Source organism: Martes martes, assembly GCF_963455335.1.
Source record: "Martes martes genome assembly, chromosome: 9".
Taxonomy (NCBI): domain Eukaryota; kingdom Metazoa; phylum Chordata; class Mammalia; order Carnivora; family Mustelidae; genus Martes; species Martes martes.
The window spans coordinates 36,791,783-36,863,871 of NC_137896.1; positions in this window are offsets into that span (position 1 = coordinate 36,791,783).

Consider the following 72,089-nt stretch of genomic DNA (forward strand, 5'->3'; position numbering starts at 1 on the left):
AGACAAAGGACTTGTATCCGGAATGCATAAAAACCCCTTGCAACTCACAAGAAGGCACACAACCTAATAAAATATGGGCAAAATTTAAATAGAGATTTCTAAAGAAGATATGCAAATGACCAACAAGCACATGAAAAGATACTCAATATCATTAGTCATTAGGGAAATGCAAACTAAAACCACAAAGAGATACCAGTACATACTGCTGGGCAAGGGGGAACCGGAGTGTCCTGATTTAACTTTTGGAGGTTTTTTTCTTGTATTTTAACAACAAGTCTTTTCAATTTTCAAGGGCAAATGTAAGCAGGAATCATTAACAAGCCAACCCGAAGGGGGGAGAGGGTACATGATTTCATTAGGCCAATTAAAAAAATGATTTCTAAAGATGCTGTTTTTCATCTTTTCCATAATGAACTTGGGAGGCGTGGGATGCTAAGTTTTGTTTGTCGTTTCAGGCTGGGAGAATGGGCTCCCCTGGGTCCTACCTCAGTTCTGCTGCCTTGCTCTGTCAGGCAGGGAAACAAAGACACCAACTTGCATCCCCGGCTTTGTCATATCCATGCCTGAAGATGATTTTATGTAGGTGGTTCTGGAAATATGGGGATTTAAGTTCCCCTACTCCAATAATTGTCTCAGAGAAGTGGGATTTTGTGAGGTTGAGAGGAGAGAGAAGATGAAGGCTATTACTGAATAAACGTCCTGCTTCTGCTGTTGGGATAGATACATCATCGTCCCAGCTGTCACCAGTCACCACTAAATGAGCGTGCGTTTGTCACGCTTCATTTAGCAGGCTTTCAGTACTGGCTGAGCTTGAGCCTGGCCAAGATTATAGACTATTTAAAGTCTCTAAACCAGAGTTCATAATAAATCCCCCCACAAAGCCAGAGCCAGTGGTGAAGGGAGCCACGTTATTGCAAGGCTTTGTGAAAAGGATAAAGGTAGAATTGATACTGCAGAAAAGAACTAGGGAAACGAAAGAAGTAAGGCAGACCTCTTGGAGGTCTTTAATATGCATGGGTTTTTCTGTGCCCCACTAGCTACAGGCAAATCACTATCATCAATCCCATAATCATTGAAAACAACAACCAATAAAGGTAATGGAAACTCTAAGGGTTCAAGGAACTGGGGGGTGTTTTTGCAAGGGGAGTTGGAGCAGGAAGCAAAAAAAGTCACTGCTCAGCCTTGGTATTGTTACAACTCCACTAGTGTAAAAGCATATGTCTGCGGTTGATGGAAGGAAGCTGTGGCATGGGGCAAATGTGGTCCTTTCCTTGCAATCACTTAGAATGGGTAGTGACCTATTGTAAAAGCCAGAAAAATATATGTATGAAGCAGTTGATCTCATCCTGAATGGCCTTCTGAGCAGTGTGAGTTAGGAGAAACACTCACCTCAAACCTGTTCTCTCTCATCTGCCCTGTGATGTGGATGTCAACACCAAAAAAGATGTAGAGAATCCAAAAGTGGAAGGAAATCCTAGCGTGCCTGCTAGAGAATGTGGATAGATACAAGATTCTGGTCTGTGAAGAAGGAGGGGAGGCAGGTAAAAATTATATGGCAGGAACTGGGACAAAGGTATTGGGGGCTGTTCAAGTCAGCAGGGAGGATGAGCCAAAGTAGAGAGAGAGCTGTGTGAAGAATGGGTGAGGCAGAACATGCCAGGAGGAGAGAATATGAGGTGTCCCTGGAGAGGTCAGATTCTGAAAGGGCTTCAGATCCATCCTATGAAGTTTCAACTTTATGCCGAAGATAATAAGAGACATGGGAGAGTCCTAAGGTATCGAAGGATCTGAAGAGTGTTATAAGGAGATTATTATACCTCCAGTATGGAAAATAGGTTGGGAGGGAGCAAAACTAAAGGCAGAGAGGTTGGTGGAGATGGCTATACTGGTCTAGATCTATTATGATGAACTGACCTCCTGAAGAAACAAAGGTGGAGAAATGGGGAAAAAAGGTGGATGGAGTCCTCCAGTCAGTGTTGGCACGGATTTGTGATTAGTTGACTGGTTACTGTGTTCCCTGCTTTGCTGTTTGAAGTATGACTGACAATGCAAATGTGTCAGCCCCAACTCACTTTCAGTCATGGAAAGCCTAATACTTGTTGCTAAAGTCTCCATTCACTGATATGCCCAAGCATCTTTAGGGAGCATCCTCAGGCTTGAATTTGAATTTGAAAGACTATGGTACCATTATGAGAAGTTGGATCTTCTAGTCTAAGAGGATCAGTAATGCTACTGCTGTTACCTCCAGTCCCAGAGGCCTGGGGATGGCAGGTGAAACCTAGTCAAGAAAGATTATCCTGCCTCCGTGGTGCAGCTGCTGTCACATTTGTGTGATTCCCCTGTTGTGTACAAAGCAATGTTAAGTACTTGCTCTATTACAACCATTGTGCAACCCCTGCTGAAGCTACAATGATTTTTTTTTTCTTAGTCTTTCACAAACCCCAGTGGTAATTTGCTCAGCGAAGAACATACCCAAAAGAATTGTCATGAACTTCCAACATTAAATTTATATAGACCCCATCACATTGTTTCTTCCTTAGGGTGTCAGTTTGCCCCCATAAAGTAGGACAGAAGAGTCTCCATTCTCTACCGTCTTAGGGGTCCAGAGCCACCATTTTTGTATAGCACCAATGTCCTAGGTCAAGTTCCCAGAAGCTGACTCTGAGTTGATGATTCCTGTGAAATTAATTTATTTTAAAAGTGCATCTAGGAAAAAAGTATAAGGGAGCAGAGCAGGGAAGAAGGAAGAAGACAAGCAAGGATGCAGCTTCAGGCAAAGCCTCAGTTTTATTCTAATCCTACAGGGGGCTATGGAGTATAAGTTTTGTCTCAGAATTTTCCTTCACTCAAGGCAAAGGAGTTGGGCTTTCCTACTTGTTGTCCAAGGTCTATTCCAGGGGTTGTCAACTACCAGACACTTCCTGATCTGTGCTGGTGATGTGGGCAGAGAAGCTTCAGGAGCCAAAGGACAGTCCTGCAGGTGTCTGCAGGTGTGAGGCTTAGGCAACAGCCCATAGAGCTGAGGGATGGGAATACAGAAAGGGTGAGAGGGACCTGAGGGGAACTGGGAGGAATACCAGCTGTCCTCAAATTATACCTGGATTTGTAATCTCCTAATACTTTTATCATGGGTGAATCATTGCATTCAATGAATCTGGGGTTTCTGGTGTGCCCATTTTTTCCCCTATCCAATCACATTCTAAAGATTTTGAACTTAAAGGGAGAAGGTGAGGGACTATTGATTCCTCCCCTTCTGAAAAGCCCTGAATTCTTTATGCAAATATGCTTATCACTTTCAATCTCTACATTTCGATTTTGTCTCTCTCTTATATGTCCAACATTTGTGTTTCCACCTCATCAGAGATTCTCTTACCATTAAATCTGGGAATGAGGAAAGATCCAGAATGATACCCAGGATTTTTACTTCATCTACTGTGTTTCAGAGCATTGGCTTCTCGAGGCATGAGTCTGAGCTCCTTGTGGGCACTTTCTCTGGTTCATGCAGCTTGCCGGGCAAGGGATTGACATTTGGGAAATACTGCTGGGTTTCCTGAAGATCATGAAAAAGCTATAAGAGAACCTCAGAGAGGACCTTCAGGCCAGATTCTTTTCTGAAACTAAAGATATAAAAGAAACTCAGGTGTATTTGTTGTTCTAAGGTTCACAGTTCCTACAACCATAGAGTGATAGAGCTCTCTCAGAACAATGGAATTGTTTAGTTATCTCCTTTATGGTACAAAGCAAGAAACCAAAGCCCAGAGGCTGAGTGACCCATGCACTGGTCGCTCAGTTAATTGGTTGTAAGACCAATGCTGTGGAATCAGAGTCTAATGGTTTCTATCAAGGTAAATACATTCCTGAATATAAAAATGAAAATGGCTATTAAAATTGTCTAGATTTTATTTCCCCAAATTCACCATTTTATTCCATTCCTCCAATCTTCCATGAAAATCTTCAAAACGTTTTAAACTAATTTCTGTTTGCCTCAAAAACCGTGGTCTAAATATACTGAGTTATTTTATGCTGTTTGTAGTTGTCAATCACTCTATAAATATTTACTATCCTCATGAGCCCAAAAGAGTTCAAAGAAATACTCTTTCCAGGAAAGTTGAGGCAAAATCTAAGCACATATTCCAATAAATATGATGACTCCGGCTATAGTATTCCAGCAGATGCAATAACCCGAGCTTAGGACCCAGATGTGCTATTTAGGTTCAATTCCCAGGATTCCCAGTACCACCATTGTTTAGCTCTGTGGCCTTGGACAAATTATTTAATCTTTCTAACTTGTAATTTCTACAAAATATGTGCAGTAATAGTCTTCCTTACAGAGTTGTGTAACAGTAATAACTAATGTTGTCCGTAATGCCTTTAGCATGATACCTAGAATACAAGCATCCTACTCATAGTTCTTCTTATTATTGACTTTACATTTTTCACTATTGAGATGTAATTGATACCTCATAATTCATTATTTTTGAAGTGTACAATTCAGTATTGCTTAGAATATTTCACAAAGTTTTGCAATCATCATCACTCTCTAATTCCAGAACATTTTTATCATCTATAAAAAAGCTACCATACCTTTTCATAGTGGTTCCCCTTCTTCCATTCCCGCTAGCCTCTGGCACTTTCTAATTTATCTTCTGTATTTATGGATTTACCTATTCTAGACATTTTGTATGAATGGAATTATACAATATGTGACGTTTTTGTGTCTGGCTGCTTTTATGTGCTCAAGTGTCAGCCATGTTGTACTATGTATCAGTCCTTCTTTCCTTTCTATGGCCAAATAATATTCCATCCTATGGATATATCACATTTTGTTTATCCACTCATCAACTGATGGACATTTCAGTTGTTTGACTTTTTGGCATTATGAATAATGCTGCTGTGAACATTCATGTACAAGTTTTTGTGTGGATACATATTTTCAGTTCTCTCGAGTATATGCCTAAGAGTGGAAATACTATGTCATCTGCTAATTCTATGATTAATGTTTTAAAGAACTGAAAAACTGTTTTTCAAAATGGCTGCACTCTCTTACATTTCTACCAACAATGTAGAGGATTATAACTTATTCATATCCTGTTCAACACTTGTTATTATCTTCTCTTTTGATTATAGCCATTCTAGCATATGCAAAGTATCATATGATGGTTTTGATTTGCATTTCTTTAATGATTAGTGATCTTGAGCATTTTTTTCATGTCCTTATTGGCCATTTGTATGTCTTTTGGAGAACTGTCTATTCAAATCTTTTGCCCATTTTAAATTGCATTTATTTTTCTTTTTATGGTTGAGTTGTAAGAATTCTACACATTTTATTGGGTGTTAGTTTGCTAACACAATGTTACAAACACAAAGAAGAAAATATAGATACATTCTTGCTTTTGTGATATTATATTCTAATGCAGATATAGATAGCAAAGAAAAGGCAAACAAGTAAATGAGCGAGAAAAATAATAATAAAAGTCATAAAGAATAATAATAATAAATGAGAAATATAAATAAAATAATATAAATAATATAAATATATAAATATATTTATAAATATAAATATATAAGTATAAATATAAATAATATAAAGAAATAAAGAAATACTAATAATAAATGAGAATAATAAATGTTTTAAAGGAAAGAAAATGGGGAATATAACAGTGACAGGCAGAGTGGGGACAATATAGGATGTGGTGAAAGAGAAAGATACACTTTCAGCTTTCATTTGAAACCTGTAGCAATAGAACTAACCTATTACAGAAAGATAAGCTATTACTGAAAAGGTGCGGCAAGATTTCAGTAACATAAATAAAAAAAAAAGAAAACTGTACTCTAAAATAAAGTGTCACCCGTAACTGAAAATGGCCCTTTTAGCTTAGTCACATTATTGGTAGAAATTTTGATCAACTTGGCCCAAATCTGCAATTATTTGACAATGTGTAATTTTTGTCCAAGATTCCTTTCACATGTCAGCATGTAGGCAAGATTTGTCTTGACATATTTTGAAAAAAGAAATATTGTACCTCTTGAATTCAGGGACCATACAGTGCTTTTTCCAGTTTATCAGTAAGTACATATTTATTAAGTATACAAAATTCAAGGTTAGTCCCTACCAGTTTATAGTAATGAGGCCAAAGGGTAAGGTATAACTTTAACTTATCCTCTCTATTAAGAAAATAGATGGAATGGGGGGGGCGGAAATCAGGCATTCAAAAATGCTAGAGCTAAGTTCTATGCTCCTAACGTTGAACTTTCTTTGAAATCATTTTCCAAAGCAAATCCATAAAATATGAGGGGACCGTATTTCCTATTTGCAAACAATGCATAAAACATTAAGTAACAAGAACAATATTCACATTTTAAAAATGCAATTTGGAATGTAGTGCTCCCTTGCTTGTTTTGGAGCCAGCTGCCAGAGAATATGAATAACAAGATCAGAAAAATCCAATAAAGGGTAAGTGTGCTTGTGGGTAATTTCCCCCATCATTTGGGTGTAATTCCACCAAGATGAAGGACAGATACCTGAAACCAGTGCACACGTCTCACTAGAATCTAAGCAAGACAACAAACAAACAAAACAACAAAAACCACAAGAAAAACCCCTCTGTTCAAAACATCAATGTAATGCAGCTTGAACTATTCAACCAAACATCCAGCAATACCTTATTATGAAGGCTGATGCTTTCACTAAATTGAAGAAGAGCAGAAATTCAAAACTAGAAGTTAGCAAAAATGCCTTCAGAGTAATATATGGAAAGTAGTATCTATTATTGGTAGCTATTAGATACCAACTTTTTAAAAAGCCATTTATTGTCTACCTACCATGTACCAGATGCCATTTTTTAGATGCTGGAACACAAAGATAAGAAAAACAGACAAGACTTCATTCTTAGTAAGGCTACATTCTAGTGAAAGACACAGATAATAAACAAACAAACAAATAAGAGAACTTTGGGATATTAAGAGTGCTAACAAATTATATATAGGGTTATATATAATGATAGGAAGGGTTAAATGGGGACAGGACTAAAAAGGGTGATTAGCAAAGATCTCTGTATTATAAAATCAGATCTATGATTATAAAATGGGACTTGAGATTTGAAAAACTAGGCTTGAATAAAATATTTCATGTATTTTTTGTGTATGCTATGTGTATTACTTAACCTTTTTTACAATTAAAGAAGGAATTCTAGTTTGTGTTGTTTTTCACTACTTTTCTAACCTCATTTTTATTACTTTGTACATGTACAAAGGTTTGAATCAATTATTATTTTGGGGGAGAATATTAGCATATTAAAATAACTTCTGGGGACGCCTGGGTGGCTCAGTTGGTTAAGCGGCTGCCTTCGGCTCAGGTCATGTCATGATCCCAGCGTCCTGGGATCGAGTCCCACATCGGGCTCCTTGCTCAGCAGGGAGCCTGCTTCTCCCTCTGCCTCTGCCTGCCACTCTGTCTGCCTGTGCTCGCTCTCTCTCTCTCCCTCTCTCTCTCTCTGACAAACAAATAAAATATTAAAAAAAATAAAATAACTTCTGTATTTGAAGGTCTTATATTCTGCCAAAAGTAACTCTATTATAACCAATATTGTCCTGCTCCAATACTTAAAGGATTTGCTTGCTTCCTCTGTATCAGTTACCTATCACCACAACAATGCTGTGTAACAAAATCCCAAAAGTCAGTGTTTAAAACAATTACTTATTCTAGTTATGCATCTGTGAGGTAGGCTGATCAAGAATTGACTTTGGACTTGGCTGAAAGCTGCAGAGTGGAGTTTCTCATTTTCCTTAAACCAGTAATTACCTGAGGGAGGGTTCTTTTCATGTAGAAATGTAGAATTGCAAGAGACGAACCTGAACCATGAAGCACATGTTAAGCACATGTACTAACATCCCATTGAGCAAAGGAAGTCACATAGAAAAGCCCAAATCAAGTGGTGGGAGCTATACCCTTCCCATGATGTGGCCTGAGGAAGTCTCACTGCCAAGCCCAACATCAACAGGGCACAGAAGTAACACCTCCCTTGCAGTTAAAAGAGAGGAAGTCAATATTTTGCATACCTTTCATTGAGCAACTAAATATTGAGCATCTGGTATATTCAAAGTATTGTGTTATGTGCTGTGAGATATACAAAATTTAAAAATTAAACAGAAGTACAGGCTATGTACAAAGAAACTCATTTAAGTATGCTTATTTGAATCATAACACAAGGTAGCAATTCTCAAGTAGATTTTCAAAGAATCCGGTAAAAGGTCTTGGACATTCAGAGAAGGATGATATTACATGTATTCCTCATCTTACATTGTCTTTTCAATACTGAAGATCTTAGGCTGAAAAAAACGCACACCTACTCACTATTTCTACACATAAACATATAGACAGACACGTGCATGTATGATACATTGTGTTGAACATTGAATATATACATAATCTTCCATCTTTATAGAAGATACTGTCAGTATCCTTTCCATTTCTCCTTGCCACTTACTTTCCTATAGTAACCGTGGCTTTCATTGCAAGAACCTGTAGCCCTCTGTGTAAAGGCTTTGTCTTCTCTGAGGTGCATGTGTGTCCTATGCATAGGATTGGCTAGATGAGCCATAGAGCTCAAGTTCTGGTAGCTGCCCTCAGCTAGGGATGGACCAGACTTGATGGGAAAACCTCTGCTCTTTGCCTCCTGGCTCATTAAGGGTTCTCCAGCAGGATGGAGCCCTCAGGACCCACAGTGGTACCTGGTTTAAAACACCTTCTGTTGGCTTCCTTCCCTTCCCTGTCTTACTTCCTCGGTCCTTATCAGTGTGCTTCCTGGGATCACCTCCCAAATAAATTAATTACCACCATACCTGGATCCTTGTTTCAGACTCTGCTTCTGAGTAATCCAAATGAAGATCATGAAATAAACTGGAAATAACTCCATTTGAGGCAGAAATGTTAGACGAAAATCAAAAGCCTTGAGGCTGTCAATGTTCGACTTGGTATCTGGCTTAGAGCTTTTAATCTGTGCTGAGTTTCTATATAAAAAGCAGCATTTTCCATCTGTACGGAACACATTATGTGCTTTATCAAGCAGCACAATTCAAGTTAAATTTGCATCACCAAGAAAGATCATATACAACCAGCTGAAGGAATTGGGGATCAGTTCTTATGTCAATAGTTCATTCTTCATGAGGACCTGATAAAAACCAGAGCCGTGCACCCAGAATCTTCTCATTCCTTTCTAACCACTATTAATTCTACCAGCACTTAGTGATAGTTTACTACATGAATGTTTCTATTCTACTTTTTAAGATTAAATATTAGATTTAGTCCTGGTGCCTCCTGCCCTCTAAGTATTTATAATTGAGTTAAGAGTCAGGCAAGGAAGGAGGTAATGAAAATTAAACTATAATATAAACTATGGCAAATGCCATAATCAAGGAATAAGCAAACTACTATCTGCATGTACCCAAACCCGCTCTGAAGTGGGCCTTGCTAACAAGGTAATCTCAGATAAGCATTAAAATATAGGTTGGAATAGATTTTTGAAAAGAAAGACAAGCCATTCCTGAAAATAAAACGTATAGTTTAAAATAAAGGATAAAGTTTCGAATAGTTAAAATAGTTAAAGTTTAAAATAAAGGAATTAGTTTAATATGTATTTTGGGGGGTATTTTTTTGTTAGTTTTTTTTTTTTAGCAAAAAACTCTTATATTTATATTTATTTTTTTAACAAATGGTGTGGGATTAGACTCAACTTTATGAAATCTGAATCAGGCACCATTTTGTCAGGAAAACAGAATTGTTTTTATCATATTTTATTCAGGGTCAGGGAATTGGTTGCACAGGTGCTGGAGGACAAAGGGGCCAATGAGGAAAGTGGTGTCCCACCTGGGAGCAGGAGACCTGCAGCATGCCTTAGCTGCAGAGACTTAGGGGATGTGGCCTTTAGGCTTGTTGCCAGCAGGAGACAGAGAAAAGAGACGCCCTCCTTTCCTCCCTCCCATGTTCCAGATTCTCACCAAGTCTCCCATTGGCTGAGCCCCATGGAAAAGTGCTTCAGTAGGAGTCTGGGAAATAGCAGGTGAGGAGCCCAACTGTCATGGAGGTTGAGTCAGGGCACAGGTAAGGAGGGGACTGGAGGGCAGCTCAGCCTAAGACTGGCACGGGAGCTCAATTTTACATTTAGGTTCTCGGGGTCTTTCTCTGCAAATAGAAATTAATGCCCACTCCCCTTTTGAGAAAGAAATAATATATGTGTGTGTGTGTGTGTGTGTGCATGTGCGCGTGTGCATGCATATATATATATATAGATATATATATATATGTGCACACACACTTGTGTGTATGTGTGTATGCATACATTTACATGTGTCTATATAGATACATATGTGTCCATGTGCATGCATATATGTCTGTGTGTATGCATATGCATGTGTCTTGTCATGTGTGTGCATGTGTGTCTGTATGCCTATGTGTGTTATCATGTGTCTGCATATATGTGTGTGCGTGTGTGTATATGTATACATACACACACGCACATATATGCATACACATACAAACACACGCACAGCCTGAAATCCTGAGATCGGCATTATAACATCTGTGATCTAAAGTTGAGAAATAACTATAACTTGAAATTCACACTGTAGCTTATCAGCAAGCGAAAATGACCCTTCATCTTTCTCAAAAACATTTTAAAAATACGTGTAAGCTCTTCCACATCCTTATGTCTTGGTGTTTAGATCCACTTTATATTTTGAATAGAAGTGGAGCTACTCTTTCTGGAAGCTACCTTGTTCCTATCTCAATCCTTGCTCTTCTGCTTTTTCTCTTACTAGTTAATTACCTGTCAAACTGATGTGGGATTTAGCCCCTCCTCCCATTCCCCTGCACACATTGAAATAATTGTTTTTCTTAACTTAGAGTAGAAGTGCAAGGAGGTTAGGAGTAGTAGAGATGTTCAAAAGAAACTGTTGTTTAAAGGAGGATCCAGAAAGAGTCAGTCACCAGAAATTGCTGAGTACGTTTACATACTCAGCACTAGCTTTATGTTTATTTTATTTTATTTATTTTTTTAAAGATTTTATTTATTTATTTATTTGACAGACAGAGATCACATGTAGGCAGAGAGGCAGGCGGGGAGAGAGGAGGAAGCAGCCTCCCTCTTGAGCAGAGAGCCTGATGCGGGGCTCAATCCCAGGACCCTGGGATCATGACCTGAGCCGAAGGCAGAGGCTGTAACCCACTGAGCCACCCAGGCTCCCCTAGCTTTATGTTTATGTGGGCTCTAAGAGATTTTGTATCATCAAAGTTGTTATAGTCTAGTTGTCTTCTCCCTCCCTTCTTCTCTTCTTCCTTCCTTTCTCTCCCTTATTTTGGGCACCCTCCTCCCCTCTCTTCCTTTCTTCCTCTTTGTTTCTTCTTTAATACCCTACAACTCTACGTAAAGTATTTGAGATTATGATTTTACAATCTGGTTAGAGAAACATGTGAAATGACTAGAGAAGGGCAGCACACACGCTAAAGAGGTGATTATGCAACCAGTATAAGTGAGGAGAAGAGGACAGGGAAGGGCTGTGTGGGCAGCAGCAGTAAGACTTCACACACATTCTGGGATGGGAATTGAGCCTTGAAGATTAGTGAATTTGCACAGACAGGAAGGAGAAGGAAGAGTAAGGTAGAGCGAGGGAATATCAGGTAGAGTCACAGAAGTAGGAAAGAAGAGGTGAGGGTAGAAAAAGGGAAACAGGTGTCACAGGGCCCTTCTTTGTGGATGCACCTTCTGGTCAACTAGTTGTCCCCTTGCCGGTCCTTTATTCACATTATCAAGGCAGTGAGAACATTTGCTACCTGGTGACCCTTCTATGAAGGTTCATCATCCCCAGGCCATCTATAGAGTGAAAGATTATTCTTCCTTATTTTTTCTGCATTCTTTGTAATTTTATCCTCAGTTCTCTTGCAGACACCTACATGAGAAGCACACCTTCATGGTTGACACAAGCGTAGCCACTAAATTCACACAAAATCAGGTTTTTACCTCCCTCACCCCAGGAAAAGCAGAGAAGTTCATGAACAAAGCACCAGCTCAATCAGAGTCAAGAAGAAAAAAAAAAGTACATTTTTCATAATAATAGCCGCAAAAAAAGAGAAGGGAGAGAAATGTATTTTTAATGTGATATAGCTATCTCTGAACTTTATTAAAATCAAGGTCCAATTTGACCTTGAAATGAGGCTTGTCAACACTTCTTTTTCATCTTCTCAGCTTTTCTAGCTATTGCTGTTTGAGAATAGTTCTGGAACAAAGCTCTTATGTTTCATTCTGGGGCTGGAGCACCTGACTCTTTGTCATCAGTTTACAAAGAAGTGTACTATATATTCAGATTCTAATTGCTGAACATTTTACTTATGCAATGTGATTGAGAACCTTCAATGACATCTCAAATTAAACTGAATTTTTCATCTCAGTTTCTCTTGATAAGTTAACAAACACCAAGCAAACATTTTAGGCTCTGGGACTGCATATATAACCTTATTTTAATTTTATCAAGATCAGCATGCATTTTATTTTACAGATCGGTTTTCAAAAAGAAATCATCTGTTTTGCATCAATATATAAGTATTTACTCACCTGTAGCATGAGTGACAATGGGTGAGAATGGAATGCCAATTCAGAGCCATGGAGGAGGATATTTGGTTAGGCTCACTGACTTGCTATGTAATTCCTTCCTATCTGCCAGCCTGATGGTGACCATTGTTTATATCTTCATCTTAGCAAAATGTCAAATTACTGCTTGGACTAAACCTTCAGGAAAGTTCTTGAATGGACAACATTAAATATTTAAATCTGTAAGTATGAACCTACTAGTGTACTTGATTTACTTTCGCCTCCTTCCTTTGCTCAGTGTGCTTATTAAGAGCACGGGTTCTGGAACCCAGGTTGTCCCTCCACTATACCGGTTACCAATATGGCAGCTTAAGTAAATTCTATAACTTCTCTTTGCCTCCATTTTCATCACATAAAGCAATAGTAATAATAATATTTATGCTGTGGTGTTGTTTGGAATAAACATGATAATACAGGTAAAGGACACACAAGAGTACGTGGCTTTTAATAAGCACTCGATAAATGCTAGTTTATTTTTTTTCTAGCCATTAATTACCCTGTTCTACCTCACCCTTGGGTTGAACATCATTTACATGATTTTCTAATGACTATTTCCAAAGCATGTTATCATGCAAAATAGATCAAATGAGCTCTATTTAATGATTTAATTAATTAATCATTTAGGCTGTATTTAAATTAAGTCCTAGACATTTTTATCTAAGATATATTAATTTGCTTGGCCTATTTCCTAGGCTCTTGTGAATAAAGGATGCCTGAAAGGAATACACCCTTTATTCTTGTCCCAAATTATCCCAGTGAGAGGCTCTTTGAAATGACAACCCTGTCAGGAAATTCAAATAATTTTGAAAACAAACAACAAGCAAAACCCAGACCGTTTGGCTGTATTCTACATGATAATTAAATGGAACTTGAGTAACCTTATATTGAGTTAGGGTGATTTAGCACCTTTTGACTTCTTTAATGTCCATCTGAAATTTCAGCAGCTCTTTTTCAGACTGAAATGTGGTTTTCAGATTCTGGGGAATCTAATCAAAATGAGTGAAAATAGAAGAGAAACAATGGATTATTATGCCTTGTGGATTGTGGGTGTGGATTTTCTTTTCCATTTTTTTTTTTTTCCTTTTTGGTAATGAATTCAAAACATTTATGATGTGCCAAGATTATGTTTTCTTGGCACTGGAGAAGTAACACAATGTAACAGAAATACTATTCCAGTCCACTGACTATCCCTCATGATGGCATTTTGGAAAGCAAAAAGGGATTTCTTTCAGATTTACTCCAATTTTTTTAAGAAACAAAGGGAAATTTGAATACCTTTAATTTTCTGGGCTTTTTCTTTTGACTCTCATCTTATTATATACAATAGCTGAAACTTTAATAAGTCTTATTGAAAATCACTTTTTTCATTAAAGATTTACCTTAAGGGAGATATTGAGAAGCTATATCTATTTCTTCGTTTTGGAAATGAAAGATGTTTTCATTCATACACCTGACAAACTTCCCATTGAACAGACTCTTTGGAGGACATGAGACATTCACAGTGGTTGCAAATAGTCCTATAGGAAAGAGAGGAATGTGAAATTATGTGTGGGAAGAGTGTTGGGAAAAAAAGAAAAAGGTACACAGACACAAAAGAGAAATGTTCTTCATTCCCCATTAAAAAGGACAGAAGGTGGGTGGTAGATGAGAGGTTTCCATTCTAAAAGGTTAAAACAGTATATTTTCTACTCTTGTAAACCACTGAGTTCTTAACGTTGGTACTATTTCCAGGCCAATCATAACTCATGAATCACAGATAGTTACTGCATTTTGAATTGTCTACTTGTTGTCCTTCCATTGTTGAGTCAAAAGAAAGTAAAATTCCTGGGTCACATTTCTCCAGCCCATTTGGAGATGATGTCTCTGATGTAATTTTTTAAAAAATATGTATTTATTTATTTGAGAGAGAGCGAGAGCAGGAGAAGGGTAAATCAGAGAGAAAGAGAGATGGAGAGAATCTCAAGTAGACTCTGCACTGAGATCATGATCTAAGCTGCAATCAAGAGTGGGACACCTGATGAACTGAGCCACCCAGACACCCCTCTGATGTAAAATTTAATTCCATATCCTCAGACTTTCTGGGTGATTGCTATAACCATCCTCTCTTTGAACAGAATTTAGTGTAAAACAGCTCAAACCAGAGAATGTCTAAAATGCCTACGTTAACCAAATAAATTATGAAGGATTTAGAGGAATAGTTTGTTTTAGGAAGATATATGACCATTCAGATTTCATACGCAAAATGATTGAGATGCATAGGACTTACGGGGTTTATATGAGATCCCTCCTCTTATTAGAGATGATATCATGGGCTATCAGTAAAAAGATGTATGGAAAGCTGGATATCTACAATGCTTCTCCCTCAACACATAATTATTGAAGTGAGACATTTTCTTTGTCTTTTCTATACAGTATTAGAAAAGTTATCCAAAACATCTTCCAGCATTGTTTATATTATTTCCTTGGCAACAGATACTAACTACTTAGCCATATGGAGCTTATTATTGAGATAGTATTTTTTCTTATATACATACATCTTCACAGATATGTGTTTATTTCTTTACCCTTCCCTACCATTTTGAAGATACTAATAGCAGAGAAATACTCTAATATGTTTTTGTATTCATCTGGGTACTTAACACTATGCTTTACCTATTACCTATACTTTGTTCTGGTATGGGCAAATATTTATTGATTGCTCAATTTATAAAGTTGAGATGAGCAGGAAAGAAGGAGCACTAGGTTGTTTAAGATTCAGGTTGTAGATCTTTATTTGTGACAAATAGACTCTCTCTTATGGCAGGTCACAAAGTAGGTGAGCCTCAGGTTCTTTGTAGCCCATAGGGTAACTGTCAGATCAAATTCGATAATCTATATGGAAATGCTTCAGTAACTACATCCATTCATTTTCTTCACCCTATGTGCATTTTGTCTGCCTTTGGCCCTCCTAATTTTGCAAAGATTGAATTAAATCAATTGAATTTGTTATGCACTGTGTAGAAGAGGAAATTTAAAAATGTACAGTATACCCTGGACTCTGGGGATGTGAAACCAACATGGTACAGTGAATGTAAGCTACCACAAGTGGAAATCGGAATTGATTTTGACTATACAACCTACAACTTTAATATAACAGCCTTGGTGTTGAAAAAACAACAATAAATCATACCCATTGTTCTCTTTCACCTCCTATGGAATTATCCTCTAGGAGGTAAATGCTGTTTGTTTGTAATGAGGAATATATGGGAAAATTGGATGAGAAGGGCACATAGAGGCTCTTGAGGAATTCCCAGAGGAGCTGATCACCATGGTTCCTCTTGATTATTATCTAAGCTCCCCACAAAAAAACGCTATTATGGTCACCTGATTTTTGGAATCTGTTGGGAGGATAGATTCATAACTATTTTTAGCAAGCGTTGAGTGACTATATTTTAGGATTACTCTTCTTGATTTGGGATGTCACCTCACATTTTAAAATGATGTTTTATGTTTCACTGAGTTATTCCTTTGTGCAAGTCCAGGCCCCATTCACACTGTGTGTAATATGCCAGAACAAACAGATAAATCATCCCTAGCCAGAGCAATGTAATGCTAGGTTACTGTAATTTTGCCCTGAGTGCTGAAATCCTGGCACTTTCAGGGTTGTTACCTTATAATGTTATTTCAGTGAAGAAATAATAGCACTTTCCTCTATCTCTTAAAGATATCTTCTGGCATTTTCCAGGGCATTAATCATAAAATCTGTGTTTAATAAAAGGAGAAATGGGAAATAATAGGAAATGAATTAGATTTCGAAAAGCACTGAAGGGAACTATGTGAATGCACAGTGTGTTGAGAGGTAAAGGTTTGGGGTTTTTGACATGTTAAAATGAATACTCCTAATAATAATATATTTTTCTACTCTTTTGGGATAAGAAATGTTGAATAAAGGTGAATGAGATATATTCCATTTCTTTTTATATTTTTGTGTTTTTTTACGTAGTTATTTTCCCTAAATTATGTACCTAAAAATACAAACACAAATGTGTCTCTGACAGTTAAAATGAAACTCTGATGGTCTAAAAATAGCATGAAAGGTCATAAGTAGGATTTAATTTACATTTACAGAAGGAAAATTATTCAAGTATGACAGTTTTCACAGCCTGAATTACTATATATTTGATGTAAAGGCACATTACTAACAATAAGGGTAAAATGAGATAATTAGGGCATCTGGGTGACTCAGTCAGCTAAGCGTCTGACTCTTGCTTTTGCCTCAGGTCATGATCTATGGGCTGTGGGATCAAGCCCCATGTCAGGCTGTGGGATAAGCATGAAGCCTGCTTAAGATTCTCTCTTTCCCTCTGCCCCTCCCACCTTCTCTCTCTCTCTTTCTCCATAAAACAAAAACAAAAAATGAGATAATTAATGTCCTAATTTTAAATACATACCATTGAGAAACTCTAGTTTGTAGGAACAGGGGACATTAATTTTAAAAGAGAAAAGCTGGTAATAATCTAAATCTAAATAAATACATTGAAATTATCTAAATAGAAACATGATGAATTGAATTATATTTCCATAGTGATCCTATACAGGAGTTGAAATGAGTAAGTTAGATCAACATATAGGTATGCAGATTAGTCTTAAAAACACGACTTCAAGTGCCAAATAAAACTGCATTGTGATAGCAGGTACATGAATTTTAAAAATACCATGCCATGTTATTTATGGACATTCACATATATGTAATAAAATATGGAAAGATGGCTGAGAGAGATGCACCAACTTCATCCTCATGACAGTCTCCAAAGAGGGAGGGAAGAGAATAAGAAGCAGTTATGGGACTTCGATTATTTTGGTAGCATTTTATTTCTTTACAAAAATAGGGAAAGATCATTGAATGTGGCAAAACCTACTTTAGATGGAGCTAGAGGGAACATGGCTATTGCTGGTGTCATTCCCTTATTTTCATTGAATGTTTGAATTATACTATTTGAGGGGAAATTCTTCTCTCTGACCTGAAGATCTTACAGCCTACTATGATGACGGTAGGAGGTTTTGTGGACATGAATGGCGTGTTCAGTATTAGATGTTCAGTAATATGTGTAAAGACCCTCAAAGGGACAGTCATAACTTGAGGGAGCCAGGGTAGTCCTTGCATTGCATGGATTCTGTATCTAGTTGCTGGAACTGGAATGTCCCCTATGAAATGCAATGGCTCTTAATCTGGGGCCACGTGGGTGAGACATCATTCTGCTCATAAATGATCACAGTGCTTACGTTCAGGTGAGATGTCTGATGTCATTGTACAGAAGAGCAAGGGATGCCAAGAAGAGCCACCGACCAATACCATGGGGATGTTAGTCTTGAGCCAACCCAGAGAAAGTGGCAGAAGCAAGACAAAACACAATTGCCCTGCTAACCACGGTTTCCATTTCCTTTTTTTTAATGTGGACTGGCTTCACTGAACTAATGTGATCTGTAACCTGGACATCAGCCAGTCATCTGAAGGGACTCCGTGTCTGAGGAACACTGATCAAGAATGGTTGTTTAAAGTTGAAAGCCAGACACACCTGGAGGGCTACTTAGAAACGAGAAATTGCATAAAACGCCAGAATGTCAGTGTTAGGATTCAGAGTTCAATTAAGTCACTCTCCTGCCAGGTAAGGAAATATATAGAGGCCCAAGAGTGATTTCGTGACTTACCAGACATCCACAGAAGAAGACCAAAGTGTGGGACCCAGATGATTGACTGACGAGCTGAGCGACCTACACAGTACTGCAAGAAGTCATTCCATTACAAAACTTCAAGGATGATTGTTTGGGATTCTCGGTCTTTTATTCTAAGCTAAAAAAAAAAAAAAAAATCTGTTGAAAATCCCACAGGATCTGAAATTGCTGAAGACAACTAGCTCTTTAATTATGATGCGCTTTTACTTTTTGCTTATCTCTGAAGTTGGATTGCCCAGTACATCTGAATGTTCCCTGACAGGTCCCTGTGATTTATATCAGCTCACAAAATTAAAAAAAAATGCAGACTTGCAGCTCTAATTTGCCAGAATCCTTAAGATCTCTTTTATCATGCCTTGCTGCCTGGATAGAAAGCAGCATTCTCTTTAGTGGCAATCTGCTCTAATCATTTTTTATTCAGGTGGCAGGCAGGGTTCAGGCAAAACATGAAAGAGAGTGATTGGAGCACAGTGTCTTCAGATGGCTTAAACCGCATCACTCAGGCAATTCTGATCCTTTTTTATTTAGCCACATTTAAACAGGTTTCTTTTACAGCTCAGGAGACCAAACCACTGCACAGGATATAAATAAGGTACATCACAAAAGAGCATGGCATTTGGAGTCTGAAGTTCCTCTGTTCTAGATGTGTGTGACCTTGGGTTTCTAAATCTCTCTGAGTCCTCATTTCCTCATGTATGAAAAAGGGAATAAAAAAATGCACTCATCATTGGATTATTCTGAAGGGGAAATGAGTTTTGAGAATTGTAAAAATGCTTCATGTATTTTGAAGTGTTACACAAATGTGTTCTATACCTATCTTCTGGGTGGGTTTTTAAAACGTGCCATCTTGTCTTAATCAATTAAAATCAAGACACATTATAATTTTCCCAGTAAATGTCTAACTGCTCATGTACTCTTTACATTATTACAAAACAAACCAACCAACCAACCAACCCAGGAGGCACCTGGGTGGCTCAGTCAGTTAAGCATCTGACGCTTCACCTCAGCTAAGGTCTTGATCTCAGGGTTGTGAGTTTGAGCTCCACACTGGGCTCTGTGCTGGGCATGGAGCCTACTTAAAAAAATAAAAAATTGAAAAAAAAATCAGGTTCCGGTTAGTTTTCTTAGCAGTATTCTGTGTTGTGCTGTTCTGAAAGGTAAACGTAGGACAAATTGTATAAAAAGCAATGGTCTTATTTACTACCAGTTTCTGGAAAGGAGAGAGAAATTGTTCCTTTGCTGCAAAGCTATAGCAATTTATTTTACTTTATGAGAAAAAAATATCAATGAAAGAAGAAGACAGCTACTGGGGCCACCAGAAAGAAATTCAAAATGGTAGTTGGTTTGGGAGTCTTTGCTGGTTTACAGAAAGCCTCCATCTTTTAATGATGTAACTTTCTCCTGTGGATCTGGGACCCCAGGACAAACTCCTTGTGACAGCATAAGTTCTTTCACTCAGCCAGTTGCCTTTTCTTCATGTTTGGTTTCACTTGCAAATAGTAAGGTGAACTTTAATGAGTAAGTTACCTGTGCTGGAATTGTCACCTACAATTGCCCACCTCTGGTGAACTCCAAGCTGCCTGGTTTGGCCTCTAGGAAAGTTCAATGTATTTTCATCCCACTGGAATACTTTTGTGTGCCCCTGACCAAGGGTAAGATCCTCATGATGGAAACCACAACTGCATATCGTTTCATTGTCTTTAGGGAAGTAGTGTCTGGATCAGAGATAATTGTATAAATTACTGTTGGATTAATATGCTTTGTCAGTTGGGACTTATGGGGCAACCAATCATAAGTTCAACTCAATCCCCAAGCATCTTACTATTGCCATTTTTTTCCTAATGACTAAAATTCCCATGGGTTCATTGAGAAAATGTTTATAAAAACTACAAACTTAGTACTAGGCAGAGTGCTAAAGCTAGGTATAGAAAGGTAATAGTCATTCCTGTGTGAGATAGGATTTCTCTCTTACAAGCCTTCTTAATGGTACATGTACATTTTAATGGCTGAGGGCATTAGACCCCGCAGAAATGATGCATCATTTGGGTCACAAGGATCAGTTTGTTGGACATGGCCATACTCCTGCCCTCCCTTTCTTCATCAGTGTAAAGGAGAGGGAATGGAAGAGAGGATATTAATCGCTGAACTACTATCTAATGTGGACACTAAAGAGAAGGCATTTTGTAGCTGGAGAACATTGTGAAGGCTCTGAGGCCACCAAAATAGACTGGAGGGCAGGTTACAGAAGAGGTAAAGCTCATGATTGCTTGTTTCAGGATCCTATCCTGAGCTGACCACACAGCAGACTACAAATTGGAAGTGAATTCAAACAGCATCAAAATCCCAGCCATGTAGGCCCATGACCTAAGACATGCTGAGGTGGCGATAGCATTTTTTTCTGAAAGTGTAGGCCCTGGACCAGTAGCATTATCATCATCTGGGAGCTTGTTAGAAATGCAGTCTCAAACCCACCAGACTTCCTGAATCACAGCTCGTATTTCAATAAGATTCTCATATCATTCTTATGCTCTTTAAGTTTTTAAAAAGGATGGGCTAGTGAATTTAATAACAGGGTAATAGCATAGAGAGTGTATTGTAATTCTTTTCAAGCTATCTTAAGGATAGATCAAACTGGGCATTTTTTTTTTTAAGATTTTATTTATTTATTTGACAGACAGAGATCACAAGTAGGCAGAAAGGCAGGCAGAGAGAGAGGAGGAAGCAGGCTCCCCACTGAGCAGAGAGCCTGATGTGGACTCGATCCCAGGACCCCGAGATCATGACCTGAGCCGAAGGCAGAGGCTTTAACCCACTGAGCCACCCAGGCATCCTGGGCATTCTTTAATATCTCTCTTTAACAAGCCCTTAACAAAGGAGGAGCCATTTTATCAAGGGCAGTGGAGAAGAAAGAAACAAGGATGGAGTCCATATGATTTTTACTCCACCACATGGTCTCCCACATGGTCCTAAAACGGCATATTCTCATGGTCTGGACATTGTCTACTCAGGATAAAGAGGGCCTGCATTAGAGGTGACAGTGACAATGCCTGCTGGATTATGACTTCGGTCTTTGGGGCTTTCTAAGGAGCTTCCTGATTGGGGATGTTGAAGGAGCAGGTTTTGATTTTAAGGTGTCTTCTAAAGGGATGGCAATGTGTAGTGATCACAGCAGTTCCTCTCATTCCCAAGCACCTTGCTCTGCCAGCCGCTGGTCTGCCTCCTCATGTTTTCTTATCAGGTGTGAGATTTTGTCATTGAGCTAAAGAAACCCCATCCAGAATTCGTTAGTATTTAACTATTATTAAATGACAATGAGAAAAACCACATATTTAATTATAATAATAAAAGTGCTTTCTCTTACTTAATGAGATACCATGAAGAAAACAAAAGAAATTTGAATATTCAATAGGTCTTGCTTACCAGGAGTAGCATCCACACTTCGGTTACTCAAAAAAATCTATATTAAATCAAAACATAATGAAAGGAACATGTATTCTTCTTTTTCAAAAGTAAGACATTCCAAACAATATCCTACAGGAAATTTTCCCTAAACATGGTCATATTCGCTAACACAAAGCCCACTCTTGTCAGGCTGATGAGAAACCATAAAGCACTGGCCTTCAGAATTCAAAAGCAAACAGCAAGAAAAACCTATAATGCTGTTAGATTTATACAAATAAATATGATGCATAATTAGGTTGAACAATAGGTCAATTTCATATGACTCAACCCAATGAAGATGGAATCAGTATTGTTAAGTCAGGATCCCCCTGAGGATTAAGAATTTTGAACACATTTATTAAACATTTATAAAGCACCTAATAGTGACAGGGATTGCACTAAATGTTTATACTCAGACTTGAGTAAGATCTATTCTCTGTGAATACATGCTTATCAATCATTATATATCAAAATCAGTTGTCCCTTACTGTTGTTATGAACTCCTGTTAATATCACTAGTCACTATCCAAAGCTTAAAAATGGAATATATTAGGGTAGTCAGGAATATCTTACCCAGTAAAGGAAAACAGTGCTACCACTCACATCTGGATTCTACTGACACTTAACTATTCTAATTCCTTTATCCTAGATCTAGCTAAGATAGCTTTTAGGTTAAATAAAATATGAATTAACTTCTTGTGTTTCCATGGAACATATAGAATCCCCAACTTGTAGATAAAAAACAAAGTTCTAGAAATTTGACTTGCAAAGAGATATAGGTTAAATTAATGCATGAGCTCGGATAATCCTAGGACTCAAAATTCCCACTTTGGTGCCTTTCCAAAGCTCATGATTGGCAGAGCAGTAGCTGGAAAAATTCAAGACCACCATGTGTATTTCAGGTCAGCAATGACCTGAATATACCAGTCCTAATGAAACTCAACCAGTGATCTGAAAGACAGCTGGCTTGAAGCCCTAGAGAGAATGAATATACAAATGGACAATGGCCATACTACATATGACAACAGAACCCTGCAGCAACTGGTTATGGAAGCCAAACCAGTCTCTGTAGCAGTCACCCTGAAACAGTCCTGGTCAATGACTGCCAGCTTCCTTGGTTTTGGTCACTGCTTTCAACCCAGAACCAACAAGAATAAGCCAGATACGTCCCTAAACCAATCACAAAAGATGCCCTCCTTCTAGTTAACCTGATTCCAACTTCCCCACACCAGTAACCTCCAAACAGGGCACACCTGAAGTCTTTCCTTTGTACCTCCCTTGCCTGCCTTTGAGTCTCTTCCAAATACAAGGATGAGGTCTGACCCTCTTGCTAAAGGAAATTCTGAATAAACAGGCTGTATTCATTCTCTTTGGATGGTCTTTTAGTTCCACATTCCCCAACACCCTCCCCATCATCAAACCTGTGGGCCTCTAAATCCTGATGGGAAAATGATTCTCTCTCCTCAATGAAGAGTGTAATGAAAGACCAGACATTTCCTCTCTCAGTACACAAGCTGATCCAGGCTTTTCATTGACTTGAACTTTAAAGAGTTGCCCCTTCAGGGTAATATCCATCACTTCTTTCCTGATCAGAACCTTCCATGTCTACTGTGTGGTTGCTGTAGTTGGTGGAGCTCCCAGGAACGAGCAGTGTCAATTTTTCTTTCACCTTGGAAATTTGTAGAACCTGTGTGTACTCATAAAGCATTTTGTATATTGCCTGGTCATATAGTAGTTACTATTATTAGTGTTATCCTCATTATTATCCTCATTATGAAAGCATATATAAAATAAGTGAAGCAGTCAAAAAGTAATTTTAAGGCTTTTGCTGGGCTTACTTTGTTTTTATTTTTTAAAGTTTCTTTATTTATTGCCTCTCTACATGCACCATAAGGCTTGAACTCACAACCCCAAGATAAAGAGTTACATGCTCTTCTGACCAAGCCAGCCAGGTACTCCACTTTATCTTTATTTTGAAGCAATATTTTATTTCTATATTTCCATGGATTTTTCCCAGCCTTGCAAATATCTATTTCCCTACTGATTTGGGCCAAAAGAAAGTGAATGCTTAGCAACAGGTAATGTTGGTTACCCTCTGGATTACAATAAAATGTAAGAAGTATTCCAAAGTACTTGCAATGGAAATATTATGATTACAAATAAACTTTTTAGCAGAAAACATTAAAATCTCAGCCCTGGAGTCATTTTATCTCCACTATATTAAGTACCTCACTACTGGGGCACCTGGGTGGCTCAGTGGGTTAAAGCCTCTGCCTTCAGCTCGGGTCATGGTCCCGGGGTCCTGGGATCGAGCCCCGCATTGGGCTCTCTGCTCAGCAGGGAGTGTGCTTCCTCCTCTCTCTCTGCCTGCCTCTCTGCCTACTTGTGATCTGTCTGTCAAATAAATAAATAAAATCTTAAAAAAAAAAAATCTTTATAAGTACCTCACTACTAAGTAAAATGGAACTGAGGGCTGTTTAGGGTTACTTACCTCACACTTGATAAATCTCATAAGAATGAACTTGGACCTTGAACTACTCTATGTCAACCCTAACCACACCACATGATTTAACTCTTTGTTGAACATAAGAAGAGAGTCACCTCAGGAGTACCCTCAGCTCAGAGGAAAGCACAGAGGATGTTATTCATAGGCTTTAAAATCAGAATAATTTTCCTAATTGGTGACATTTATAGGAAGTCTATTTTCCCTGACTTGTGTTTATTCATTTGTTCATGTATCTAAATTTTACTCTTAAGTAGGCACCATGCTAAAAGCTCAGAATATAGTATTTAACAAGACAAGTATCCTTGTCCTCAGTGTGTTCAGGGCCTATTTAAGTACAAGAAGAGGAACCAAAAATGTAATGTGTCTTCCCTCCTCTATATCCCATTCCCCAACTGAAGACTCTTGCTTACCAGTCACCTTTACATCTCTTAGTAAAGCAAAAAGCAAAAGAAATTCAAAAATGTAAAAATGTTGTGCTGATCATCATAATAAAGATCCATGTTGAGGATGAAGAGAGAGGGAAGAAAAAACAGCTGGGCTAGGTTTGGGAGAGAGTTTTGGGGAAGGGAGAGAGAGAGAGAGAGAGAGACAGCAAAGACACTAACTTGGTTTTGCTTTTGTTCCTGGTTTTTTTTTTTTTTTTTTTTCAGCATCTCTCAGGCATGAAAAATATATTGAAAATAAGAGACACAGCTAAAGAAAATGATTTTTACTTTAAATGCACCCACTGGTACCCCTAATATTTCTGAAAGAGTGTTATGTTTTAAGTGGCTCTCAACAGTTTTGTTTAGTAATATTGTTCAGAAACTGGGCCATATGGAACCCCAGTTATATTCCAGTTAAGGAAGTGGGTGAGCAGTTACAATCCAGGGATATAAGTGCTCTGATAAGGGAGATATAAGGTGCTGTAGCATAAGATAGGGAAGGCATACAGTACATCAAGGGAGGATTCTTAGAGGAATCACACCTGAGCTGAGATGGGAAGTATGAGATATCCAGACAACCCCAGACATGGTAGGGGATCAGGCAATAGGATCAGAGAAACAGTAGGATTGCAAAGAACTCACTACTATTCATAATGACTGGAATAGAGTGGGTATGGGAATAAAGCGGGGGAAAACTTTGGGAATGGCCTTTTCTTTAGATACTCTCTGATGAGATCTGGAATTTAACCCAGGGTTTCCTTTAATAAGCTCTTTTTCTGCCCTTGTAATACACATCTCCTCAGTGAGATTGCAATTGAACTGTTTTAAGTGATTAGTCATCTACTTTGCCTGGTTTTTAATCTATAGGACCCAGGGCTATATTGTCTATAGAATAGGCTCAGCAGACAACCAAACAAATTAGTTAATTAGTTATCACTCATTATTATCTACTATGTACCAGACCCTGCACATATATCATCTTTAATCTTTATCATAACCCTGAAAAGTAAGGTTTTATTTGTCCTACTCAAGGAATGAAAATACCAAGGCACAGAGTCCATTAATTTGCACAAAATCACACATCAGTGTGGAGAAAGAAGCTACACTGTTCTTCACTTCAGTAGACTGCTTTAACTGCTATAAACACTTGTGGTCTTCATTTAGCTATTGGATCCACCACAAATGCTACCCCTTCTCCCCACACCCCACATAGCAAGACTTCCTCAGGCTCACCCAGCCCTTTGCTACTGGGCTTGTTCAATAACTTCTAGCATCATTTAGTAAGAATAAGGATCTTAGGAATTAGACTCCCACTCACAAATTTCATGACTTTGGAAATATTACCTTAATCTCCCTATAGGTCTCTGTTCCTCATCTGTAAAATAGGGATTGACCGGTTACCTATTTAATGGGTTGTAATTAGAATTATATGAGCTTACGTAGGAAAAGACTTAACACTTGACATAGAGCCAGCCAGCTATGTGTTTTCAATTCCTTTTGTGGACTTTCTCGACCATAACCTTACTCTAAACTTTCTCAAACTCAGCCTAATTTTGCCTTCTTTTATGGGACCTTTGCCCCCCATTATCATGTCCACACAGTTTACCATTGGAGTTGGAGATGGAGATTAATTTAATTAAAATTAAATTAAATTTATTTAAATTAACAAAATGCCAGCTGACTAACCCTATTAGCACATTTATCATACGTATGTAACTATACACCATCATAATATGACTTTTAAACAGAACAGTCAAGATTTCCTTCTCTCTCCCTTTCCTCATGGAAACAAATTCCTTTGTTCTCTCAAGACCCTTGTGGTGGAAATAATCAAAAGATTTACACCCTACAGAAAGGTGACATTTAGAATTCATGTTACTTTGTACAGGAAGTGAGTACAACCATATTAGAGACTCAATCAGCCTTGAGTCTGCATTATCTCCTCTTTCACTCAGTAAATTATCAAAGGGCCCATAAAAGAAGGAAATGCACATAAAGGGAACATTGTGCCTTTAAGAATTCTTCCCTGCCAGTGCCTTTCAGGCTGATGCTTCTGATCTTAAGAATGCACTGTCTCAGAGGGATGTAGGATGCAGAGGTAAATGTCACATAAATAATATGTGAATTGTCTCTTGGTATCCTGAGCTCCAAGCTCAGACTCCAGGCATTTCTCTCTCATGATGCTCCAGAGAAACTTCCAAGTGTAACAAAGCCATATTGCAAGATGAATTGAGGACTCTCTCTTTTCCTGCTGACTGAGCTCTTTCAGTCCGTGACAAGACCAAATGGAAGGTAGCTTTTGGGATTGAGGATTGATGCAGAATGGTGGTATAACCAGCCAACACGACTCAGGAACAGGGCGTCAGGTATTTTTGTCCTGGGCAAAACCACCCATGAGAAACACGGGCACACCTGTGCACACCCAACTGGGGACACCACTATTCAAGAAGTAGAATTAAAAGTTAAGTTTATGAAAAAAAAATAAAGAAAAATAAAAAAATAAAGACAAAAATAAAGAAAAAATATAAATAAAGAAAGAAAGAAAGAAAAGAAAAGAAAGAAAATTTGTGGAAAGCTTCTGGTCATTTTCTCTGGAAGCAGAGCCTGAGATGGGAATTCCACTGCATGTGATTTATTGAGGGCAGGCTCTCAGGAGGAGAGTCGGAGAAGCAGACGAGGCAGAGGGAAAAGCTAAGCAAGCATATTGTCTTCTTTGGAAATTAACCTTGGCCTGATCACACAGAGAGCCTCAGATCATGAGCCCCATCCTGAGGCAAGGGGCTGGAAGCTTTGGATACTTGCAGACCAGTTCAAGGGTGGTGATCAGAAGCTCCCTAGTGAGACAGCTCCTTTAAGGCAGAGAGCAGTCTCCGAAGAACTGCACAGCCTGAAACTCCTTCACAGAAACACTTTGCAGCTGGGGGATGGGTACACTGGCTGAGTAAAGGGCATCTGGGTAGCATCTACTACACTTGGAGTAACTTTACTCTTTGAATATATGTGTACTTGTGGATGGAGTAGATCCCAACCTCCCCCGCCCCGCCATCTATCCATCTGTAATCTATTTACCTACCTATCTTCTAATTTAGTCTACCTACCTTTGATCTATTTCAGGCTATCCTTAAATGTTGCCATGCTTATAGATTATTTCCATTTGTTTCTATCTACCTATGATACCTTTCTAAGTGACATTTTAAAAAGCAAATTCAAACGTAGGATACTTATATTACACAACTGTGCAATATGCTTTTGGTCTTCTGTTATGATAAACCAAAGAAAATAAAACAACAACAAAAAAAAAACCACCTCCAAATATTGCACATCAGCTGGTAGAACAGAATTGCATTTTAGCTGTGAGAAGAAAGTTTATCCTTTCCTGGTCTGTCATAATTAATAGCCTAAGCATTTGATTTACAAGATACTCTAATCTAAAAAGTACATTTCTATATGCATGACAAAGCTATTAAACAATGAAATTGAAAAATATGTATACAGAAATCAACAAATTTGACATTCTTTCCATGGTCCTAGTCCTGGTAGTGAGGACATTGTCATTCTCCTCACTGCTCTCTCCAGTCCATTCTCTCTCTCTGATCCCTAAAATCCCCAGATGTGAATTTCATGTTATTGTCCCTTGTCTATCACCACAGCTGTGTTCCATAATAGCCCATCTTCAAAACCAGAGGCTTAAAGCAATGAGCACTTACTTACTTATTGGGTCTTCGGGTTACTGGTTTTGGCTGATGCATTATTTGTTTCTGTGCTAACAAATTTTCCCCAAATGTAGCAGCTTAAAGCAATATGCATTTATCTTCCCACAGACTCCCTGAGTCAGGAATCTTGTGCAGTTTAGCAGGGTCCTCTGGCTCTGGGTCTAGCCCAGGATGCAATCAGTGTGTTGGCCAGGATTGCAGTTGTCTCAAGGCTTGACTGGAGGTTGATGCACATCCAAGCTTACTTATATGAGTGTTGGCAGGCCTCAGATTCTTGCTGGACATATCAGTGCCTTTCTATGTGGGCTTCTCTGTAGGGCTCCTCACAACACAATAGTTTGCTTACCCCCAGAGAAAGGGTCACACAGGAGAGGAGCAAAAGAAGGGCAAGACAGAAATCAGTCTTTTATAACCTAATCTTGGAAGTGACATTTCAACACATTGCTGTATTCTACTTATTAGAAACAAGTCACTAGGTCCAGCCCACGTTCAAAGGAAAGATTTCACATGAGCATAAATCCAAAATCTTTGGAAGCCATCCAAGGTAAAGCCATATGCGGCTGGTTGATTGCCTCTGGTTTTAACTGCACTCATCCTATACCTGGAGGTCAGCTGCTGTTGACTAATCTAGGATGGTTTTGACTGTACAACTTTACTCTGAGACTTGTAAATTTCATGCTCTAGAATATCAGCTGGGGCATGTTCTCTTGGTAATGGCAGAGGCATAGGAAGACGGGCAGAAATATCCAAAACTCCTAAGACTCAGTCTCAGAACTGGTACATCATCTCTTTTACTGCATTCTAGTTGGCCAAAGAAATAGATTCCTGACAAGTGAAGCTGCAGGGTCACATTTGAAAAGACATGAATATGTGGAGGTCTGGAAAATTGGGACCACAAATAAAATCAAACTAGTACATGTCAGTAAGTTCCTTCATTTCGTATATTCTCACTTCATATTCTTGAAGCAGTCATTCACACACCTAAAGGACACTCCCCTCAATTCTTAAAGTTTTTGTCATTCATTGTCACTCTATACAGTGCTATTCTTGTTGGAAATCTTGGGGATGTTGATGTCCACATAAATCAGTGTTTCCCAGTGGGACACTACTCTTATTTAAAGGGAGGAAATTCTTCACTTCATGAAACCATCTCTTGGTTGCAGATCATTTGAATACTTCCCTGAATTCTGCCCTTTAATTGCCAATAATGCTTCCAGGTTTGAAAACACCCCAAAAGGGAGGAAGGTCACAAACAAGCCAGTGGAGAAGGCTAGTATGATCAATGTGATGCCGAATGAGAGTCAGAAACATCAGTATGAATTCATGTTTAGCTTAATATAGATATGGTAGAGTCTGTTACATATAGAAATTTTTATAGATACTGGATATATGTATGTATGTGTATATATATATATTTCTATTTGTATATATATGTGTGTGTGTATATATGTATCCATACATATATGCATATGTGTATATATATTGGCATATCTATTTGTATACATATGCATATATATGTGTATACACATGTGTGTATATACATATGTGTGTAGGTATATACATAGATGCATAAAACATATATGTATCTGTGTGTACATGTGTGTGTATGTATAAACATATATATTTTCTTGCTTTGTCAACTGTTAGGCCCTAGAAGCAATAACACTGCAGTAATCATGAGCAAAGCTAACACTCAGATCTTGATTTCTAATGCCATTCTCCAATAAAAGAAGTCAGAACTCCTTGGAGAAATGGCTATTCTTGGCCTGGAATAGGAAACCTATAAGATGAACCTGAAGTGTATGGTGGGATTAGAAAGTAAGTACTAAAAACAGACAAACCCCCCCTACAATGATGGGAGTATGTCAGAGGAACACAGAAGTCAAATCAAAGAGCTTGCAAGGCAGGAACAATTTGAGTAACACAATAAACAAAGTAGTATTGGATTATAGCATCAAGTATAAAATAAATATCCATGAGCCCATACTGACATAAATAAAAAATTGAGTAAATAAACAAATGAAGGAAAATGTACAAATCTCTTATGCAGAAGAATGGCAAATAATTTATATAGCTACTCTGCACTCCGGTATAATTCCTCATTCCTTAATTGTGGGCTGCATGCAATGACTTCCTTCCCAAGAGTGGAGCATAGAAAGGGAAAGACAAGAATCAACTTGTAGTGAAGAAACATGATATACGCTACCTCAGTTAGGTGATCAAGGTCAACATTGACTGTGATCAGCCATGTTGATAGCATATATACAGGGTATAATGGGATGTGGATTGCACTTTACCTCTAAAAAGTGGGTCTTCCCAGTAAACAACAAGTGTTGGAGAGGATGTGGAGAAAGGGGAACCCTCTTACACTGTTGGTGGGAATGCAAGTTGGGGCAGCCACTTTGGAAAACAGTGTGGAGATTCCTTAAGAAATTAAAAATAAAGCTACCCATGACCCTGCAATTGCACTACTGGGTATTTATCCCAAAGATACAGATGTCGTGAAAAGAAGGGCCATCTGTACCCCAACGTTCATAGCAGCAATGGCCACAGTCACCAAACTGTAGAAAGAGCTGAAAGGCCCCTCAACAGATGAATGTGTAAAGAAGATGAGGTCCATATATACAATGGAATATTATGCCTCCATTAGAAAGGATGAATACCCAACTTTTGTATCAACGTGGACGAGACTGGAGGAGATTATGCTGAGTGAAATAAGTCAAGCAGAGAGAGTCAATTATCATATGGTTTCATTTATTTGTGGAGCATAAGGAATAACACAGAGGACATGGGGAGATGGAGAGGAGAAGTGAGTTGGGGAATCTGGAGGGGGAGACAAACCATGAGAGACTGTGGACTCTGAGAAACAAACTGAGGGTTTTGGAGGGGAGGAGGTTGGGGGGTTGGGTGAGCCTGGCGGTGGGTAATGTATTGCATGGAGCACTGGGTGTGGTACATAAACAATGAATTCTGGAACACTGAAAAGAAATAAAAAATAAATAAATAAATATATATATATATATATATATATATATTTAAGTGGGTCTTCCTCTCTAATACCCAAAACCCTAGTCTCATCATAAGAAAAATGCCAGACAAATCCCAATTGAGGATGTTCTACAAAATACCTGATGCGTATTGCTCAAAACTGTCAAAGTCAGCAAAAGTTAGAAAAGTCTGAGAAACTGTTCCAGCCAAGAGAAGCCTAAGGAGATATGACAACTAAATGTAATATGGCACCTTGGATGAGATCCCGGGACAAGAGGGAAAAAAAAGTTAGATCAAAACTCATCAAATATCAATACAGTATGGAGTTTAATTAATAATTATCAATATTGGTTCATTAATTGTGACAAATATACCATACTAATACAAGATACTAATAATAGGAGAAACAGGGTGTGGAGTATATGGACACTGGGTACTAGCTCCATTATTTTTATGTAAATCAAAAACTATTCTAAAATCAAAATTTTATTTTGAAAAATGCCTTAACACGTTTTCACCCCCTCCTCCCAGGTGAGTGATAATACTCTTGTTTGAAAGACACTGACCTAGATATCCTTCCAATGCCATCGATTCCTTTACCTCATTTCCTCCAGTGGTCTTGTCCTCCTCCCCAGCTCCCCCATTTGTACTGCTGACCACACCTCAGACATGAGCATCACGGCTAATGAAGGTCTTTCATGATCTCAGTTTCAAGCATCTCTCCCCCTTCTCCAGTTATTCTGTCCAACAATTCTTCAGCCCCTGCGTCAGGTCCTGCAGTCCTTTGCTTGTACCATCTTTTCACTGTCTCAAGTGTCCCCATGAAATCTCTGCCTGGCTTCAATTCTGAAGTTAATCATTAGAACTGCTCCCTTGGATATACTCTCAACCCCTTTGTTTCTCTCTTGCTTTGACCTATTCACTTGGCAAAACTCCAGCCATAATTAAATTAGATTCTCTACCTATTTATCTTATGTACCCATTTAGCTGAGCACAGCTGGCTTATAATGTTGCCTGGCAATAATGTCCTACTTTCCCACTCAATTTATTGTCCTGCTGTCTTGGACAACAGTTTCATTCTTTCTCTTCTCTTTTCAAGCCTTTAATACAGCTTTCCTTAACTTCACTTTCACTTGATGATGTATCTCTCCTGTTTCAATGAGAAAATGAAGCGTTCAGAAGAAAACTTGCACAAACTCCCACTATCATGTTTACCTACTCACCTGCGTCTGTGCCCATCACTCCTATTTTCTCCTTTGTTGCCATGGAATTCCCTTGGTTTTCAACTAAGGCTAAGCCGTACCCATTTGTGTTACATCCTCTCCCTTTATACTTAAAAGTGTGAGGGGATTATTTTCTCCCTCTTTGGCTTCCTCAACTTTTTTCTCTCTATGGAATCTTTCTCCTCAGTATACCAATATGTCATTATTTCTTCTGAGAAACAAGTCTTGATCCACTTCTCCTTCTAGCTACTCTCCCATTTTTTCCCCTTTCCTTTATATTTCAATTTCTTTCAAAATTGTTCAATACTCTACCTTCGCCATTGCTCACTTCTCATTTTCTTTTAAACCCAGTCTAGTGAGGCTTCTTCTCTACTCCTCCACCAAGGTCAGACTGTTCTTGTCAATGTCACCAGGGACCTCTGCATCGCCAAACCCTATGGCGGATCCTTGGCAGTTAGGCACAGCTGATCACTCACTCCTCCCTGAATCTCTGTTTTCATTTGGCTCCCAGGATTTCACATATTTAAGATTTTCCTCCTGACTTATTGGCAGTTCCTTCTCAGCCTCTTGTACTTATTTCTTTGTATCTCTGTAATCTCTTAATATGGAAGAATCACAAGGCTCAGGACTAACACCTCTTCTCTATCCATCTACAACTCCCCCGTGTATGACCTCATTCAGTATCTCTATTTTAAAAACATATGTATACTAGTGATTCTAAATTTATACCTGCAGTCTGAACTTCCACCTTGAACTCCAAACTCATACATTCAAGTGGGCGCCTGACTCTAATCTCTAATCTCAAATCTAATATGTCCCCAGCTCTGCTCTTTCAGAGACTTTCCATCTCAGTAATGGAAATCCCATCCTTCCAGTTGTTCAGGCTAAATACTTGGTATCAATAGCCCTTTCTAAATTGTGCTAATAGTCTATGCTATTAGCAAATTCTGTTGACTCTACCGCCCAAACATCCCAAATCCCACCATTTATCACCACATTGTCTATCTACTACCATGCTGGCCTAAGTCATCATATCTCTTAGCTAGATTTGTTTCATAGATTGCTAACTGATTTCCAAGCATCTGACAGTGTTCCTCCCTCAGTCTGTCTTCAATAGAGGTGAAAATTGCTGCTGTTAAACAAGTCAGATCATGTCACACCGGTGCTCAAACCCTCCATCTCCGCTGCATTGAAACCAATGTCATCACAATGGTCTAGAAGCCTACAGAATGTCTTTAATCAAAAAATTTTTGTAAAGGTTCCAACTCTGGGGCTTCTCAGTTCTACATACTGAAATCTTATTTGAGTGGTTGGTGCCTTTGTGAGAATAAAAATGCTCTAATCCCTTTTGTCAGGTGCAGCCCTGCACTAGAGCTTATACTTTGGCAAGTATAGAGTTGGCTGGATGACGGATCCCATCTGGTCTCTCAACCTGTGTCTTTGTGCAGTGCACACACTGCACAACTGTTTCAGTTCTACCCAGCAGCTTGGTGCCTCCCATGACTCCTATGCACTAATCCCCTTCTACCCTCTCCTACATTTACTCAACCCAACTGTATGAGCCTCCTTGCTGCTCCTTGAACCTGACAGGTATGCTCCCACCTCAGGACCTGTTTTTACTGCCCCAGCTTCTTCATCCAGTATTTATATCAGGTTTACTCCCTTGCCTGCTTCAGGTCTTTCCTCTAATGCCACCTTTACAGTGAAGTCTTCCCAAACTCCTATTCAAAATTATGCTAATTTCTTCCCCTACTCTTTATCCTGCTTTCTATTTTATAAAAATGTTTTCCATAATATATTCTACTTAAGATATTTTTATGTATTTGGCTGTAGCTTTCACCTCAAAGATATGCTCCCTGAAGGCAGAAATATATATTTTTATTTTTGTTTTTATTAATTGCTGTTTCCCCAGGACCTAGAGTTCCACCTGTTACATAGTAACCATTCAAATCTTATATCATAAAATAGAAAGAGGTTTTTTTCATATGAAGGATATACTACTTCTCTATGACCCACTCTCCTCCACTAAGCACAATTTCTTTTCTTCCCCAGTATCTCAGTTATGCCTGAATATATTTTCTTATGCCCCGTCAAATGCATCCTCCCTGTCTGCCACATACACCCACTGACCTCACTCATCTATTTCTCCTCTATTTCCCAGAGGGGATCCCTAGATCAAGCACTCGTGTTGCATGATTAATTGCGGGGGGAAGCTTCTACTGTATAAATATTACATCAGTAAATAATGGAAACATTAAATTTTTTCATCCCAGTACCTCCGTCTCTTCCTGAGACATTGTGCAAATCTCCAAAGATAATGGGAAAAATACAAGCAAAACAGTATTTGTGAATAGTTTCAAAATGGCAAAGTAGCCCCAGTCAATAATGAAAACAAGGATTGTTTCTGTTGATTTATAATGAAACATAAAGCAACCCTAATTGCTTTACTATGCATCTAACTGAAGTCCTTCTGCTTCAAAGACCCTTAGGAAGAAGGGTGATCCTTCCTGAGGGTTTGCCTTTCCCTCCTCAGCTCTAAAATGTTAAGGGGTGGGGGACTAGGAGCTTTCTCTTTTTTATCTTTGGCCAATATCATTTTCTTTCTTTGTCAGGGGATCATAATGGCATTCTCTTGGTCACACCTCTGGCCTTGCAAAGTTGGGCTTAACTTTCTTGATCTCTGCATGTATTTACAACAAAACAAACATGCTACGTTTGTAGAAATATGTCATCTGTTGCTTTTTGTTTGAGCTCAGCTGGGGAATAGGAAGCAAAATCAGGTTTTGAGGAAAAAACAACAGCGCCATTTGGACAGCTGCAGGCATGAATTTCTGAAGAGGACAGCTGGGTCAGGTTACGTCTCAGACTCTGAGCTTCTTTGCCCTCAAATAGAAGCCTAGCAATAAAGGAGGAGGGCCCTTGAGATGGGGCAGTGTGGGGCTGCAGCCTAGTGTGTTGGTTGCTTAATTCATAGCGTGTCCATGCTGCATCAAAACCTATTACTTTCCCCAAGTTCAGATGGCAGGTTTTTAAAGCTATTTCTGGGTTTCCAAATGTCACCACTGTCAGAGTGTTTCAAGCCGCACAGGGATGGAAAATATTCTCTCCACACCCAACCCTGCAAACAGTGAATCCTTGCCTTGTGCCAGTTATAAGCATGCACAATAGCAATAAAGTGCTTAAACCATCTGATTTCTATCCCCTAAACAAGATCCGTCAACTCAGCATGGTTGGCATTTTTGATTGATATCAATTTACTTAAGTGCTATCTGCTTCTTTAAGGACTTTTACCACATTCGAATAGTATTTCTGGAGTCAGCTAAGTAGTGAAATATGTTTATTTTTTTTTTAAGATTTTATTTATTTATTTGAGAGAGAGAGACAGACAGAGAGAGAGAGAGAGAGCATGAGAGGAGAGAAGGTCAGAGGGAGAAGCACACTCCTTGAGGAGCTGAGAGCCCAATGCGGGACTCAATCCCGGGACTCCAGGATCATGACCTGAGCCAAAGGCAGGTGCTTAACCAACTGAGCCACCCAGGCACCCAGTTTGTTAAACTTTTAACCACACACACACTCTCAACACACACAATATAATACACAGGCCACCCGTGTATTCACACCATACACTGCACATGCCCCCAATACACACCAACACCCCTCTCACCTACTACCTCCTCACATCAAACCTCTTAGGAAAGGGTTTCTTTCAGTGGCTCATTCACATGGCAGAAGGTTAAGCTGTTTATTCACTTTCTGTACCCCCCAGAGAATTTATAATTTAACTGATGAACTTTGAAGTTTTAGGTGTCACAGCACTGGCAAGGAGTCTAGAAAGTCAATTGTTCCAAGTTCCTCTGAAGCTATGTTATTTAGGCACCAATAGACCCTGTTACTTGCAAAGCCACTTTTGAGGGAGGTAGAAATCAAGGTAGAAGGGATCCCTCGAAACCCCTTTGTCCGTGGATAGTTTTATATGAGGTGCTGCCTATTAACTCAGACCTGAGGAAAAGCCCTGAGGTGATGCTGATCCCTCCTCAGAAGTAGATCATATGCTGTGGGTGCCTGCCACATCCCACACCCCTACCTCCTCAGTGCACAGCAGCTCAGTTTTCAGAGTCCACCGTCTGCATTTCTTTGCCCGAGGGCTTTCTCTGGATGAAGAAGGCCACTTTGCCCACCTTTTTGATGAGCTGCAAGTTCCCAGGAACTGACACCACCAAAAAGCAGTTCTCCATCTGTGACTGGTGGGACTTGGCTCCCCATCCTTTGCATGGGAAAATTCTTCTTCATGCTCTGCCATGGGCTTCTAGAATTATCCATGGGATCAACTCTACAGTGGTAACTGGCTTGATAACACACTCCTTTTTGACGGTTTCTCCTCCTCCCCACCCCATCTCACTTTCCCATAATCCTGCCAATGTCTTATCACCCAGAGATAAACAACTTACACTGATAATCTCACTCAGGGTTGGCCTCTGGGGAAACCCATAGTAAGACACGAAGAGAAGGGGGAGTCTTCTGCAACTACACATGAACAAAAGGTAGACAGAGGTCATTTTAGACAAAAGGGATCAGAGTCACAGATGCATTTGTAAAACTGTTCTGTTATCTCCATTTGATTTGCAAGGTAGCTTTGGGAAGTTGCCTCTCTGCTGGGGTGGGGACCAGAGTGACCGTGCAAAGGGGAAGCAGATGCACTCAGCCTGCGGCCTCACACATCTGCTGGATGAACAACAACTATAATTTTCCAGGAGGGAGACGATAAAAAAATTCCCATAAAACTTTTTATTGTGTAAGTGACACTGGTTATTATAGTCAGCAATCAGAAAGCTACCCTGAGGATAGAGCTTCTCTGCTATTAATGTAGAGCAAATGGCTAGCCTGTCTCTCAAGTATCTCAATGTAACATTGGAGATGATGCTAGGATTCATTCCAAAGGAGTTATAATATCAGCGAAAATACAAGAAAGATGTGGTAAATGTGTGTTTCAGGAAAGATAATAAAATAAAATCTAAGCATTTCAGAGCTCTTGGGGCAAATGGAATCCATGGGAATTGAAAAATAAAGGCTTAAAAAAAACATAGTTTTTTTTTTTGTTTTTTTGTTTTTTTTGTTTTTTTTTTTAGAGAGGACACAAAAGTCATGCTATTTCTCCATTTTATGAAAGGAAGTTCTTCTGGACCCCAAGCTACTGCTGAGCCTATTTCTAAGCATAGAACATGTATTAGTTTTGGTGTTTTATAATCAGGTCTTCATCTAAAGATAAATGTATATACATATATTTTAGTGCAGAATGATGACAATTCATGAATTCAATTTGTAAACAACCCTTATGTAAGAACAACCAACAGCTCACCCATGTTCTCCTTCAGTGTTGATGCTACTTCCTTTAGGGCCAGACTCCGTGGGAGCAGCCCACTTCACACCCTCCATTCTGACACAGCTCAATGGTTTCAGCATCACTCACCAGCTGTGGAAGTCCTCAGATTAACTTTGGGGTCATCAGCACTAAAATAATTTGGGAGGGGGTATCCTGCTACATTTTTTCAGATAGCCCAACTCAAGTGCTGTAACAAAGACCAACAGCTGCGATTGGTCTTACCCCCCAAATCTTGATGTTTAGCAAAATGTAAATTGATTTATGGCTTATATCAAAATCAAATGCATGTGAGTGGAGAGACAAAAGACGTTAGTCCACAAGATCATTCAGAAACCCAGGCTCCTTCCATCTACTGATTCCACAATCCCTTAGACAGAGGTTTAAAACTTATTTATCATCTCTTATCTATGTATCTGTATTTATAGATTTGACTTTGGAGAGTAGTTTTAGGTTCACAGAGAACTTGAACAGAGTGTACAGAGATGGTCCACATATCACAGTTTACATTATATTATTATTAAATCATAATATCTTTATGGATATATTAAATTATATTATTACATTACACTATTACACAGTTTAAATTCACTCTTGATGTATATTCTATGGGTTCAGGCAAATGTGTGATATGTGTTTACCTTCACAGTGTCATAGTTTTCACTACCCTAAAAATCCTCTGTGATCTACCTAATCATCCCTTCCTCCACCCTCCCCTAAATTCCTGGCAACCACCGATCTTTCTACAGTCTCCATGGTTTTGTCTTTTCCAGAACGTCATATAGTTGGAATTATACAGTATGTCGCCTTTCCAATTGGCTCCTTCCACTTAGCAATATGCACTTAAGTTTCCCCTATGTCTTTGCATGGTTTAAGAGGTCATTTCTTTTTTATCAAAGAATAGTATTCCATTGTCTGGATGTGCCCAGTTTATTTACTCATTAATCTACTGTCGAGTGTCTTGGTGGCTTCTAAGTTTTTGGGAAAAAGTGAACTTTATTTTTAAAGGGCCAGATCATACGTATTTTTAGCTTTCTGAGCCATGCAATGTCTGTTGCAATTGCTGCCATTGTATTGTCAAAGCCTCCCTAAGCAACACATAAACAAATGGATGTGAGCTGTGTTGCAATAATGTTATTTACAAAAACAGGGTGCAGTAAGCCGACTCCTGCCCTATGGCTTGGAGTCCTCCACTAGCCCTCATCAGCTCACAAGGGAAAGGAGAGAGCAGAAGATCTGGATAGTGTGGCGAATATTTTTAAAGCACAGTCACATAACCTTGCTCAAACTCCTTGAGCTCACCCAACAACAAGGGAGACTGGGAAATGTAGTTTAGTTGAATATGTCCGGAGGAGAGAGGAAACGACATTTTATTGTGAGCTGATGGCATTCTACACCAACCTGAGAACTAATCACTTTTTATGATATAGTGTCTCTGGAAAAGGTATTCTGAAATTAAATTAGCTGGTTTTAAAAGCCCTGGAAACACAATTCCTATGGGAATTAGCAAATCCTAAAAGCTATGAAAGAATTTGGCTGGCAAATTATAATATGATGTTTGACGGAAGCATTGTTTAAGCAATGCCAGAAATCAACTATTTTCCATATGGATGAATTTTTCAAGTCTTAATGAGGATAAAAGGGATCTTGCTGGACTTCTGCTTGTAAACAGTTGGTTAATAGGGTATGAATCACACATAGGAGTAATCTCTATTTCTTTTTAAAGCTTATAATTTCTGTTTGCTTAATGGACATCTTCTTCTACCAAATTAATGGACATTGGTCTTTCCTCCTATTCTACCAAATAAGTAAGATTTGACTGAAGTCATGAATTTGGCCAAGACACCAAGTTTTGTTTCCTTGTGTAGCTTTAGAGGACAATACTATCAAATTCGGGGTTTATTTCTCTCCAGTAATTCCTCAGAGTAATTATTTTTGTGGAGTACGACAATAGAAAGTAGTTATTTTGTACTGTTCAAGGTCTGAAAGGTGACCATGTTTAGTAGGACTAGCAAACCCAAGGATATAAATGAAATTTCATCAGACACTCTTGCCATGAAGAAAGAAAAAAAAAAATCCACTGTAATTGTTCTTGTGTCTGGTTTGGGTCAGACTAAGTAAAAAACCAAAGAAATAAATCTAAAGCTCTTGTCTTCATTTTTCAGCCTTCAAGCCTTCTAATGAGGCAGAGCTGTGCAGATAAATCTAAAATTTTAATAAGGAAAAATGAAAAATATATGGCAGTTATTCTGCAGTGCCCTTCTAGGTCACCCTGAAATTTTTAAAGTTACTGTGATTGCTCTTGATTCTGGGTACATTTTGTATCTTTTGAAAGCAACTTGTTCCAAATATCAAATCGCATTTAAAATTGCCTTAGTGTGTTTTGTTCTGTTTTTAGATGCTTTAGGGGTTTTTTTCTTTTTTCTTTTTTTCTCTTTACCGATGATGTATTGGCCTCTGGCAGGTTAACCCTAATGCATCTGTTAGGGCAGTGGTTCTTAGCATTTAGTATGCCTGCGAATCACCTGGAAGACTAGTTAAAAATACAGGTTCCTGAGACTAGTTAAAAATACAGGTTCTCAGAGACTGAATCAGCAGGGCTGGCCTGGGGCCCAAGAGTCTGCATTTCTAACAAGCTCCCAGGTTATGCTGATGCTGCCGGTCTGGTTCCACACTCTACTTAACACCCAAGTCAAGAGTCTTTCACTTGGAAACCCAACACAAGCAGGCTTAACCAACAGAAAATGTATCGGCTTGCAAAAATTAAAACTCGAGGCTGTCACTCTGACTTTCTGCACTACAAATTCCATCTGCTGAAGGAATATACTGAGGTTCCAGTTGGTCTCTCTTCCTCTCCTGGCTCCATTTCCCTTGTACTGGCAATTCCCTCATGATTCCAAATGGATTGTGGTGCTCCAGGCCTTATATCCTCAAGTTTCCAAGCCCAGTGGAGAAAAGGGACTGTTTTCCCCCTCAACTGTTGAAAAAATTTTCTCACTGTTATTCGCTATAATTGAGTAACATGATCACCTTGAACCAATCACCGTTTTCACTGTAAGCCTAAGGATGTGGTAGCCAATCAGTTTAGGTTAATCTGGGCCTATCCCTAGATCTAAGGGCTTCAGACACCTGCCACATCTGCTTTTCTGCATCAGAGATTACTCCAAAGTCATGGAGGCTCTCTCAGCTTGAGCTTAATGGAGTCTAGATGTGTATAAGCATTGATGCCCTTGCATCCCCCAACCAATGGAGTATGGAACTCATGGATAGTGGTCACCATCTCTCAGCTTTCAGACAAATTATTACGTGTATGTACATTTCTTAGAGGGTCCTGGTAGGATTTTGTTCTAGTTGCCCGCTGTGGAAACCAGTTCTATGATAGACTTTGTATAGACATTTACTCTTTTTCTGTCTCTGACTCCCCACTCCTCACCCAGCTCCTGGAATCACGTCCCCCAGTAAACTAGCTGCCCCCAAATGTTTACTTCATGTGCTACATTTAGGAAAGTCCAAACAATAATCCTATCTAGACCATGTGCACTGACATTGGGGATGAGGTCGTTCTCCCAGAGGGAGGGGTGAAAGAATGCTGAGAAAGGAAAGCAACATATTTCCCCTAAAACCAGGGGAAATTTCTGGATTTGGATAAATTCACAAACAAATAATACTGAATTCCTATTCAACCAGAATATAGATTTGAAACTAAAGTACTACAGGCAATGGATCCTAATGGCAGCAGGCCAAATGTAGACACTGCTCATCCTACAGGTAGACTGGGAAAAGAGAATGGGACCTTGGATGTCATGTTACTTTTAAGCATGGTTTTAACTAATAATAAGTTCTAAAAAATAAATACATTTTGCTATCTTTAATCTCAACTAATCTTGTAACACCTTACTCAAATGTCTAATTCTGCCATATCCCCACCCCTCCTAGACTCGTGCATCCCAAGGTTCCCAGTACATTCTGTATCTCAGTCTTCCAGGTCTCAGGTAAACCCCACCTCTCAAAGCTTTCCTGACCTGTGTCCCTTCTGCTACCAATGAACCTAGGTTGAAGCTAGCTGATGGCCCGAGAGCCATTTGTTTAACAATGAGTGAGAATGGATATGACATGCAAAGTCTTGCTGCAGCCAGGAAATAATTCCATCCTTGTGCCTTTCTGGAAAGCATTAGCCAAATGTTTTACAGAAATGCGTTCCCAGGAACTTCTCTCTCATGAGAGGTACTATCACCTAATTTTTGGAAATGCTGGATATTGCCTTATCCTTTCAGAGTCATGGTTAAGCATTTGGTTATTAAAGGCTCTGATCATTTGGACTGAAAACAGTATTAACTTTACTTAAATCTGGATTCTTCCTAACTTCAGTGATTCTGGCTCTGAGTTTTTGCTGTTATTACTATTTCTGTAGTATTTTTCATGCGAAACCTTTCACATCTTAACAACCTCAAACCCTTCTAAAAATGCTGCCCTAAGGTAAAAGTGACAACCAAATTGGGAAATTCCAATACCCCTGTGGATAAAGAGGAGATACCTTTAGGTAATTCATATTGGGGGAAAACTGAGACTCTACCTACTTACATATGGGTGTAGCTCTGGGCTCTTTTCCAGGCCTGCCCAAGATTTCTACCCCTCACTCTTGGTGTTGCAAGGGCATGTTATTTACCTGATGGCCAGGGAAGTGCTAAAAATGTGTAGCTTCTGTTGTATTCAGTAGAATTGGAATTGGAACCACCATATCTGATACTGTTTTATTTACCAGATATGGTAAATGTATCATTTTTTGTAATATACTACCTAAGAAACCGGGGTTATTAACCAAGTCCACACATTTCTAATAGAACGACAGTTGGTGGTGTGTACATGTGCTTCTAGCTGTACATGATTAAAGCACATAGAGCCCTTTAGTTATAGTACCTACTTTCCACATGGGAATCATGATCCACTAAAAGTGAAAGCTATATTTTATATTCCTAAGGGTGGAGAAGAAATGTTATTTTAGAACAGGGGATTAAGTTCACCAAGGAAAGGATTTTCCCATGAGCAAAAGCTCAGCAGTGACTTCAGGGCACTTTTAAAATTGCATTGTAGTAATTTTTCCTAATACACTGTGTTACAGGGTAACATACAGTAACGAACAAACAATAACAACAACAAAAACCCAAATAAACAAAACAAAACAAAACAAAGAACACAAATCCCTGAACCAAAGAGACTTTCTCAGATGACTCATTGCAAATGGCAGCAATCCCTCCTCCCACTCCCTGAAACCCCTCTTTTCTGCTTCACTTTTGTCCATCATGATATTGCTACTGTCAAACCATATATTTATTTGTTTCTGCACAATGGAACAAAAGCTGAGTGAGACCCCAGACTTCACTGTGTTCACTGCTTGGCACACTGTAGGACTGCCAGAAATATTTCTTGAGTCTATGAATGCAAGTACTAGCCTATTGTCCTAATAGTTTTATTTCTAGAAATCACATAATACCTTATTCAGTCCTTTGTGTGAGCAAGTAAGTAAACGTATTTGGCAAAGAAGTTGAGGTTACACTCATGATTTTTAATTCCCTCTTTATCCTATAAGCTCTTAAACATTTTTGCAGGTGGCTTTTTTTTTTTTTTTTAATGATTTGGAAATGGTGGAGTATTGTTCTGTCAGGGTACTTAGCATGTTTGAGATCAGAAGGATGTAAGAATTTTGCAGGGTAATTGCCACTTAATGGCAGCAGAACTGGGACTTGCCCAGAGAAAACAAATACTCTATAGGATTATACCTGTTTGTTATTATAGAGAAATGTAAACATTATACAGAGAATTCATTGGTATAACTATAGATACATTTTCGTTTGTATAGTTTGCCTCATTCTCCAGGCTTTGGTGTTATCAAGACACCAGGCTCAAATCTCTGTACGTATTAACTGGGTCACCTGGAATTTTTCTTAGTCTGAGTTATAGTTTCCTCATTTGTGAATACAGGTGAGAATATCCACTGCTCAGGACTATTGTAAAGATTAGAAATAAAAAAATATGAAAGAACCTATTTTCAACAGACTTAATTAATGGTCACTATTTTTATCATTGAGTCAAGATATTTCATGAACTCTGTATTAGTTTTATAGGGCTGTAGTAACAAAGAGACACAAATTCGAGGTAGGGTTGGGGGGGGGGGACACTTCAAACAACAGAAATTTGTTCTCTCCAAGTTCTCATGGCTAGAAGACCAAAATCAAGGTGTTAGCAGACCATGTTCACCCTGTAACCTGCAGGGGAAAATCAATCCTTCTTTGCTTTTTCCTAGCTCTGGTGGGGCTATCAGTCCTTGGGATTCCTTGGCTTGCAACTGTACCATTTCCGTCTCTGCTTCTATCTTCACAAGACGTTTTCCCTGTAAGACTTTTTCTTCACATGACCATCTTCTCTTACCAGGTAACAGAAGCACAGGCCCAAAATGGCACCAGGTAGGCCAAGTCGGCAAACTAAGACTTAATACCTAATCTACTATAGTTTCAACCCCCTGGAAATGTAACCTTTAACCAGTCACATGGAACTTCCGGTCGATATTAAGAAATTTTACTGATAGACCCTATCTGCTCCCTTAGGAGAGCAACCTTGTCTAAATAATGCATTTCTTGTTGATAAATATCTTTCTTTTATTAATGCCCTTTCTCTTTCTTTCTTTTTTAGCTCAGTGGAGCGCCCCTCTACTTGCTAGATTCATGAATCATTTAATAAAGCCAATTAGATCTTCAAGTTTACTTTGTTTTTTAACAAAGGACACCAGTCATATGGATGAAGGGTCCACCCTAATGACCTCATTGTAATTTGATCACATCTGCAAAGACCCTATTTCCAAATGCAAGTAACTAACCCTTCCAAATGCAAGGGTTAGGACTCAAAATATTTTGGGGGCAACATAATTCAACCCATAACAAACTTACAAGAATTCATCAGTTCTTCTCCTAGCCCACCACCTGTACTTCTAGCTCTGCTGTAATCCTTTACAACCCACCAAACAGAACCCAAACATTCTGTTGCCACTACAGAGTGTTTTCAGCCCAGAAAGAAAAGAACTTTCTGATTCAGAGAAAACTGCAAGACCAGCAGCTTCCTAAAGCTTTCAGAAAGAACTAGGAAGCCTGATATTGCCAGGATCTAAAAGCCAAACAGCTTGGAGAAAGAGATTTAAGGCTCGTAAATATCAAAGAGCCTCTGGAATATGGGGGGCAGGAAGAAGAGTCCTAAACACAGTGAAACATAAATAAAGCTGGACTGGGTTCATTGGCTTCACTCCCAGGGCAAAATTTTCCTCCCCTTTCCAAAAGTAGCATTTAGCACACCATTAGTTTGGAATGGTTGTTGTCTTTGTGGAATACATGATTTTTTACAGTTTATGGCAGGAGTTGACACACAATGTTACATAACCCTGTGTTTCTACTCAGATACCCACAGGTAGGATTTTAGCCCTAATGGGCTAAAATCAGCTTCAAGCTGATCTAATCTGACCCTTACCCCAAACAAGGTCATTTTCTTGCTCCTCGCAATAACCATCTTCTCATCTAGTTCCTCAACTCTAGCATCATTCTTTACGTTGTATATGTCCTTTCTGATTAGAGAAGGGATACATTGCCATTTTACATATAGAAAATAAACAAAGAAAATTGCCTTACATGCTCATAGCCTTTTTGGCGGGGGGGGGGGGGGTATTTATTTATTTATTTATTTTAAATTTTATTTTATTATGTTATGTCATTGCTTTTTTATAAAAATCATTTAAAACCCTGATTTTTAATGACTTCCTAATACTCCATTGTCTGATGTACCATAATTGTTTCAGTCAATGCCACATTAATGACCATTTACATAGTTGCCATCATTTTCATTCTTATAAAAGTTGCCATAGTACCCAAATTTTTGTGTGCCCCCAAGCATTAGTTCTAATTTGTATCCTCAGTTCAAAAATTTTTAGAGCCCAATGGTCAAAATATGTCCATTCTCTGACATGGAATTCTGGTCATCTTGAAAGAGGAAATAAACACATCTGGGTCTCAATGGTTTTGACCTGTTTTCTCATGATGGTCCATCTGTGGAGTCACTGATAAGAGGGTAAAAGGGGGTGGGTGCCTTTGGCTTCAGTATTCTTAGGCTTGTGTTCACTTGCCCTCCTACATGTACAGAGTGGAAGAGCCTACTTAAAGCTGTTCTCTGGCTCCTGACAGAATATGATGTAATTTCCCCATCTATTATTCCCAAAGGCCTTAGAAAGAGCTATTAGGAATATCTTGGACCTTGGCCCACATTGATTTACTATAAGCAGCCAGAGAGTGGGTTTGTGGTAGGCCTTCCGACTCTGGGAGCAGTTTGTGGTGTGTAGGTTATGTTCCTCTCAATCACTGTGCCTTCATCAGTCAGGGCAATTAGAGGCCATGCTGTTATATCTCTTCCCCACAAACTCCCATCTTCCAGACCCAATCAAGAAGCAGGAGGTGGGCCTCTTCTTAACCCAAATCTACCCTGACTGTGTTCCAATCAAAATTTTCTCATTATTTCTTGCTGTCCCCCTCCAGAGAGGGACCTCTATTCTTCAATCATGTCATTGGCAATTTAAATGATGGATGGCTTTTTGCATATCATTAGCAGGGCTTCAAGAGAATGATAACTGCACATCCCACTGATCAGGGCAGTAAGATAAAGAATTTATCTGGAAACCATTTTGCCAAATGACAGAGTAAAAGCCAAAAGCCAACATAGAAAATCTAACCCAGTGTTTGCTGTTTGCTGAAAGACACAGCTTTCTCATCTGAGATTATGACTCCATTTTACTAGTGGAGAGAGAACAAAATAGCTTGAGTGTACACTGCAAAAAAAAAAAAAAAAAAAAAAAAAAAAAAAAAAAAAGTGGGATTCATTTATACTTTTCTGAAGATGACTTTTTTGCTCTTCACATTATAGTACAAAGATAAGCAGCCTTAGCATCTTCTGGGGGCTAGTCAGAAATGCAGGTTCTATGTCCACACCCAACATTCTGAACCAGAACCTTCATTTAACAAGATCCCCAGCTAATTTATTTGCATGTTATGGCTTCGAAAGTGTTGACCTATTATATATAAGGTTTGTATATTTAGTTGCCTGGATGACACCTTTCAAAAACCTACTCACCTTATAAAACAAAACAACATGAAAACAAACCACTAAAACCTTTTTCTACCTAGAAGAACATTTGAGTTCTTCCAGGATCCAGCTGAACTTTTTGTGGGGCTTTCACCCAAAAATTCAGTCTAAGAGATGGAATTGTTTGTCTGGATCTCCTTCCATTTTAATTATATAATTTTAAGTAGTTTAATTTATTGAAAAGTAATAGACAATTGTAAAATTGTCAAAGAGCACAAAAATGTATACATTGCAAAGTAAGACTTCATTTTAGACAGTTTCATCCCTCGAGTTAATCACTGCTAATAGATATTTTTTATATTTTTTGTATGATCTTCTAGAAATACCTTGTGACACCTTATGTTTGCTATTTACTATTTTCTATTATATGCAATAGTTTGCACTTTTGTTTTAAATCACATTTTAAATATCTCCTAATGCACATAGAGAGATCTACCTCCTTGTTCTTAATGTTTACATAATATTTTTCCTGTGTTTGCATCAAAATTTGTTACTGTTCAGGGTCATTTTAGGATGTATCTAACTTCTTTGTTTGTTTTGGCTACTCCACATGATATTACAAGGGATGTCTCTGTGTGTATATGTCTGTATACATGTATGTTTAACTATGACATAAAAATCTAAGAATAAAATTTCTGATTGTAAGGATAGAATATTTAAAATTTTGTTAGATTTTTGCCAATCTGCCCTCCAGACACAACTGTTTTCATTAGTATCCCACCAACCATCCATAAGATTTGTGACTGCCCTAAGTTCCTGCCTTAATGAGATATCAAACTTGAAATATATAATCTGAATCTGATTTCTATTTTATATGCATTTCTTTCATTATGAGTGAATTCGAGCATATATTTACGTGTTTAGAAGTTGTCTTTATGTCTATTTTGTTAAATGTGTTTATTTTTTTCAACCGTCTTTTTTTCTATTTTCTCTAATTCTATAGGTTGCTTTTTTATTTTGTTAATTATTGCTTTTGCTATGCAGAGCTTTTCAATTTGATATAGCCCTGCTTGTTTATTTTTGCTTTTGTTGCTTGTGTTTTTGATGTTATTTTCAAAAGTATTGCTAAGAGCAGTGTAAGGAGATTTTCCTCTGTTTTCTTCTAAGTGTTTTAGTTTCAGGTATTATATTTAATCTATTTTGAGTTAATTTTTGTAAGTGGTATAAGATATGGGTTCAAGTTTATTATTTTTAATGTGAATATTCAGTTTCCCTAGTACATTTATGAAGAGACTATTTTATTTTTATTATTTATTTATTTATTTTTAATTTAATTTAATCTTTTCAGTGTTCCAAGATTCATTGTTTGTACAACACACCCAGTGCCCCATGCAGAACGTGCCCTCCTTAATACCTATCACCAGGCTCACTCATCCCCCCAACAGATTCTGTTCTGCTGGTCTGTGTGTCTGCCTGTCTGTCTGTTTCCTGGTCAGTGCCATACTGTTTTGATTACTATAGCTTTGTAATAGAGTTTGAAATTAGGAAGTGTGGTGCATCTAGCTTTCTTATTCTTTCTCAAGATAGTTTTGGCTTTCCGAGGTCTTTGGTGGTTCCAAAAGAATTTTAGGATTATTATTACTATTTCTGTGAAAAATCCCATGGCAATACTGATGGGGATTGCATTGAACCTGTATCTTGCTTTGAGTAGTATGAACATTTTAACAATATTAATTATTCTCATCTATGAACACTATCTTTTCAGTTATGCATTTATTGCTCCAAGTTTCCCTAGTTCCTTTATTTATTTATTTATTTGACACAGAGAAAGAGAGAGGGAGAAAGAGGGCACAATTAGGGGGACAGCAAGCAGAGGGAGAGGGAGAAGCAGGCTCCTAGTGGAGCAGAGAGCCCAATACGGGGCTAGATCCCAGGCCCCTGGGATTATGACCAGAGCCAAAGGCAGATGCTTAACTGACTGAGCCACCCAGCTGCCCCTCCTTAGTTCCTTTAAAACTGTTTTTGCTGTAACATGTAAGTTTTGGTGTCTTGAATTTTGGCTTACCTTTGTTTCAATGCACTTTGTGGTTTCCTTTTTATTTCTTCTTTGACCTATTAATCAGGAACGTGTTGTTTAATTTCCACATTATCTGTGAATTTTCCAAATTTCATCCTATTGTTGATTCTAGTTTTATACCAGTGTGCTCAGAAAAAATACTCAGTAACAATCTTCCTAAATTTGTTAAGGCTTGTTCTGTGACCCAACATATGATCTCCCTGGAGAATGTTCTCTATTTGCTTGGGAAGAATATATATTTTGCTGTTGTTGGATGGAATGGTCTGTATATATCTGTTCAGTCCATTTGGTCAATGGTGTTTCAGGTCTACTGTCTTCTTATTGTATATTCTGTCTGGATGATCTATCCAGCATTGAAAGGGGGATATTGAAGTCCTCTACTATTATTGTGTTACTGTCTATTTGTTTCTTTAGAGCTGTTAATATTTCAGGATCTTTGGGGACAGATGAGAATGTCTCCCACTGGGTCTCTGGCAGTACTTCCCATGGACTACAGTTGGGAGGAACTAGAGTCAAATATAGGGCCCTTTAAGAATCAGTGAGATTGGAGCACCTGGGTGGCTCAGTGGATTAAAGCCTCTGCCTTTGGCTCAGGTCATGATCCCAGGGTCCTGGGATTGAGCCCCGAGCCCCTCATCGCATCAGCCTTTCTGCTCAGTGGGGAGCCTGCTTCCCTTCCTTTCTCTCTATCTTCCTCTCTGCTTACTTGTGATCTCTGTCTGTCAAATTAAAAAAAAAAAAAAAAATCAGTGAGATTGCAGACCCTTGAGCCCCTGGTAGGACATCTGGCATACTGTTGTTGTGAGGGGCCTGGGGCTTGTATAAGGCCCTTTTCAGCTGTCTTTTTCTAAGCTGAAATCAAAATTTCTTACTAATCTACCAGAGCTCTTTTATATTAATGGCTTTAGAAGCCATCCTTTAGACAGAGATGCAGGTTATAAATATTTTCCTTGGTTTGAATTTCATCCTCTTTATATTTCATAGTGTATTTGTTTTGAACAGATAATACATTTACATATTTTAAGTATTGGAACAATATGTTCACACTATGAATTAAGAAGTCTCACTTCTACGACTGCCCTGTCTGTTTCACTCCTACCCCCTCTTGGGGACCCATGTTCATCATGTTTTGTATATTCTTTAATGTTTATGTAATTGCAAGCAGATATACATATGTATTATTTCCTCCCTTTCTTAAAAAAAAAAAAAGTAGAATATCACCTATAATATTCTTGCTTTCTCTTTTTCACTTGGAAAAAATCCTGGAGAGTTTTCCATATTAATAGAAAAGAGTCTTGCCACTCCTTTTTTAGAGCTATGTATTGTTCCTCTGCTGGGATGTGGCATACTTTATTTCATTCGATTTGTAGTGATGGACATTTGGGTTGTTTCTGATCTTTTATTAAAAATAAAGCTGCAATGAATAACCTTGTAACTATAATATCACTTCGTATGTGAACAGATGTATGTATATGATATATTCCTAGAGGTAATATTGTAAGACAAGGGATAAATGGTCTTGTAATTTTGATAAATGTTGCCAAATTTCCCTGCATACTAGTTCTATATTCCCACTAGCAATGTATGAGACTGCCTGTGTTGTCCAAATTGTGAATTATTACCATATGATGAATAAAAAATAGCATCTCACTGTAGTTTTAATTTGCATCACACTTTTCATGAGAAAGCGTGTATGAGTGGTTTAAGGACTATTTGTATTTCTTTTATTCTGTACACTGTTATTTATCTTTTCATATCTTTGCCTACTTTTCTGTTGGATTGCTGTCTTCTTTATCAATTTTAACAATTTATATATTCACATGTAAGCTCTTTGTCTTCTACATAAGTTGCCAATTTTTTAAAACAGGCTATTCTTTTGATGTGTCTTGCTTTTTTCATGTAAGATGAAAATTTTTAAAAATTTATTAACATTATTGACTTTTATGTATGCTGGTTTTGAGACATATTAAAAAGACCTTCCCTGCTATAAATGTAAGAAGAAATTTACCCATATTTTTTGTTCTTTCTAAAAATATCTCCTTTTTTTGAATTTTGTTTTAGTGTACTACAACAAGTATGGATCCAATGCCATTCATCTTCTAATAGTTACCCAACTATACTAATATCATCCATTTAACGAAAAACTCTTACTTAACCTACTAACTTGAGATATAGTCATGTACTAAATACTCCATGTGTCATATACTACATGCATCATATACCTTACTCATATGCTAGATACTACATGTATCTGCAATAATTTCTAGATCTATTATTCTCCATTTATTTGACTAGTCATGTGCCGGTGCTGTACTGTTTTAATTGGTGAGGCTTTATAGCATGTGTTTATTTTGAGTAAATTTGGTCCCTTTCACTGCTTTTCAGATTTAGAGATTTCTTGAATATTCTTGCTAGTTTATTTTTCCACATAAATTCGGAACCAGCTTGACAAGTGCAAAGAAAAAAAAAAAAAACTGTTGGCATTTTTATTGTAGACATGTTAAATTTATAAATTAACTTAGGGAGAATTGACCTCTTTACCATTTGGAATCTTTTCATCCAAAAACTGCTAAGTCTTCCCATTTGCTTATATTTACCTTTTTTCATTTTTATTTTAATGTTTTGCTGCTGTATAATTTACAGGTTTCTTACTAAGTTTAAACTCAGTGCTATTGTGAACAGAATCTTTCTTGTCTTTTATGATGTATTCCTACTGATTGTTGTTTGTATATATGAAGGAATTATATTCCTTACATTTATTTTGTAATCTGATATCTAACTACATTATTGTTTGGTAGTAGTTTTTTTTTCAATTGATTCTCTTAGGTTTCCCAGATATTCAATTATATCAGATGGACATAATGATAAATTTACCACCTTCTTTCAGATTTTTTTGCTCATCTAAGAGAGCAAAGTGAGGTGGGGTGGGGGAGGACTCCATCCTCATCCAACAAATAAGAGAACTAAATATGAGAACCTACAATAAAACTACTGAGGAATCCCAGAAATATTTATGGGATGGTCTTGCAGAAGGCCAAAATCACATGTTGGGCAGGATCCAGTAAGTTTTTAGTTGCTCCCAGTTAAGGGACAAGTCCTTCAGGATCCAGGCTGGTGTTGTGGGGGTGGGGTGGGAGGTGGATCACAGAAGGAGCCAGCAAACTCTGTATTTAGGCATTTATTTTCTTTGGAACCTAGGACATAAATATTTTTATATAAATAATCCATAGATACTTGGGGAAAATGTAACCTCATTTATTTTTACTCGAGTCATCTATTTTCTTATTTGTTTTAGTGTCTACTTTATCTGTCAAAAATTAGAGAAGTGTAATAAATTCTCCCAAATCTATTGTGTTTCTATGTATATCTTTTCTTTCCTCACTTGGTGCTCTATCTATTTTGATGTCTTGTTTTCCAGTACATGGAGGCTCATGAGAATTATAACTTTTATAAATAAGTCTCCTTGTCCTGTTTTTGTTTTCTGCCTAGAATTTGACTTTGTCTAATATTAGTGTTGTTATTGTATTTCCCTGGTTAATTTTGTACATCACCTTTTCTAAAAACCATTTTGAATCTGTGTATTTTATATAGTTATCAGTTGTAGACAGCAAATAGATGGGCTTTTACTTCATGACCTATCTGTGAATGCCTGTTTGATTATTTATTTGTGTTTATTGTCTCATTTGTGTTTATCGTTAGGATTGACATGCTTATTATGTTTGGCAGCCTTCTTCCTGCTTATTATTTTTGTGCTTCATTGTGGTTTCACTTGCCTTCTCTTATTTGCTGTATGGCTTTTGTTTCTGTTCTTCTTTTTAAAATGTACATTTTCTGAGCACCTGTGTGGCTCAGTTGGCGGTGCATCCGACTCTTGATTTCAGCTCAGGTCTTGATCTCAGGGTCGTAAGTTCAAGCCTCACATTGGGCTCCATGCTGGGTGTGGAGCCTACTTTAAAAGAACAAAAAAATTAAAAATGTACATTTTCTATGTGATATCCCTCATGGTTACCTTTAAGATTTTCAAAAACATTCTTCAGCTTAAAGTCCTTTATGCATCAAAGTTAAGAACAAAATAATAAACTCTGATTTCCTTCTATGTGAGAAAAGCAATGGGGCACTTTACATTGTTCTGTTCATATTCTGCAACATCTATGCCTTTATTTTTATGATATATACTCTCAGAGCCAGGTAATTATAATCAAACCATATTTAAATACTGAAGTATTAACTTCAAGAAGACAAATTTGAAATTGACATTCAATTGTATGTCCAAGTTTTCACAACTTTATAAGCAATTTCATTTTAACTTGTCTCAGTGATCATCACCCATAATTGTATACCATGGCTTTCCCATTCTTGAATTGTTGATTCTTACTTCTCACCCAGCTATTTTTTTTTTCTTTTTTTCCACCCAGCTATTTGAAGCCCATAGGCAAATCATTTTTTTCAAGGAGGGAACACAGGCATTTTGTATCCGACCCTTCAATAATTAAGAACGTCTTTTTTGTGGCTTATATGCATCAAATAAAGAGGAGCTCTCAAATATACATTAGGTAACAAACTTTTCCTTACAGCAATGTATACATGCAATTACAGTACTTTCTCTCATTTAATGTTCGACAAAAGAATCTCCACCTACCCTGAAATTTGTTTGGAGGAATCTGTTATGCCTCATTGGTAGTTGGCACAGTTTCTCATAGAGGTCAATTAATTTTTCAGTGTTTGTTGACTTTTACCTCAAATGCCTTAACATATTTCAGTGCTTTTAAACAAGTTGGTTGGAGGTTAGAAAATATATCTTTCTTATTTATTTTTTATTTTTACTTTTGATTGACATTGTTTTATCCGCAAGGACACCTTCAATTGTTAGGTTAATTCTCTGTTTTCAATTCTGTCTTTTTTTTTTTTTTTTTTGTCTTTTCACTTTAATCTCTTTTTCCTCTGCCTCTGCATTCTTAAAGAGCATCTCCAGTTTATTTTCCATATTACTTGTTTTTAAATTCTAGTCTGGTTTGAAGTCACTCGGGAGATGGTTTAAAAGTATGATGTCTACTAGCATCCTGAGAATAGAAAATGTGAATATTCACATTTGGGTCAAAGGCACACTCAGTATCATAATTTAACATGTGCCCTTTTCCATCACCAACATATTGTACATCTTGTAAGCGATAGGTAGAAGCCTAATCAGAAAAAATTGAATGAGAAACTCTTTAATATTTATTTTTGGGGATCTTAAGCTAAATAAATATACTCTTGGGCCACCTAACATCTTGTGATATATGCACCTGCAAATGGCTCTTTAATAACCATACAATGTCCCTGGGTGTATCCAGTATTTAATCTACTACAACATTATTCATGAAGTCTTCCATGAATCAGCACTCACGCATCAAATAAAAGATAAGTGCCAATATTGCACAAATTTAGAGAATAGAGAATACAGATGGCAGATCCTAATTCTCACAATGAAACAAATCTCAATTACAAAAATACTACCGGGCAGAGGATATGGAGAACATCTTCAGAAAGTCTTATCTCTAAGAAAATACAACCTAACAAAAGTTCCTGTCAATGATAAAGATGTCAGGGCTCTCCTTAGCTTCTTGACCCTCTATAGCATGTTGGCCCTCACTCATATACACCAAAGGCAGCTTATGATGAACCTCTGGGATTCTTTGCCTGCCTGCCCACAGTAGTACATTTGACCCAAGCTCTGGGTAAGCCTTAAGAGTCAATGACCACAGAGGCAGCCCTCAACCAATGATGGAGAAGGATTTGGTGGACAAATTCTCCAGCTCCTTTGCTCTTTGGGGGGAACCCCATTGGTGTGCACCACACTGCCTCCCAGGGCTCCCCAGCAAGAAGGTTTTAAGATTGTCATAGTAGTAACATCTTTATAAGCCCACTCTATTAGCTGCCTTCCTTTCTCTGCTTCACGTCTTTACTCCTGTACTATTGTTGATAGGGAAAAACTGTATGCTAAGATGGCTGACCAAACCAGCAAGGGAATTCCAGTCCCTGTCTCAAAGCCCTTCCGGGTTCTTCTTTCCTACCCCATTTCCCATGTGTGCCAAAAGTACCAAGTATGCAAAAGTAGAAGGGTATAAATTCCCCTCCCTGCTTGTTGTGCTCAGGGCTCAGACCTTTGGAGAACAACCTCCACTAAGCCCACCAGTGTTTGACCAGTTGCAGTTTGACCTGGCTTATCAGGCAGACTGATTCTGTGGCTCCATGGGTTGGCATACTTAGGGTCCCCAGAAGCCTACAGGGTCCAAGTGGCCCTAACATGCTTCCATGCTAACCTCATAGGGTCTAGGGTGAGCCCCTTCAGGGTGCCAGTCTGGGGTTTATATGGACTCACTAAGGCTAAGAGGCACCCATGTATCCTCTGGGGTGGTAGACAGGCAGGCATCTGACTGGTCTCTCCTTTGGAGGGACACCCACACTTTGTTTGTCTTCATGCCAATGACATAGGGAGGGAATGCACAGGGTGGCCAAGAGAGCCCCCTGCTCATCATGGGTGGAAGCTCTTCAAAACTTAAAGTCTTAGACTGTATGCTCAAAATTTTAAGAAGGGATTCTCAGGAGACTTATGGGATCAAAACATCTGAAAAATTAGACACATTATGTGAATTGGAATGGGCCACCTTTGGAGGTCGACTGGTCCTCCAAGGGACCCAAAGACCTACCCACTGTCCAGGTCATTTCCAAGATTGTGGTCGGGACTCCCAGACACCCTGACCAATTCCCATATATTGATTCTTGGCTTTAGATAGCCCAAACTCTGCCCCCATGGGTCTGATTCAGTGCTAATAGGAAGGACCAAAGTAGGACATTTGTAACACAAGTAAAAGAACCCAAAGGCTGTAAGGAAGCAAAGCCTATCAGGGAGGCCCTGCCCCGGGGGGAGGGATGGGAACCAGGGGCAGCAACACGGATGAGCTCTGGACAAGGATGAACCTGTCAGAAAGTATGGGGACCACAGTCCTCTGACCCAGGGCCTAAAGCTGAGCTGCAGGGAGATAGTGCTCCTGCTTCTTGTAAGTGGCATGTGTGGGGAGATACCTGATTTAGCAGCTCTGACAGCCTACAGAAAACTTGATCCAGACAGAAACAGAATAAAAAATAACAGGAGCTCTCATATTTACCTTTAAGAAAAAGTGGGGGAGGCACCTGGGTGGCTCAGTCAGTTAAGCGTCTGCCTTCTGCTCAGGTCACAATCCCAGGTGTCCTTCAGGATGGAGACTTTAAGTAATACTCCCAAGCAGCTGCCAAAACTCCTTTGTTTTGGGGAAATTCCCTGTCTTCTCTGCCCCAGTATGGATTGTCTATCCCCACCACCCCTGCCCTGCCTTGTTGGAGGGAAAACATGGTGTCTGCTTCTCTGGAGCTATGATTTCCTGAACTGGGAACCCTTTCTCTGCCCTCTGGCAGCACTTTGTCTCTTCCACCTCCCCATCCCCCTTTTCCTGTTTCTGTATCACCTTGGGTGCAGCCTGCATTACTGGCTTCTAGATCATCCTCAGTGCCTCAGGCACCATGGCTCTTCCCTTCACTGTCAAGGAACAAGAAGAGCACCCCCAGGACCTAACACCACCCACTCAGATTTCCCCACGTGTCTCAGGTGAAAACTGACCATGGGGAAGATTCTGGTGGAACAAAATTCAGCATTTAATCTAAGTTTGTTGGTTTAGTTCAGACAGTTGTGTCTTTTAAGTTATCAGTGGTAAACGTGAAACTTTACTCTATCAAGGTTTACTGAAGGTCAAACAACCTCGTGTTACCTCTGCTGGGTTGTTAGTAAAAAGATGACTAAAACGGTTAATTGTCTCATTCAAGTTTTCATGGGTAATTGTTAAAGTTGCTTTTAAAGTCTTTGGTAACCTGAAACTTTAAAGTTTTGGTTGGATGACAAATGGAATTAAAATTGTTGGACATCTAGGTCTTTTCCAAATGGGATAAAGTGCTAAAGCATTAATTACTGGACATAGGTTTGTGATTTTGACTTATGGCAAAGAACTAAGGATATTTAAATCTGTTGGTAAACATGTTTTATACTTAACTGATTCACAGATTTGCCATTTAAGAATTTTGGTGTAACAGTTCACAATTGGTTACTCCTTAGTTTTCACTGGAGATTAAGGTTTCTAAACAGTGCAAAATTTTGCTAACTGTAACTGAGACTGATGGAAATAAGGGAATCAACTCTGTATGTGGAAAAGTAGGAGATATATAAGAAAGATAAGGAACAGGAATGCATTTTGTTGAAGGTAAGAGAAGATAATTTTGTCCTAAATGAGATGGGTGTTTGGAAAGTTGTAGAAGGTTTGTGATGGGAAATCTTTGGAAATAAATTTTAGGTGTGGTCAGGATGGACTAAGATCGAAATGAATTTTAAAAATACACTGGTATAGAAAGTTGGTTTTCTCTCTGTTCAAAAAGACAAAGTATTCTCAATTGTTGCTCTGCTCTTGATAAGAAAATGCAAATAGTTGTTTTCTCTCTGCCTGCTTAGGAAAGCCAGTTTCTATGTCTTGAGTTTATCAGGTCTTTAACATCCCTAATGCTATGTGGGCATGTGCTTTAAAACTTTCTAAGGTTTTAACAAACTTCCCAAGATTTAAATCATGAACAAAGTCTTGACTAATCAGGCTTGGTTGTTTGGTATGTAACATTCTGGTTCTAGCTATTGAAGTGTTATGCATCACAGAATAAATGAGTTTCCTTGTCAATCGTATCATAGTGAACTCTCCTATCAGATCATTAATCATGTCTACTCTGAGTTTGTCATTTATAATTGTTCTAATTCTCTTGTAAAGTGAGTTATATCTTCAAAGAGATTCATATAAAGAACTGTTGGCCTGATACCTTGCTTACAGAAGTCCCAGGAACCTAACCAGCTGAGTAAAGAATGTCACTTCCTGGCAGGTACAGGAACCTCAGGATATTTTGGGGACCTCATGAAGAGGAATTTGCCCAAATCTGCCCAAATCATCAGGCATGTCTGATGGCAAGTACATGGCTTAGGACATGGCTTGGCTTCTGACCTGGAGAGGCTACTAAAAGTTCAGCCTAGAGATTCCTTATAAAGTTCCAGCAAAGCAGATTCTAAATGATCTATATGATCACTCACTGTTCTTGCTGAGTTTATGTAAATAATTAGGCCTGGTTGGTTAGAATTGGACTTGTTTCTCAAGTAAATTAGTCCTGATTTGGCTATCTCTGGAAATGAGTGTTATTTTAGAGAGAAAAGGTGGGTATTATTTAAACAACTTTTCTCTTGTGGATGTTGAATTCTAGATTTGATTGTCTTTAAATGTTTGTTGTTTACCTCAGCTAGACAACTTGAGGTAAACTTAAGAGAAATTACCACAGTAACTCATATATGGACAATCTTCTTGCTTATTATTCTCTGGGGATAATAACAGGACCCCATGGCACATGATTAAACAACTGGAAAATGGGACTGATTCCCCAACAATTGTGTAACTTATCACCTTGACCAGTTCTGTGTGGCTGGGATAGTGAAATCATTCCCTAAAAGCCAGAGCATACCCCACTCCGTAGGGATAACTATGGACTTGTGGAGATAATGGATAATACCATTTTCTTTTTGATTGGTTGGGTAATGCACTTGGGGATAGCCTTATCTCCGGAGACAAGTTTTCTCCCACTTGCCAGTGATCCTTTGTAATTAGAATGTTAAATCTTTACCTCAAAGAAAGAGCTTAATGGTATTTTTCAGTTATATTTATCCTAGAGGCCACCTCTATTGAGGTACAATTGTAAACAAAGGCTTTAGCTAAGCATACAACAGTGCTCCTGGTAAAAAGAGCCTCAAAGCTCACTATGAGAAAGCCCCTGACTGTTATGACTTCATATCAGGTCCAGAGTGTCTTAGAAAGCAAAGGTCACCAATGGATGATGGAGGCCAACTTATTAAATACCAGGCTACACTGATATATATGCCTGAAATAATGCCTAAAACCTGTCAGACTTTAAATACAGCTACCCTTATACCTGGATCTAAACGTCGTACTTCTACAGAGCATAACTGTTGGAGGTCACTGATATTGTTTATTCTAGTCAACTGGATTTAAAAGATTGCTGCAGCTATAATTCACCTCAAACGCTGTATGGCAGGCCACCCCCCATAGTAAGAAGGCTTAGAGGAGACCTTGAACAGATTGGAAACTTAGAATTGTCCCCACACCTTCAAGCCCTGGGAAAATCTCGAAGGCACATCTTCTGAGAACCTTCAGAAATGACCCCCTCAAACTATGGTGGACAGGTCCCCACACTGTTGTTCTAACCACCCCTACTGCCCTCAGGGCCTTAGGTGTCACTAGATGGGTCCACCGCTCTGGAGTAAAGAAGGCTCTCACCAGTTGGATGAACCCCACCAGTAGAAAGCCCAATCAGATCTTTGGACCTGCTTTGGCTCCACCTTTGATGAGACCCCACCAACTGATGGACATCTGTTCACAGTGGTCTCGGGCTATTGTCGGCATGACACCAACACCCTTACCTCAGGAGCTGGACTTTACATTGCTTCCCCTCTGACTGGACTTTCTCCCAGAAACTTGTTGTTGTTATTGCTTGTTGGGCAGCCTTAGGAACATTAAGATGGATTGCTAAGGTCATAGAAAACACTGTTACCAGGCGAGCCACTGCCCAGATACTAGCCTTGCATGGCCCATCATAATAGATGATAATGATGCCCTCTAAATGAGGTGTTTAAAGGGGCATCAAAGGGGGGGATGATAGGGAAAAACTGTATGCTAAGATGGCCAACCAAACCAGCAAGGGAATTCCAGTCCCTGTCCCAAAGCCCTTCCGAGTTCTTCTTTCCTACCCCTTTTCCTGTGTGTGCCAAAAGTACCAAGTACACAGAAGTAGAAAGGTATAAATTCCCCTCCCTTCTTGTGCTCGAGGCTCAGACCTTTGGAGAACAACCTCCTCTGAGCCCACCGGTGTTAAATAAACCACCTATCCTCTGAAGTCTCTGAGTACCACTTGGTTCTTCCACCAGGATCCAATCCAGGTTCCATAACAGTGTTCTCTGAGATTACCACTTCAATAAATTACGTGTGCTGCAATTCTTTCTTAGTCTGATTTTTGGAGAAGACAAACCAAAACAGACTCCAACCAAAAAGACAAAAAACAAACAGGAGAAACATAAGTGATACCCCTTAAGCCGCATGACCAGTAAAATTTCCCTTTGAGCTCCACTGATTTAAACATACCCAATAAATAACATGTTCAAGGTTTTCCCTTCCTGTAAGTGTTCAGGAAGATATTACAGGTTTTTTTTTTGTTTCTCTTTCTTCCTTCCTAGAGGTGGAGACATACATAGACCACGTGTGTGACATTCCCTGAACTCTGCTTTTCCCCTTGGACTGCTCATTTCTCGTTCTCAGATTCATAGCTACTGAACAGGTTGCTTGGCTCAGATCCCACTAAAATTCCTCAAGACTAGTAAGAGTGTGTGGTGGAGTTCTATCACCCTGTGTGTGTTCGGTGGTGGTGGCGGGGGTGGGGGGTGGGGGGTGTTGCGTGCGGTTGTTTTCCCTCCACATTGTCTCATCATACTTGATTGAATGTGGTTGTTGTAAAGTTGCTCCCACCCACGATGGCAAAAAAAGAGGCTACGAGGCAAATGCATCTGAGAGATGAACTTTATTGCAAGCACCCTCGGGGGGAGGTTCCGCGACTCACAGAAAGAGGGGGGGGGTTAGTGAGTTGGGGAAGTCGCACTGGGAGGGAGTTGGTGGGGGTCTTTTATTGGGTTGAGGTAGGGCATAGCCTTGTGCCCATTGGGTATGTGGTGATCAGAGGGTATGGGGCGGAGGGTGGTCCGTGATGGGCAGTTCCCAATTTGGAAGCTCCTGGGTGGAGAGTTTCAGTCTCCTGACAGTGACATACGCAGTGAGGGTGGCAGGAAAGTCCGCCATCTTGGAGAGGGTTGGCGGGAAGATCCGCCATTTTGGAGCCCCGGTTTCCCAGTGGGCTCATCAGTTGCTCCAGATTTTTTTTCTCCATTCCTGCTTAACAATGGTTTCAAAAACACCACATTCACTCTGATACTTTGTCTTGTTTTCTCTCTCTTAAATGGTCTCCATATTCTACTTGCTGAAAACTATCTGTTCCTTCTTCAAAAACCTGCTGCCCGCAGGATGCCAAGCATTCATGCTTAGTAGCTACTCCTTAGTAGCTACTCCTAATCCTAATTAGGATTCCTAATGAACCCTAAGGAGCATAATTCTCTATGCTTCTCTTCAATACTTCCCAAGACTCAGTTGTGTTTGTTCCCAAATCTGTATTTCCTGCCATACCCCTTACTCTAATTGTTATCATTTGTAATTTAATTGTTATGTAAAATAGCAAACTATGGATGATAAAAGGGAAAATTCTTGTTTCTGTGAGAGCAAAGGTAAATGCTTCAGAAATACTCAAAGAGAAATTGCTTTAAAAAATGTTACATTTGATTGAGAGATGTGGGAAAACGGCAAAAGACTGGGAAATTATATATATATGTATATGTACATTTGTTTATACATACACATAGACCTATATGTCTTTTTCACTCATATTTGCTTTGCAAGTGCTGTGAGTTTCTTGCTTCACCTTAAAGACACAAAAACTGGAATTCTTAGGCTAGTGACTAGTTAACTGTGAATGCACATTAGAATCACCTGGGAAACAAACAAAGTTTGAACTTACCCAGAGACATTCTGATCCTATTTGTCTAGAGTGGTACTGGGCATCAGGAATCAGGACTGATTTTTTTTTTTTTAAGCTCCTATGGGATTTCCTGCGTGGTGAGGGTGCTAGAGGTATGAAACCTCTTTATTTTCTCTTGGAAGAGTGGCCACTCTAATGCAGGATGCAAAGCACAGGACACTACTTCACTTATCTCAGTATTGCTGCATCAGTTAAAAATTAGTCGCTATTCTTTAAGATTCTGGCAATGGGTTGTTTGCCATCTAAGATTCCAGTGAAATTGAAAGTTTCCATCTTTTGCTGAGTCTGTACAGAAATTTCAGAGTAATGTTGTAGGAGAAAGGCTCAAAAGCTCCTAGCCTGCTGACCTTTTAAATTGGATATGGCTGAGAATTTTTAGAAGTATGTCTACCCCAGGACCCTGCAAGTAATGCTTCCTTGTTTTTTTGGTACTTTTGTTTTTCACCGACATTATTTTAGGTTTAATTCTTTGTGGTGCATGTTCCATCATAGTTCTTTATTATTATGAATACACAATAGGCATTTTTAACAAGTGTAAGAATAATAAAATGAACATGCATGTGCCTGCCATGAAAGTTAAGAAAGAGAAAATTGTCAAAACTGTTTAAACTGTTCACCATTCCCTTACTTGTTTTCCTTGTTCTCCGCGAGAGTTAACCTATTCCCCAAATTTTGCACTTATATGCTTCCTATTTGAAATAGTTCTCAACATATATTGATGTCTGTCTGTTTGTGTGTTTAACTATTTATTTATTTTAAGACTTTATTTATTTATTTATTTGACAAGAGAGACACAATGAGAGAGGGAACACAAGCAGGGGGAGTGGGAGAGGAAGAAGCAGGCTCCCCGCTGAGCAGGAAGCCTGATGAGGGGCTGAATCCCAGGATTCTGATGACCTGAGCCAAACGCAGATGCTTAACAACTGAGCCACCCCGGCGCCCCTATTGATGTATATTTAATTATGCATTGCTTTGTTTTACCTATTTGACCAATAAATACATAAAATCTGAGGTGCCTTTTCTGATACTTCTGGAACTTGCTGCTTTTATTCAATATTATGCTTTTAATATCCATCCATGTCAGTATGTTAATCTGTAATTATTTCATTCACACTGCTGTACCAAATATCATTATGTGAATATATCTCAATGGATAAATATATCCATTCTATGGATTGGATACTACATTAAAATAGTTTGCTGTGTTTTACATTGGTAAACAACATTTCCATAAATATTGTTTTAAATGTTTGCCTAGTGTAATCAAGCAATAGTTTCCCTGTTTGTCTGGTAATGGGATTTTTGGATCATAGGATAGTAATACATTTAACTTTAGTGGATTAGTTCAAAGTGTTTTCAAAATTGAAACTAACAATTTATATTAACCCAGCCAAGTCTTGGTGCTCTATGTCTTTGTGGTTTTCACCAAAATGTGGGTTGTAAATTATTGTACCATGGATTTAATTTTATTCCCCAAACAATTGTTGAAAATTATCATCTTTCCCAATCTTTACTCCTAATTTATAATTCTTCTTCTGTGAAATGTTCACTCACATCTTTTCAGCATTTATGCTATTTTTTCTATTTTTCAGGTTAACTGGAAGTTATTAGTATCTTCTAGATATTAATCCCATGGGGTTTTTTTCATATGTATAAAAATTTTCACACCAGCTTGTTATTTTTCTTTTTTATTCTTACCAAGATGTTTTTGATGAACAGATGGTCTCACTTTAGCATAATTATAGGGTTTTCCTTTAAGATTTGCAGGTTTATTTTTTTATCGTACTTAAGAAATTGCCCCTTACTCCAGGATAAGAAACAGTTTCATATTTTATTCTAAAAGCTTAAAGATATACCTTCAGTTTTAACTCTGTAATTCACAGAGTCAAATTTTGGCTGTGAGTTGAGGTAGAAATCCAGTTGTATCAGTGTCCAAATTGAGAAATTGTGTCAGCTCTGTATAGTGAGTGGCCAGTCCACTCCCTATAATCTGCAGTGACGCCTCTGTCATAAAGTAAATTCTGTGCTATCTTACCTTGTTCATCTATTGGCCTATTTTGTGCCAATGGACAACTGACTTAATAACACCAGTTTTATAATGTCTTCATTTCTGGGAGGCTAACTGACTTTATTCTTTCCTGGAAATATTTTGATCATTCTTAGGCCAATTCTTGGTCATGGAAATGTTCGAAGTAGTTTGTAAATTATATACACACACACACCCCTCTAGATCTTTATTAGAATTGCACTAAAGATAAATTCTATAGATCAGGAGTTAGCAAACAATACACCATAAACCAAACTTGGCCTGCCATCTCTTTGCCTCTGTTTATAAATAAATTTTTATTGGAACACAGCCACATCAATTCCTTTACCTATGGTCAATGGCAACTGTCAGGCTATAGAGTGGCATATGTATGATAGCAATTACATGTCCTACAAAGCCTAAAATACTTACTATCTCATCTTTTATAAAATTTGCTGGTCCCTTATATAGATCATTTGGGAGAATAATTTTACTTTTATGATTTTGAGGTTTTATATCCAGGAATATGGCATAAATCTGGTTTATTAATTCTTCTTAAATATTTCTCTTTTTTTATGTTATGTTAGTCACCATACAGTACATCATTACCATTTGATAGAGTGTTCCATGATTCATTGTTTGCATATAGTACCCAGTGCTCTATGCAATATGTGCCCTCCTTAATACCCATCACTAGGCTGACCCATCCCCCCACCCTCTCCCTCTAAAACCCTTAGTTTGTTTCCTGGAGTCCATAGTTTCTCATGGTTTATCTCCCACTCCTGTTTCCCCCGCTTCATTTTTCCCTTCCTTCTCCTAATGTCCTACATGCTATTCCTTATGTTCCACAAATAAGTGAAACCATCTGATAATTGACTTTTGCTGCTTGACTTATTTCACTGAGCATAATCTCCTCCAGTTCCATCCGTGTTGATGCAAAAGTTGGGTATTCATCCTTTCTGATGGCTGAGTAGTATTCCCTTGTGTATATGGGCCAAATCTTCTTTATCCATTCATCTGCTGAAGGACATCTTGGCTCTTTCCAGGTTTGGCTATTGTGGACATTGCTGCTATGAACATTGGGGTACATATGGCCCTTCTTCTCACTACACCTGTATCTTTGCGGTAAATACCCAATAGTAGTAATTCTTTAATATTTCTTAATAAAGATTTATGTTTTTTCTCCATAAAGGCCTTTTGTTAGACTTCATATCAGGTACTTTATATTTTCTTCTAGCAATTATAATTTTTACCTTTTAAAAATTATAATCTCTAAGAGTTTGTTGCTAGTGAATAGAAATGCAAGTGTCTTGTGTATAATCATATACAATGATTATATAGGCAGAGTATTTGCTAAGTTGAATGTGAATTTTAGTAAAGCATCTACACTGTATTTTCTAAGTTCACAATTGTATAAACTATGACTAATGATTACTCTATTTCTTCTTTTCCAATCTACATACAATTGTAGTATCTTTTTCTTGTCTGGGGCACAAACTAGGATCTCCAGAACAATGAGCAAGCCCATCTTCTTTCTCATTTAAAAGGAAATACTTTAAGGGACGCCTGGGTGACTCAGTTGGTTGGGCAGCTGCCTTCGGCTCGGGTCATGATCCCGGCTTCCTGGGATCGAGTCCCGCGTTGGGCTCCTTGCTCAGCAGGGAGCCTGCTTCTCCCTCTGCCTGCCACTCTGTCTGCTTGTGCTCACTCTCGCTCCTCTCTCTTTCTGACAAATAAATAAATAAATAAATCTTAAAAAAAAAAAAAAAAAAAAGGAAATACTTTAAATGTTCAATATTAACTAATGTGTATGGTAGTTTTTTTTTTTTAAGATAAATCTAACATTAAGAAGTTCCCTTTCATGCTCATTTGTAATGGCATTTTATCATGAATCAGTAAGGAAATTTAGCAAGAACATTTCCTGTATCTGTTGAAATGATCATCAAAGCTTTTATTTTTCCTTTTCCTTTTTTCCTTAACTTTGTCAATGAATAGAATTTGGTTTGTGTGGTGTGTTTGTATGTGTGTGCCTGTGTGTGTGTGTGTGTTCACTCCTTTCATTTTTTTGTTCTCTCCTGTAGGTTGGAAAATGTAGCATTTATTCATGTTCTTTTAATAGGTACTTCAGACACTTTGTCACTTATGGTTAACTTAAGAATATCTAGGATTAATCAGTACTTTTACCCACATTCTCAAAAATATAAAGACCCTGGAATATTTTAACCTGAATCAATCCTACTTCCATTTACATTCTATTGGTAGAACTAAAGTTGGAATGACTTATTTTACTCTGTTCTTATATATTATAGTATTTATTGCCATTAGTGCTTTGACACTTAATGTTTGGTTCTATTTACCCACATCTTGAACAGTTTATTTACTCATTTCTTATCGTATTTTCCTTCTTCCCAAACACTATCTTTCAGAAGATTCTTTAGTGAGGGATAAGTTCAGTTTTCTTTCTTTTTTTTTCTTTTTTTTTAACTTTTAAAATATCTTTATTTTGCCATCATTCTCAAAAGATAATTTCACTGTGTAGAATTTTAATTGACAGTTATTCTTCTCTCTCAATGGTGTCTTGAAAATACCATTAGTCACTGTACCTTGTTTCCACTGTTAATATTGAACAATCAGCTGCCAATCTAATTTCAACTTCTCTTTTCTCTAAAGTTGCTTTTATTGTGTTTTCTTTTTTTATCCCTGCAATTTTAATGTTATAGATCCAGGTGATAATGTGTTTTGCTTTGTTTGTAATTAATTATTCTATCTGGGATTTACTATGTGTCTGGAATTTAATGACTACTGAGCTTTTATTAATTCTGGAAAATTGTCAAATATTATGTCCTAAACATTACCTTTCCACTATATTCTCTTTTTTCCCCTCTATTTTGGAAAACATCTCATCATGTCCATCATGTGCTTATTGCTTGAATTCTCTTGAAACTCTGGACTGCATTCTAGATCATTTCTTTAGATCTCTATTCCAGTTCACCAGTTCACCATTTAGTGTGTCTAAATCTGTGGTTCCCAAACTGACTTGCCTCAGGTAACTGACTTGTTTTGGGGTAATATATTAAACTCACAGGTGCCACAGAATATTTTAATATTTGAGGGGAACATAGCAAAACTCAACACTGTAGTAGTAAGAACACTACCTCAAGGTAAGTCAGTTAACATTCCATTCTTTTGCAGTTACCGTGAGGGAAAGGAAATACCAGAAACAATTGATGTGAAATAGGAAATGAGTCTGACTGTGTCCAATCTGAATTACAGTTTGGAAAGTTGTCTAGTGCCCTACATTACTTGAAATGGTTATTTAAGAATGACATAGAGTTATTAGTTTTTATTCAATTTATTCTTTTAAATTTTATTTTTTATTTTGTAGGGAATGAGCATGAGCAGGGCAGGAGCAGAGGGAGAGAGAGAGAGAATTCCAAACAACCTCTACACCCAGGATGGGCTTGATCTCACAACCCTGAGATTATGACCTGAGCCAAAACCAAGAATCAGATACTCAATTGACTGAGCCACCCAGGCACTCTTATTCTTTAATTTTTAAATGGCTACTAAGTTCTTATGACAGATACATATTAAATGTTTGAACCTAATGTAATAATTTAATAGATGGAACTGTAGGAAACTTCTTTGGGTCCAGAAAATCCTTGATAAGATTACTGAAATCCTAAAGATATTATCAAATGTGAAAGTTTAGAAACCTCTTGTTTAATCTGCTTTTCTTCCTTTAGCTTTCAATCATTATGTTTTGCTTTTCATCTATATAATTTGATTTGGTTCTTTTTTCAAAACTCCGTGACCATTTAATGAAATCTCTTGTTTCTTTCTCACATTTACCTACTCTATTTTTTATAAATTAAACATATGTTGCATATGTGTGTGTGTGTGTGTGTGTGTGTATATATATATATATATATATATATATATATTCCTCTAAGTATCTTCTAATATTTAGGTACTAATACTTACATTTTAGATATTTAATTATGCATGTGTGTATACAAGATAAATAGATATATATTGGTATGTGGTAATAATCTATCTATCTACCTATCTATTTTAAACTAGCTCTTAAGCATAGTATCCCTTTTTCTTGTACATGGTTGAGATTGTTTTACTATGAGTTAGTCTTTGGAGTTTTATTGGTGACAGTTATTTGAGACCTAGCACGAACTACATTCATCCACAGAGTACTGGTTTTATTCCTGGGTGGCTTAGAGGAGCACTATCATCTCTGGATCCCTTTAAGACAAATTCTCATATTGATATTTTTTCAGATAACATAAAGAGTCTGAATTTGGGTCAACTTAATAAGGAATGGCTTATGGTTAGGATTTCTCAAGACATTTTTTCCCTTGGATTTAGTAGCAAGTTTGAGATAGGCAAATTTCCTTACCAGTACATTCTATGGGAGGTTTTTTCTTTTCAGCCATCTGATTTACTCTTCAAGTGATGATGTAGGCCTTTGGAGTTCTAGCCTTTTTCTGGGTTGGGTGATCTTTAAGTTTATCTTCATTTCCACATTGGCATTAAAATGAACATTTAAGGTAATGAAGGGTCAGTTTAAAGTTTTGGATCACTCACCAGCTTCATTCTTTACTTATTCTTTTAGATTTCTCCTTTCACTGTCTTGACAAATGAGGATTTCCTTTTCTTTTCCCTTGATAGCTTAGAAATACATTATTTTTTTTTAAACTGGCTTTGCATGAGGTTTTACATTGGTATTTCCCCTGCTTCCCTGACTAAAGATGGGAAATGGTGTAAACTGAGATTATCTAAGTCAACCACTGATAATTTCTCATTAAATCTATATAATTTTTTTCTCAGTTAAATCCTATGTAAGTTTCTCCTCAGAATTTATTTTAAATTCTGGATCTAACCCACAGTGTCACTACATTTGTGGTCTATCATAAAATCACTGAACATTAGACTTCAGCACTCATTTTCAGAAGAGGAAATTGGGGCCCACAGATGTTATATGTTTTGTCCAATAGTCAAGGCACTTTGAAGAATGGTCATGGGAACCCTGTGCCAAAGGCTAAGACAACCCAGGTTATGGTGCCTGTTTGGTCCACTTGTTTATATGCCTCATGATGATCAAGCAATTAGCTTGTTGGCTAATCATGAACTTATTTCCTCTAATGAATTCAATTTGGTTCAATGAAATGCTCTCTTAGGAAGGAAGCCAGTTCTGTAGCAGCTAAACTTGGGTGTGAAATAATAAAATAACATGTGAGTTAGTTTTGAAGTCCACGTAGACAAACTACAAATGGTTTATTTCCTGGAGAAGGCCAGAAGGAAGGGCACACAGGGGAACAGTTTACATGGAATGCAGATCCCAGTTCTGGACTAAGTTCTCCTTTCAGGGTAATCAAAAAGATATGTATTGAGTACTTGGGGACACATATTTGAATAGATAATATTAGTGCCCTCAAAATCCTTATATTCTAGTATAATTAATACTTAATATGTATTTAGACTTGAATAGTTTTCCATTTTGTATGAATGAGATAATACTTCTAAAGTGTTTAAAATATAGCCAAGATAGTTGTGTTTCAGGCAGTAGGAATACCAATTTCCAAATAGCTCCACAACATACTCTTTCTTGTCTTTCTTTGTACTTTTGCTGTACTAGACACATGGTAAATGACTTCTGTTCTTCCTGAGTAGCTAAAGGGGGAACAGCCAAATACAAATTCAGTGAAGCTAAACAACTAATTTTACCTCATATTCGTACACCTACTTTGTTTTGCTCCTTAGTTTATAATGGAACTTATCTCTCCCTACCTAAGTGCTTTGACAAGCATTCTATCTAAATATTTTGATCAACACACACACAGCTGGGTTGAAAAGCTTCTTATCACAGCACTCAACTCTATTTATTTTATTCTCTACAATGACATGATGGAGAAAAGTGCATTGCAAATAAGAGTAATAGAGTAAAGAAGGAGAAAGACTATATTTTTTTTTCTGTTGCTAGGGGTGGGGAGAGGTATAAGGAAGATGTTCCCTACATTGCTAGCTGCAACTTCTCTTTGTCATTGGGTTTTAGATTCCCTGACCAATGTCAACCACAACTTCCTGAATTCTTTAAGACCCATCCCTACTAAACTTTTCCTGGTCATTTTCACCCTTACTTATCTCTCATTCTTTGAACTCCCTTATTAACAAGAAAACCTATGCCACCCATTTAAGCTCCTAATTATAATTCAAATTCCATTGTTCCCCATTCCTTTTCATTTGCATTTTTTTTCTCTTACTCTGCATCCTGGGCCCATGATCCAATACAGAGTTCATCAGACCTTTGCTTGTATCATATGTGCCAACATCCTTTTGGTTAAATTAAGTCACATGGCCAAGCCTGAAGTCAAGGGTCACCATAGTTATTTCTGCCTTGCTGGGGTGAAGGCCTACAAAGTCACAAGGAAAATATTGGGAGTACAGGGAAGAGTGGAGAACCAGAGACTTCTCATTTAAGCTTCTTGTATTTACCTCCAAATTATATAATCTTGACCAAGTCATTCAGTCTCTCCAAATTTCAAATTACTCATCTACAAAATGAAGTGGATTCTACCTTCTTCTTAGTCTTGAATTTTGATCAAATAAGATAATGAAATAAAGCACCCAACATCAGACCTGGCTCTTCATAATGTATCTGATTAGCACTACATTGGACTTTCAAACACTGCAAGAGCTCTCCACCCAAAGAACAGGCTGTTTCATGAAGTGTGAAAAAGAAACTAGAAATACTGAATCAGCGGCTGGGCAGTCGAGGAGGGAAATGGATCTGCCACCTCTGTGACAATATATTCTTTCCATCTGATTCTGAGTTCCCTCCCGCCCTAGAAGCTGAACGTCCCATATGCATATTTTTCTTTTCCCCCTTGAAGCTGAGGCTTGGAGAACATATTGTGAGTTTCTGCCAGTCAATCCCACTCCCTCTTTGGGTCCTTAAAGAAAAATAAAGATAACAAAGAGTGCTCTACAGATAGCAGTAGCAGCAGTAGTCACTTCTAAAGCAGCACTGACAGCATTCTGAGAGGCATGGACGTGGGTGCAAGAAAGCCATGTTTCTGGGAATAGCAATAGCAACTGCACTAAACTGCAGCAGAACATGCTTCCATGTCAAGGTCATAGCAGTAGCTGTTTTCTTCCACATTTGTATGATGTGGGTATCATCCCCACTTGCAATGCTGTAACTGTGGTTCTCCAGTGTTTCACCAGTTTATCCCGCATTCTCTTTTAAACTACATTTCTTACATAACTCACCTAGATTTAAGAAGAACACTTATTGATATGGATATTGGAAGCCAAAGTAGGCAAGTAGCAAAAGTAGGTGGTCATCAGACCCTCTGAGAAATTTAGAAAATAAGAGATTTGTTGTTTGACTTGGCTGGGGCTATTGGCAGTGAAGATCCAGTTAGTCTTAAGGGATGGGCAAAGCATGGAGAAAAATTAATTTCGTGCTCATCTATGGTCACTAGGGATGAAGGCACAGCTTTAGGAGATCAATTGGCTACTTGCCTAAAATAGTATAAAAAGACTTAAGGACCAAAGGGTAAGGTTGTGTTTAATGGTATTGGAGTTGAGAAAAGAGATCAACAATGTCACATTTCTTAACTTTTACCTGAAAACATTGGCTGAAAACCATAAGCTTTCTTTCCCTGATAACATCATCATTGCTTTCTATGATTTCTTTTAATCTCTTACCCCTTGCAACTTCAAGTCTGAAAATTAAACTAAAAGTTTGATATTTGTGACTGTTATGTGACATTGCCTGCTGAATTTGAGGTTTCATCAGGTCTCTTAGAATATCTGGCTAGGAGCTAGAATAGGGAAATATAGAAAACCTCAGATGATTTGTAACACCTCAAATCATCACTCCCCATTAAGATTGCCTGGCTGACAAAAGAACCTTTTATGTTTTTTGTCTGATAGGCTATTTATACTCGCCGGGGACTCTCCACTGAGCAAGTTCCTTTGCAAGAAGTAAATTCTTCTGTCACTTCACCCCATCTTTCATGCTCTTTAGATTTCAGGTAGAGTCAGATTCTGGCATATCTCGGGGCAATTTATGAAGCTAAATATGG